Source organism: Arachis hypogaea, chromosome 18 (genome assembly GCF_003086295.3).
Source record: "Arachis hypogaea cultivar Tifrunner chromosome 18, arahy.Tifrunner.gnm2.J5K5, whole genome shotgun sequence".
NCBI lineage: Eukaryota > Viridiplantae > Streptophyta > Magnoliopsida > Fabales > Fabaceae > Arachis > Arachis hypogaea.
In genome coordinates this window covers 20,859,663-20,920,610 of record NC_092053.1, presented here as the reverse complement: position 1 = coordinate 20,920,610, position 60,948 = coordinate 20,859,663, and the positions used below count along the sequence as shown (strand labels likewise).

The window sequence follows — 60,948 nt, the reverse complement described above, 5'->3', positions numbered from 1 at the left end:
AGTCACAATTAATAAAAGATCTATTTTGTTATTGTTTTTGACTTTTTATTTTTAATTATTAATAAACATAAATAAATAATAAAATAATAATTTATAAAATAAAAGATAAATTTAATAATTAAATAATATATAAAAATTAAATTATCATTAAAATTAAATAAATTATTTAATAATTATTAAAAAACTTAAAAAAACATATTTTATTATTCAACCATTTAAGGATCCAAATGTATGTTCTCACATACACCATAAAAAATTTGGATTTTCTACTCCCGAATGTAACTCTTATTACTAGCAGCACATTTTTATTTTTATTTGTGGGGCTTTATTCATGTGAAACGGCAATTTTATCTATACACCTGTAACTATAATAAGTTCTAACCGGAAATTTTATCCTTATAGATAATATAAAGGGGAAATCATTAGAAACAGTAAAAATTGGACCAATGGTTGAATCCATATATTTTAGCAAAGTATAAAAATAATGATGTTGACAAATTCACAATAAGAAAACTGAATTATATACTCTGATCATTATCATATATGATCGGCACATAGTTTCCATCAGACAACAGACAGGTAATGGTTACGAATAGAAAAAAATGGAGACTTTAATTTATAGATCACTATAATATTGCTATACTATTATATTTGACTCTCCTTCGGCTGAGATATATGTTAAATCACCAGAAGATTATAAAGAATAAATAAAGTGGAATATAGTGATCCAAAAATGCTACATGTACAAAATAAAAGTTATTAAATTAATTATCATGTATTATTTAAATTATTTTTAATATATATTTTATAAAAGTAACCGATTTAGTAATTAATTTTTAGTGTAAATAAAGCATCGTGTAATATATTATTAGTAATGGGTATGGAGTATGGACCATCCTTTTTCATGTTCCAAAATTTGGCAAGTACTTTCCCCCTTGCACCCAACCACAACAAACGATTCAGACCCAGAAAACCATCAAATACTTTCTGACTACCTCTCCAATTTGGTCCCCAGTTAAGTCTGAACTATCCTAGAAATAGAATCGACCATTTTTTGTTTCATAACTAGAGACTTTTCAAATATTTGAATTGTACGAATATACTCAGTTTTTATTATAAAATAGGCACTATAAAAAAAAAGCATTTCTCCAAAATATTTTACATGATCTCTCGCCCACTGTCTCCAGCCGAAAAGACAATGGGTCAGAGTGAGACAAGTAACATAAAATCGGGCCACCTAATACTTCCATTTTAAACCTTATCCACTGAACTTGTGGGCCATGCACAAATGTAGGTCCATTGAACCCAAGCCCACCACACCAACCTTGACAAATCCGCTCACATTTTCTCAACTATGTTGATTCTTGACCCAAGAAAATTTGCTTTTTCTTAAAATTGAAAAATATTAGACAATATTGATAGAAAAAGAAAAATATATTATTTTAAATATATTCACAAGATGAAAAAGGTAGAAGAATGTGGCAGCATCATCATCAACTCAAGAAAGAAAAGCAAAGCATATTCACTATTTCAGTCTTAAACTCTCACGCATAAGCTAAACTAAGCAAAACTACTCCAGATTCTTTCAAAAACAACACCACCACACTTTCAAGAAACAAAGAAAATGCAGCAGAACCAAAATGTCGATATTGACCATCAGCTCCCCGAAATCAAAATCCACCACCCCTCCGCCGCATCCGCCGCATCCACCCCGACGCCCACTGCCGGCGCCCGCCGCAAGATCGGTGTAGCCGTCGACCTCTCCGATGAGAGCGCCCACGCCGTCCGCTGGGCGGTCCACCACTACATCCGCCCTGGAGATGCCGTCGTGCTCCTCCACGTCAGCCCTACCAACGTCCTATTCGGCGCCGATTGGGGCTCCATCGACCTCTCCATCAACACTGATCCCGTCTCCGAGGAGGAGGCCGTCGCTGCCGCTAACCAAGGAAGCGGAGACAATCGCCGGAAGCTGGAGGACGACTTCGACGCGTTCACGGCGTCGAAGGCAGCGGATCTGGCTCGGCCACTTAGGGAGGCGCAGATTCCTTACAAGATCCACATTGTGAAGGATCATGATATGAAGGAGAGGCTGTGTCTCGAGGTTGAGCGGTTAGGACTCAGCGCCGTCATCATGGGAAGCAGGGGATTTGGCGCCGTCAGGCGCGGCAGCGACGGCAAGCTTGGCAGCGTCAGTGATTACTGTGTTCATCACTGCGTCTGTCCTGTCGTCGTTGTACGGTATCCTGATGATAAAGACGCTGAGGTTGCTGGTAACGCTGCTGCTGGAAGCCGTGCTCCTGCTGCGGTTGTGGCGGTTAAGGAAGGCGAGGATGGCGAGGCGGTGATCAAGCCGGTTCCGCATGAACATAAAAAAGGTGTTGAATTTGTTGGTTTGTTTCTTTTTTTTTTCCAGTTGTTGATTTTGATTTTGATTTTGCTTTTGCCAATTGAGCAATTGATTGATTTTTCTGATTGAACCTTTTATTTAGTTTATGCTAATGATTTGAAGTGCGCGTATTGAGTTTCAGCATGATCTTCAAAGTCATGGTTTGATCATAAACTCATAACTATGAAGTTGCTTTCAGCTTAGCATGTTATTCAGTTATTGGTTATTTGTTTGCAAACTTAAACTATGAACCAAACTAGCCCTAAGGTGTGGGTGTTTTTGTTCTTATATTTGGTTATGGAATTTGTTGCAGTTATAGTAAGGGGCAACTTTTGTTGTTGATTTTGTGAACTGAAGAAATAATTTCCCGTGCTTGAGTATTTAAATGTTTCGCTTTTCTGTATGTAACATATTGTTCTTCACTGATGTTACGGATTGGGATTGGGATATGGATACATAGTTGGCTTGATAGCTGTGAATCGTGAGAGTAATGCTGTGTTATATTTAGGTTTTGGTTTTGATTTTGATCCTGGTAATTTAGTAGTGGAAAGCTCTGAAGCAGGGTTGCCATTATTGTACGGATTAGTATTGTTGATTATGTGATTAGTTATAAGTTTTCTAATGAGTCCTCTAAGAATAGTTTGTTAAGGTTTCAAAATTTGTAAGTTTTTATGAAAGCATTCCATGCATTAAGAACCCAAGAATTTGTCAAATTGGAAAAGCTTAATAAGTGTCTCTAGGGGCGGGTTATATAAATTTTGAAATTTAATTATATTGATTGGATTTTAATAATTATAGGGGCGGGTAAAGGCGGGGCGGGTACCCGCAGGGGGGGGTTAGGGTTCAACTTTTTACTACCCGCAGTAGCAGCGGGGCGGGTTCTATGCGGGTTATTGTAGGGCGGGACAGGGTCGGGTAGAGCAAAAACCCGCTCCTACCCGCCCTGTTGCCACCCCTATCTAGGGCCCTTGTTTGCAAATCCCTAATCGATGGATGTTGGAATAATCAGTATTGCATTGCTCTCAATCATGTTATTTGTGACTAATATATATATATCAACGGTGTGTCAAAACCAAGGTGTTGATTGTTAGCTCTCTGAGTTGTTGATTTTGAATCTGCCTACTACTACCTGTGCAATCTTTCTCTAAAGCATGTGAAGAAAGTAAGAAACTAGTCATTGTACTTGATCTCCAAAACATACCTACTATGCTTACCCCTGCAAATTTCCAATTATGTGGTGTGGTGCTGCATTGTGCATGCTCAAGGACTTTAGCTAATCCCAAATTAGAGAAGACATGGTTTCATGTAAATATTAATTTAGATGTTATGGGATTTGGGCCTAGGGAAAAGGTACATTTGCATTGCATATTTGCATTCCACATGGTTTGTCATAATTGTAAACATTAGGGCAAGGCATCAGCTATTATTGATGAGGACGGTTATGGTGTATAAGGCTGTGGTCCTTCTTGAACCTCTCTTTATTATGCTTTGCAGTTTCTGATTTCTGAAAACAGATATTGAGTTGCAAATAGTTATAAATGCTTTGTTTAGCTGCTCATTGATGTTTATGTAGCTTCATGGGCCACATTTACATATACATTCTTGGCTAGCTAAATTTGTTGCTGCGATGTTGTACCTGTTGATTCACACATTAGGTGCCACGTGGAGAGTATTTCCAAAGGATCTTCTTAATGAATGTAAATAGTGAAACCCCCCCCCCCCCACCACAAACAAACAACAAACAAAAAACGGAGAAAAGTTAACTGCATGGATCAATATGCTCTTGTTTCTATTAATTCAACTACTGATCATTGGTGAACACTAGCAATTCTTATATGTAACTGATGCATTACTTCGATGAGTGTTGAGTCATTGAACCGTGTAATGTAAAACATCTGTTATTAGTGAATGTGCTATATATATTCCTCTGTTTGTATACATACACTGTTTGTGAAATTGAAATTTGTCCTCCTAACTGTTGGTTGCTTTGGAGCAGAGGATTAGCTGGTGCCAAGACATTGCTTGATCCTGTCTCTTGAGGTGTGCACTTGAACTTTTTTAGTTCTTTCTTTTGTTGTTCCTGCTGTGTAATAAAAGAAATATAGTTTTTTAAGTTATTAACTTATCATCTTCTGCTCTTCACGGTTCTGTTTTTGCCAGTAATGCGCATGTTCAAAGTATTCCTCTTGCTCATTCAAGCACTTATTATGTGTTAGACATAACCATTTTCATTACCCTCCTTACTTCATGTTTCAGCCTCTTCTATTAAATTTCTTTTGAGTCTCATATATCTTGGCCTTTTAAGTCCTGACTATGTTCCCTGTTTTCGCATTTGTTTCGTTGCAGAATGTATCACCTGATTCTAGAAGGTTCACAAAACATTTGTGGAGTGCTCTCTTGCTTTTCCTGTCACCTTGTGCTTAGAGCATTTCCTGAGAAAAGATTAAGGATAGCTTTGTTGTGCTTGTTTGTTGTGATCTTGGTTCGTTTAGGCTCTGAGAGGTTTTGTTTTCTCTTCCGAAACGGTATATACTTTCTGATGTTGTAGATGTAAAATGTCTCTGCCTTTGGACAGTTTATGGGGTAATTGTTCTCATTCTGTATGTGGGATATCATATTATATCATATAATGAGCACTCCCTATTTAGCTAGATTATATCAACGAATTGCAATGATGGTAAAAATTGCATATGATTAACTAGTAATAAAATGTGAGATGAAATGTGATATACTGTAAATTTAATGAATTTGTATAAGCATAAGAGATAAAAATGTCGATCAAGGAAAATGTATAATTCCGTAAATGTAGTGGTTTTTTCTTTTTAATTTTTTTCCTTGCCAATTATTAATCAGGTTTGTGTGCAATAGTATGCGAATTTCATTTAAAGAAATGGCATAATTTATGAGTCATTTTCGCCCTATAAAACTGGAAATGAAAATGTTAAAAAGTTGATCATATGTCCTGCATATCAGGTGATGTAAAATTTTATTCTGAAGTTTGATTTTGAGGAGGAACTACTAAATGAGGGACATTGGCATATAATTTCTCTTTATTGAAAAACATAATTATATATTGACAAATTTATTAATATTATATAAAAAAATTGTACGATTAAAATTTAAGACATACAAATATTTATAAAAAAATTTAAATTTAAGCAATTCGTGAACAATAGTAAAAAAAATAAATTTTAAAATATTAAAAATTTTAAATTTATAAAAAAAGATTGGTTCGACGAATAATTTGATTTATAAGCTTTAATTTCAGACACTAAATTGAGCCGCCTTATAAAATTCAGCTATTTGAGTTATTTATAAAGATGACATACAAGTGACATGCTTATTTCACGTGAAATCGACTGCACTTGAATTTTCACCTATTAAAAATATATGGAACGTGAAATCGACTTCCCTTAAATTTTTACCTATTAAAAATATATGGAACGACGTAATTGGAGAGAAATATAAATTTTTTAAAATTAACGGTCCACTTTGTTCTGATAGTATAGATTATGCATGACACAAAAGATTTATAAAATCAAACTAATTTTACAAAAAAAAGTCGTAGGTTGACAAAAGTCTCTGGTTAAGAAGACCATGATTTCTGTAGATAAAAAATTCAAAATTTTTAGTTATTATTTTTATATGAAAAAGTCTAATTTTTTTATTTGAATTATATTATTTTATTAATTTTATTTTTTGTAGAACAAAAAGGTAGAAAAAATAGAAAAATGAGAGAAAAGAGAGAAAAAGATGAAGAATGCGAGTGGGAGTTTGTTAATTTTAGAAAGAAAATTTTATTTTAATTGTAATAAAAAAATATCAGATGACATATTTTGATTTGTCAAATTACTAATATATATATATAGAGTGAAAATGGTAGAGAGAAATAGAAAAATGGAGAGAGGTAAATGAGAGAATTTAGGAAAGGAGTTTATTAATTTTGGAAAAAAATATTTTCTCTCAATTTTAATAAGAGAGTGTCATGTGACACATTTGATTATTAAATTAGATAGTAATATATGATACATAATATAGATATATTTTAATTTCAATTTTAATATTTTAATTTTAATTTTAATACAATTAAAGAATGTGATGTTGCATATTTTGATTACCAAATTAGTATTAGTCATTGCATATTTTGATTATCAAATTAGTATTAGTCATTAATATTGATAATGATATTTAAAATAGATAGAGTGGTTGAATGAATGAGAGAGATAGAAAAAGGAAGAAGGAGGAGGGGAGAACTCTTTAATTTTAGAGAAAAATATTTGATTTCAATTGCAATGAGGGAGCGATATGTGGCACATATTTGTTGTAAAATTAGTATGGAGGAAAGAAGAATTCTCCTTATAAATGGAAAGATTTAATTTTAGTAAAATTAGCAAGGAATAAAAGAGAATTCTTTAATTTTAGAGAAAAAAATTTGATTTTAATTATAATAAAAAAGTGATATGTGACATATTTTGATTGTAAAATTAGCAAGGAATAAAAGAAAATTCTTTAATTTTAGAAAAAAAATTTGATTTTAATTATAATAAAAGAGTGACATGTGACATATTCTAGTTGTAAAATTAGAAATATATAATAGATTTGTGATCTCAATGGGGATAACTTAAGTGGAGTGCATGATCCAGCCTTTCAAGAATCATTCACCAAAATCTAACAATGAATGAACAAACTTTTCAAATTAGGATTAAATAAAAAATACGTAACTAACAATTCTTTTTCCTTGTATAGTTTTGGGAAATCATGACTACAGAGGAAATGCAAGGCACAATTAATCCCCGTCATTAGATACACAGACAACAGATGGATATACTTCAGATCATAATATCATATATTCTCAATTCAGGTAATGCAAGAAGTATTTACTAATAATTTTGTGGGAGACGCGCAGTTGGTGATTTACTTGTGACTTGTGAAGTATAACTTTAGGCTTGAACTCACCTGCCCCACCGGCCCGCCCACCCATCCATCTCGCACTCTTCCTCTCCGACCTGCGAAGTGCCACCAGCCTATCACTAGCCTCTTTTCTTAGCTCTAAGTACCCACTTGCTCCTCCCAGTCCTCTCCTACCCCCTCGCTGCACAGCTTGCATTCCGCTGCCTGCCCGAGTGGCGAGTGCCTGGCCTCCGTATTTTGCGGCGCCACTGCCTTGCTGCGATCCTGCCTCTGCCTCCAGCGGTCCCCTGCCTCTGACTTCCTGCTCCAGACACCAGCCTCCTTGATCCAGTGTTTCCCTGCCTCTGCCTCCCCAGCTGTCTCAGCCTTTGAGGTTTGCATTTTTTACCACTTTCATTCTGACCCATTCTTTTTAATTTTGAGAAAGCTCACTTATGAATTGGAGGTTATTTTGAGATATCAGATGAAGTGGAAAGTATATAATTTAATCCTTAAAATTTAGGGTTTGGAAATCAGATGAATTGGAAGTTCAATTTGATCTTGTATATCATATATAATTGTGAGCTGCTGTATTTTTTATTTTCTGTTAAAAATGAAACATGTTCTTTGTGAATATGAAGTTTAAGTTGGTCATTTTTTGTTGCAGTAATTTTAATCAAGTATATATTATGGTTAATTGGTTAGATTATTTTTCATTTAATTAACAGTATAACAATTTTGTCTCAAATTTTACAAAAGGAAAAAAGCTTTATGGCGCGGGGCAGGCTAAGATTTTCAGACTGCTGGCCTGCCCGGTTTAGTGGCGGGCTTCGGCACGGTGGGCTGGGGAGGGGTGGGGTGGGGCGTACATGCCTGTTTGCCACCTCCTATATCATGCAACTGACTTTAATGTTATACATGTATATATTACTTTTAGCAATCAACACAGAGAAACAGCAATGAGTGATTCAAGGGAGAGCTCCCCAGATTGGTTGCGTTCTTTTCAGGTAATTTGATCAGTTTCCATTGGGATAGATGATGAGTTACCATGCTTTACATCCTCAGATAAATTTTATTATTATTGACTAGGTGCCATCGCATTCGCCATTGATACTGTCATCTGATTCCAAGTCCTTACATGACGATAGCCTGTCAATTGGGGATGAGACTGATGCTGAAGGATCATCTCTGGAGATCAGCAAGTGTAAGAGTAAGAATAAGAGTAAGAGCAGGAGCACTGGTCTTGGCAAAAGCCGTTATAAGTCTTCACCTAGAAAGACATTAGAAGTAGCTGCTGTTGAAATAGAAGGTTGTACTACGTCATCTAGAAGAAAGAAATCAGAGAAGCAAAATGCAGAAGGTATACTGATTTGTATTTGTGTTTAGAGTTCTGTATTGATGAGTAAATAGAACATTTAAGTTCAGAGGTCTAGGACATGAGTGATGCAATCCTAATTAATTGTTTATTAACAGAACAGAAAAAAGGCTGTATAGATTATCTATACTAATTGCTGAGAGAGTCTCCCGCGTTTGATGCCTTCTCTATATTTCTAAAATTTTCCAAATTTTACTCTCAATAGAAGTAAAATCTAGGGGATTTTTTTTGGAATCAATTAAACACAAAAGACCCATAACTTACACACATTGGAGCTATTATTTTTTTGTACTTCTAATTTAAAACCAATCTGCATATAGTTTTATTTCCCCCCTAAAAACATGATATCATTAACATATCAGGCTTTGTTTCTATCTAGTGATAGCATGCAACAATCATTTTACAATTTGCTACTTTATTGAATTGTCGTTTGGTCTCTTATGATGCAGGAGACATAGAGGAAAGGAAGATTGGCATTGATTCAAACAATGACATGCATGTCGAGCATAAAGTAAGAACCTTGCCCCATTAATTCTTAGGTGGGATCAATAGTTTTAGAGAAGCTATTGATATTTCATCCTTGAACATCAAGAGGATTCTAATCCATCAAGCATAGAATATCTAACCAGTATACCATTTTTTCTCGTCCTTAGAATAATTCTGTTTCCTACTACAACACCAATATGAGCATTGCAGGGTCGGATAGGTAAAGGATTAAGAATGATATATCATCAGAAAAAAGGAAGCATATTTTCCCTTGTATTTTATAAGAAAAATGTGTTTGGCTAGCTAACGCTTGGCTGCGATTACTTTCTGGTTGCTGATTAGTCAAATGTTTTTGCATAGGAATCTGTTTATCCAATTTTGAGTCTATCATCGAATTCTGAGTCGTGCCTTGATCATAGCCCCAAAAAAGAAATTCGTAACAATCAGGTGGAAGCTTCTCAGCAACAAATACCTCAATTGATTAGTGAAGAAGCTAAGGATAAAATTATCCTTGGCAATGATGGAAAGTCTCCATCCAGAAAGGGTTCCAAAGGAAAGTCTTCTCAGAAACCAATTCATGTAGAAGAAGATCATTCACCAGTGAAAGGGAAGAAAACAAAGGGCAGTGCAAAGGAGAGAGGTATGGAATGGGTTAGTATGGGCATATAAGTTGTAAGATATCACTCCATTCTCTTTTTATGGATTTCTGACCATGTGCTTGTGGTTTCTACAAATGGGACAGGTAGTGGTGGAGATCTGGAGGCTGAGGAGGAAGAAACTTGTGAAAAGCTCATTGAGACAAATGTAAGAATGACTACAATAATTAATTAATTATAATGACTCACCACACTCCCATGACTTTGAAACTGAAATAAGTGATAGCCATCATAAGCTATCTTGTTATCTAGTCCAGCATCCTGATTTTGCGTGCTATTTGTAATTTGCAGGTCTCCTCTTCAAGGCTGCCTTTGGTGCTTTCTGAGAAAGTTCAACGCACAAAGGTAGGATAGCAACTATATGTTATGGATTTTTCTTTGCTGTATGTTGTGTTTGTAATTGGAAGGGCCATGTTGTTATGTTCTCTTCTTAATTCATGAGAATGGAAAGGGTACCTGAGGAGGAGCTTTGGTTTTGCAGGCTCTTGTTGAGTGCCAAGGTGACTCCATAGATCTCAGTGGTGATGTGGGAGCTGTAGGCCGGGTTATAATTTCAGATTCTGCATCCAGAGATCAGGAAATGCACTTAGACTTGAAAGGTACTTTTTGTTTTAGCTCATATATTTTCTGATTCCCAAAGAAATCAGAGAGTTTCATCAATATAAAGACATGGACAAATATTTTCTTAATCATAATATTGTAGCGTGAGTATGTGAAGAAAAAACAGAGTACAGTTTAGTAATGTCAACTTACTTCTTATGGCAAAATTATTACATGTGGAGTTCCCAAAATACAAAAGGACTCATGCTTCGTATTTTAAAAATAGGAATATCGGAATCATAAGCACAGTACTTTCTTTTCTTCTTAATGACATATTATATTGTTTTTTTTTTATTTAAATAAAAATCATCATAAATATTACCTCAGTTTTTTAGCTTAAAAAGAGAGAAAAAAGAAAGAAAAAACTTCTCGTAATATATTTTCATTCCTTTCCTAAGTTATATGCCTTTATAATATGTTCATTATAAGTATATTCCGTTTTCTGTGTTAGTTTTAGGCAGTGACAAGCTGTTTCTGATTGTTTGTATTGTTGGCATCATTTCAGGAACTATGTACAAAACATCTATAGTTCCTTGCCGGACATTTTGTGTGGTAAGTAATTAAGTTGGATGTAATCTGCATTTAAAATTTTTATTTGTAATGTCCTTGTGGCTAGTTACCTTCATGATCGAGTTATATCAAACCTTTCCTGCTTGTATTTTTCAAACACTGATACGAGCTTGTTATTTGTTCAGGTTAGCTTTGGACAGTCCGAGGCAAAGGTCTGTTGATTATCTAATATTTTCGTATTTACTCACATATTTGAAAATTGTTTGACGCAATTATTACTATCCTGAGTTATAAATCTGTATTTATTGTCAAGGTTTCTCTTCTACTTTTTATTTGTGTTATTCATCAGTATCAGCCCTGACAAGGATTATGATAAATATCTGCTGTCATTATGTTTAACTGATATTTTGATGCTATTCTTAATATTTCTTCATCAGATAGAGGCCATTATGAATGACTTCATACAGCTGGAGCCACAATCTAATGTATATGAAGCTGAAACTATGGTTGAAGGTTATTTGCATCTACCAAATTGAGGCTTTTATTTCTGGTAGTTTTTCCTTTATATTATGAATAAACTCCTTTACTCACATCTTAACCTTTCATGTGAGAAGGGACACTGGATGGTTTTGCCTTCGATTCAGATGAGGAAGCTGGCAAGATGCCAAAGGCCACCCAAACTGATCAAAATGAGCATGCTGAGGAAGAAACTCACAGTAAATCCAAAGGGAAGGGTGACAAGAAAACAGTAAGTTCCTAAAAAGTTTTCTTGGTTTCAGATTCTCCCTTTATAAATGAAAATGCTGCTGCATACATACTAAATTGTATAAGATTTGGATACAGGGTGCTGAAAAGAAAAGAGGTAGAAGTACTGGAGGAAAACCACAACCTAAGACAGTAAAGAAAAAAGCTCCAAAAAAAGCTCCAAATTCTAAGAAGGCAAAGACGAAGAATTGAAGAATTGAGTCGAAGAAGTGTTCCATTGTGTATGTTGTAAACTTATACTCAATCCTTGGGTTAAAAGTACTAGTTGATGAAATACTTTGCCCATGTCAGAGATAATAACATTACAGCAGCAACAAATCCACCCCAGAAGAATTGGTACTTTTATGATTGGTGAATGAGTTCTTATCAAATCCTTCTTACATGTTCCTGTTTCCATAATACTCACATTGTAGTTTCTTTTCCAGTGAATTATTATTTGTTATCTCTGCTTTTAGTTGACTTGTATTAGCTGGCTAATATAATTTTTGAAATATTACTTTGTTAACTAAATTCTGCCAAACATGGGAGAATGAATTTCAGGATTCTAATTTTCCTGATTACATTGACTATGCTTGTTCCCCTCCAAAGAATGTCTTGCAAGATTGTAAATCTTGTTCGCTGATTGCTAATATTATTCTTGCTTGTTCATTTCAATCTCACGAGCAGGGATTCTTTTCTCCCTCTTTTGAGAAGCACTCGTGGAGTTTCTTGTCATTCCATATCAATAATGTTCGTGTCTTAGAAACACTGAGAAAGAAGATCGAGAATCAAGAGAACGATAGGCGCTGGTAAGGGCAAGAGAGTATTTGATGAGGAAGTAACTTGCTTACGCTTGGGCTTTCTAGGTGGTGGTGTATGATTTTGGTTTTTCATCCTGTGTTGTAAATTGTAATGTAAAATGTTAGTTAGTTATTGGATGGGTTTATCATGAAAATGTGGCAATAAACAAAAAGAGAAGGGAAACAAATCACAGTTGTGGAAGATGATGCATAGTTGTAAACCTGTAGGGACAAAAAACAATCTCATATTCACTAGCTTTGCAAGTGAAAGTGCTGGTTCCATCATCAAATGCATAACTATAAGCTCTAGGACACGCCTTCTTGAAGATAGTTGAATAAAATGTAGGCTGGCAACTCTTTGGGTTAGCATATTGTCCAGCGCAGCAGTACCGATCCGACTTGAATGCCTCACAAGCACTTCTGCACCCTACTACACCACGCTGGTTTCCTTCTTCACCAAGCACTTGAAGTTCTCTAGGGCAACCTATACCATTGCATTTTTTTATAATTCTATAAGGTACCCTTTTTATTCTCGCATGTTAGCTTTCAGCTGTATAGTTTATTTTCTTTATGTACTTTTGAACTCTTACCTCTGTTGATATCAGTCACGCATCCTGTAGCATTACAGGCTCCACCAGATACACCTCGTGGTAGAGCCACTAACGGCAAATTGTAGCCATCTACCATGCTGACATCGTAGAAATCTTGTCCATTGGCTCCGTTGAGTGTTATCTCAAACAGTGAGGTAGGAGGTGCTGCACCATTTCCATCACATTCCAGTTTTCCCCCACAGTCACCAGTTAGGCATTTGCCAGCTCCTGTGACATCAAATTTGCAACCCGTCCTTGCCCATATTCGTCCCGACCATCCTGGTACCGTGGTTAGTCTGACACTTTGGCCTGAGTCCAACTGGAATCCAGTCGTTGATAGTTTAGGGCTCCCTGAACCAGCAAGTGTACCAGGCCATATAGTATGAGGGCAGTTGTTGATTATGGTGAATGTGTAAGAGAAAGTGTTAGAGAAAAATGTTAAGAGAATAAGTAACCTAGGCCAGGGTGCCATAGTTGTGTATTTGAAGGATTATATTTGGTAGTAAAAGTTGAGTCCTAAGGGGGTACCTAGGGAATTGGTGCGAGAAAGGGAGTAGTCAATGGCCCCCCGATTTGATATTTATAAGGATGTTGAAGGAGGTAATTGTATGGTATTACCGTATCCGTTATGCAATGTAGAACCAAATCGTTACGTTGCTTAAACCAATATTATGGATTTTGCATTTCTTTTATTGTGGATGGCCTCTGTTGAAAGCAATTCTTTGCTTTTTTTTTTGGTTTGCACCAGGGTATCCATTAGGCCGGAAGCCCAATAACTAATCCCTCGGGTACTGCAGAGGCACACAAAGTAGGCGACCCTCCCAAGCAAGCAAGCTCCATTCCCATTCTCCAGTGAGTATCGAACCCGGGAGAAATGGTTAAGGGACACAGACCCTCATCCATTTGTGCTAACTTGCGTTGGTAGCAATTCTTTGCTTTTGCTGTTGCATGGGAAATTTAACAAACTTTTGGAAATCACGGATTTCCTCGTAGAATCGTGTATAGAACTTCTTAGGTTGAACCTTGTAAAAATTTGCATGGATTATTCGGTGTGTTTCCAAGTCCAAAGGTAGAAATAGAACTTTTACTTTTACCAAGGTCTTATAGGAAGCAAAATTACTTTTCAATGGTGAAAAATAAAAATTGACCTCAACCTCCCTTAACCTCGAGTATGCAAATTAAGCAGTTATCCACCGCGAAGACTAAGGCTGCGAGAGGATCTTCCCCGAGACAATCTTATATATCTTAAACTTTTTGGGTTAAGTACGATTTTTGTCTCTAAGGAATAGATTGAAAATTTTTTTCGTGCCTAATCTTTTTTTATATACAAAATTGTCCCTAAGGTTTAAATCAAATTTTAAAATCGTCTTTTTTTACTTAAATCTTAAAATTTTGGACCAAATTACCCATAACAAAAAATTATAAAATTAAAAAAAAAAAGAAAAATAAGAGAAGGAGAGTGTTTCTTCTCCTGCGAAGGGGAAGAGAAGAAGAACAAGGGAGAAGGGAAGAAGAAAAAGCTGGTCATAATTCACCTCTGCCTCTGCTTTCACAGCTAAATATTTAAAACCAAGTTAAATCTTAGGGACGATTTTAAATTCAAATTAAACCTTAGAGACCATTTTATATACAAAAAAAAGTTGGAAATGAAAAAAATTTTCAATCTATATCTTATGACCAAAATCGTACTTAACCCTAAACTTTTCGAGAAAACTTGGAGTTTTGATAGTAAATTTTGCGCAAACTTATTATAAACAAATTTAAAAGCTTGCCTGGAAGAAATCCATTTTTCTAAGTGATATTTTGATTGAGAAGTAAAAATGAAGTGAGAATTTTTATGAATTTATTTTGTATGTAATTTTATCTATTAAATTTAGGGCAAGTTACATAATTAAATGAATTAGTTTGGAATTTATCCAATTGCAACTTTATGAAACGGAAGACATGTTTGTAATTTTTTTACAAGGGAAAAGGTGTTGAATAGAAATCGCTGGAGGCTGTAGAGGTTGTAGCGGTTTCTAAAGGATTCAAGCAATGCATGAACTGCTACTGATATCGATTTATGAAGAAACGTTGGCATGTTCAATCTGTGGGAGGTTCTAGCGGTTTTTGTGAAGCTGGTTTCTCTATAAATACAAGTGCAAGACAATTGAAAAGAAGTGGAGATATTTAGAGATCTGATTAATAGAACATAAATTAAAATACTATCTATGATAACTTAAGTTAAAAAAAGGATTTATTAAATAGATAAGAACTGCATTAGATGCAAATAGCTAGGCAATGTGAATCAGATCGTCAAAATTTCAATTCAGTCTGCACTAAAATCATCGGATCGGATCCAATATATACGTCTTTTTAGTTTGGATCTGATCCGCACATTTGCAAATCGAATATATTTGCAAAATATAAAATATTTTTAAAAAACTTATTTTTATTAAAAAATCAATATTTTTTTCACTCTTTTAACTTCTAAAATATTATTAAACATACTTTTTCTAAATAATAAAAATAAAATAATACAACATATATAATAATTATTATTTGAAATAAAATATAAAAAAAATTACTTATTTATTTATATTTTGCAGATTCATAGGATATGCGAAAATCTACCTAAAATTCGCAATTCGATTTCATTAGTGTGCGAATCAGATCTAATCTCATATCAATATATTGTGTATACACATATAAAAACAAAGTCAAACAAATTAAGTTAAAAAAAAAACATTATATAATAGTGATATATTTGTGCATGTCTTTTGGGATAAAAAAAAATTTACAAATAAATGAAATATAGAATAATTTGTTTAAATATTTTATAACAATTTTTTTATTAATTTTTTAAAAAAAATATACATGTTTAGTGTAGAATGATAAAGATCATTATAACAGTTAGTTACTTTGCTTATTCAAGCTCCAAATAAATCATCATCACAGGATAATTATTTAGCATTATTTCTTAAACTCTCATAATAATAATAATAATAATAATAATAATAATAATAATAATAATAATAATTTATTTTCTAATTATGTCAATTAGAATTATTTTATTATTCCAAACATTCTCGTATCTTAATAGCTTATTTAAAATGGAATTAGTCAATTTAATCTTACTATTTATATTTATAATGGAAGATCCAAATGTCAATTCAGTCACATCTAAAGATTATAAAAAATTTCACACATTAGAATTCACCTGAGAATAACCAGCTTCACGTAAATTGCTAGAACCTCCCACAGATTTTTTCAGAAACCACTATAGTCTCTAACAATTTCTGTTCAATACCTTTTCTCACATAATTTGTGCTAGCTTGTAGTAGATTATATTTAAATTAAAACTGCTACAGCTAATAGCGGTTTACATAGGGTAAAAAAAAAGTTACAAACATGTCTTTCGTTTAAAAAAGTTGCAATTGAATAAATTCAAAACCAATTCATTTTAATTATGTAACTTGTCCTTAAATTGATTCATAAAACAAATTCCAAAGCAAATATTCAAAATCCTTTAAATACATTAAATAGGATTTCCAAAACAAAAATATTAACAAGCTCTTGTAGCTCAGTTGGTTAGAGCACCCGTTTAGTAAGCGGGAGGTCTTGAGTTCAACTCTCAACGAGAGCAATTGTATAAGATTTTACCTATCTTTGGTCTATGGTGGATTCAAAAACTTGTTATTTAGGTAAACCTTTTTGCTAAGATTTATTCTGGCAACTTGCTTTGGCTTCCTTGGCTTAATAAATTTTCTATCTTTATAACATAAAAATACTTTGTATACACAAGTGAAACTCAACTGTTCTAAATGTTCCACTAATTAATATTAATGGTATGTTACAAAAATGATAGAGTAAAAGCAACAGCCATGACCATTACAAATTTATGGCATCAAAATTTCAAAATACATAATATCATTCAATACAAAGTTGAATCTGCCCAGACGACAATGAAAAACTTGCAAGAAAATATCCTAAGGCTCAAATACAGGGTAAATCTTTTTCAATACTTAAATGTACAGAGGAAATGCAAGTTTGATATATACACTGTGCTCATACTTGCAAATAACTAGGTCTGCCTTGATCAAGTCCTTCTCTTTTAGCCCAATAAATGTCACGCCCAATAGATGATAATCTGATTTGGTGGATAAAGAAATGTGGTCTCAATTTAACATGTAACTGGGTATATACTTTCCAAGCTTTTCAAATCTTAACAGATTCATTAAAACTTGCAAAGCGAGGACATCGTAACCATCTGTCTGTCACTTCCTGTCTGAAGCACCTGTGGAATCTCAAGATTCTTCACAACCCCATAACCATCCTCCTACCCAAACTCCAGTAGATGCAAACTTTAGCATAAGTGGCAATGCTTGTTCCTACATCTAGAAAATAAGCAGATAGGTATCAATATTTTATTTTCTAATATAAACCAATTCTATATTTATCTGCAATACAAATGTTTATAAAGCTCCTTGATAGTACATGCTTCTGAACCTGCACAAGTTACATTAAACTCAGACAGCCAGCAATTAATCAGAGGATGTAAAGAAAAGATAATAGAATGACAATTTTAAAAATGTAAGCTATTCCATCTCTGGTGAGTCTGCAAAAGTAGGAAGACATTCAGGAAGGAAAAATGAAAAAAAAAAAAAGAAAGAGTAGTGTTTTTCACATACTTCATACTTGACTATTTTGAGCATATTAGGAACCTTACCTGCATTGATCAAGGTTATCAAAAATTACCCTGATTAGAATTATCAGCCTAATAGACATGACTGCCAATGGTGCACTATTCTAATGGAATTAAGATAAAAAAGATCTAAAATAAAATAGTGCCACTCACAGCAGTAGTATTAGTAATTAACGCACCAACTCTTGGAAAGTTATGCATTGCAATTAGATATTCGCTAGAAACTACAAAACAGCCAGCTAGAAAAGGGTTACAGTTAAGTAAATTGTTGAATGCTGATACATAGTACATCATTTCAGGTCCTAAATCAAATCCAGGCATCATAAAGTCTGAGTTTCATCTTGTAGCCAGCTAAATGTCTGCTTCCCACCAAGGTAAGCAAGAAACTAAAGTCATCTGAATACTAAACCAGTCAAGCTACTTTAAGTGCCACATTACATTATTACTGGAAATATAAGGAGTTCTCAAAGTGGATGGACATACATGTTGTCCACCAATAGGTAGTCCATTTATTCAAGTGCTGTAATTGATACTCATCTGATAGTAAAAGGGAAAAAGAAAAAAAGATCCAAAAAGGAAGGAAATATGTATCTAGCTCATATCCATGCCATCTCCAACTTGGCTGCAGATAGGACTGACAGCAGAAAAAGATCTCTCAAAAGGAGAAGTATGGAATTGTGCATCCTGTCTACGCTTAAAACCACAGCCATCAGACGATGAATTATCCGCATCGAGCTTTCTTCGAACACCCCTCACTGCTTGTTCCTCTGCTGGTGTAAGGGGGAAAATTTGACCACTTGCTCTACAAAGCGAGCTGTGGTTATCATACAAAATTCTCTGGTTACAGTTTTTATCACAGATGTGAGTTAGCCCTGTTAGCTTGCAGCGATACATGTTCCCACAAACATTTTCGTTTTCACATTTCCAGTCGCACTTATGCACAGGATTTGGTCCATCACGGCCCAAAATACTCGACATATAAATAACATTTGCAGGAGCTGCAACCATAGATTTTCCATATACCTCCATTCCTTTAGTGGAAACAACCTCTTAAGAACTCTTCCACACTTCAACTTCAATGCCTTGCCCTAATCCTCTGCAGGTCACACAGCCACCACAACAACACAGATTTCAGTCATACTCAAGTGGAAAGATACCTAAGGATTTACACTTTCCAATAAGTAACCTTTAATTATCCCGTTTAGTGATTTCACTTAACCTTTTCTTCTATAAGGACTTTCAATAATCTATTATTCCCATTCTTCTACATTTGAAAAATAATGGAATTCAACTCAAAATCCTATCACCTATCACAATAGAAAGATCGAGTTTCAAAAACAGAACGGATTATTATAAAACCTAAATCTAGAATCCCACTCATGTAATTATTGTTTAATTAGATCATTAGATGACAAATAATTATTGTTTAATCTAGAACTCGAAGAGAGAGATGGGCACCAACAAATCGAGCACAGACGACAATGGAGAAGCCCTTCGCGGCGGCGTCGCCAACAGTTCCGAACAAGCACTCGACGTTGAGGAGAAGAGGATCGAGAAGCGAGCAGACCTTCCACGAGCGAAGACGGCACCCAAGTCTGTCTCTGCCGGCGGCGACAACACCGTCTATCGGAAGAGAAGAGCTCGGCGATGCGATGGGGTTGGGTTCCTACCGCCGTTAGGGTTTGAGTTTGCCCAGAGAGAGAGAGAGAGAGAGAGAAAGGGGCAGGGGTGGGTGAGGGCCTGAGGGGTTCTGAACGTTTTTTTTTTTTTTAAACAATATATATATCACTGAACCATAAAAAAACCGAGCGGTTTTGACGGTTCACCGGTTAACTGTTGGTTTGACCGGTTTTTAAACCGATTTTTTGCAGAACGGTTTTTTACAGAAATCGAACCGAACAAATGATTGGTTTCTGATTAATCCGATCGAACCGGCCGGTCCGGTTCGATTTTCAGAACAATGCAAGAACTAAGCAAAACTACTCCAAAGTCCAAAGTCGTCTTCAAAAACAACACTACCACACTTTCAAGAAAAAAAAATTAAAAAAAGAAAATGCAGCACAACCAAAATGTCGATATTGACCCTCAGCTCCCCGAAATCAAAATCCACCATCCTTCCGCCGCAGTCGCCGCATCCACCCCGACGCCCACTGCCGGCGCCCGCCGCAAGATCGGCGTAGCAGTCGACCTCTCTGATGAGAGCGCCCACGCCGTCCGCTGGGCGGTCCACCACTACATCCGCCCTGGAGACGCGGTCGTGCTCCTCCACGTCAGCCCTACCAACGTCCTATTCGGCGCCGATTGGGGCTCCATCGACCTCTCGATCAACACTGATCCCGTCTCCGAGGAGGAGGCCGTCGCTGCCGCTAACCATGGCGGCGGAGACAATCGCCGGAAGCTGGAGGACGACTTCGACGCGTTCACGGCGTCGAAGGCGGCGGATCTGGCTCGACCGCTTAGAGAGGCGCAGATTCCTTACAAGATACACATTGTGAAGGATCATGACATGAAGGAGAGGCTGTGTCTCGAGGTTGAGCGGTTAGGGCTCAGCGCCGTCATCATGGGAAGCAGGGGATTTGGCGCAGTCAGACGCGGCAGCGATGGGAAGCTAGGCAGCGTCAGTGATTATTGTGTTCATCACTGCGTCTGTCCTGTCGTCGTTGTACGGTATCCCGATGATAAGGACGCTGAGGTTGCTGGTAGCGCTGCTGCTGGAAGCGGTGCTCCTGCTGCAGTCGCGGCGGTTAAGGAAGGCGAGGCGGTGATCAAGCCGGTTCCGCATGAACATAAAAAAGGTGTTGAATTTGTTCGTTTGTTTCATTTTTTTTTCCCAACGACTTGTTGATTTTTATTTTGATTTTGCTTTTGTGAATTATGCAATTGATTGATTTTTCTGATTGAACCTTTTATTTAGTTTATGCTAATGATTTGAAGTGTGCATATTGAGTTTCAACATGATCTGCAAAGTCATGGTTTGATCATAAGCTCATAACTAAGAAGTTGCTTTCCGCTTAGAGCATGTTATTCAGTTATTGTTTATTTGTTTGCAACCCTAAACTATGAACCAAACTAAGCTGTGGGTGCTTTTGTTCTTGGATTAGGTTATGGAATTTATTGCAGTTATAGTAAGAAGCAACTTTTGTTGTTGATTTTGTGAATTGCAGAAATAATTGCCCGTGCTTGAGGATTTAAATGTTTCCTTTTCTGTATCAAACCTATTGTTCTTCGCTGATGTTATGGATTGTGATTGGGATCTGGACACATAGTTGGTTCGATAGCTGTAAATCATGAGATTAATGCTGTGTTATATTTAGCTTTTGGTTTTGATCCTGGTAATTTAGTAGTGGAATGCTCTGAGGCAGGGTTGCTATTATTCTACAGATTAGTATTGTTGATTTTGTGATTAGTTATAAGTTTTCTAATGAGTGCTCTAAGGATAGTTTGATAAGGTTTCAAAATTGGTGAGTTTTTATGAAAGAAATAAACTTCTGAAACTCCGAAGGCATTCAATGCATTAAGAACCCTAAGAATTTGTCATATTGAAAAGCTTAATAAGTGTCTCTAGGGCGCTTGTTAGCAAACCCCTAATTGATGGATGTTGTAATAATCAGTGTTACATTGCTCTCAATCATGTTATTTACGACTAATATATATCAACGGTGAATCAAAACTAAGGTTTTGAATGTTAGATCTGTGAGTTGTTGATTTTAAATCTGCCTAGTACCTATCTGTGCATCTTTTTCTACAGCATGTGAAGAAACTAGTCATTGTATTTGATCCCCAAAGCATATCTACTATGCTTGCCGCTGCAAATTTCAAATATGTAGTGTGGTGCTGCGTTGTGCATACACAGACTTTGGCTAATCCCAAATTTGATAAGACATGGTTTTATGTAAATATTAATTTAGATGTTACGGGCTTATGACCTAGGGACAAAGTTGCCTTGATATTGCATATTTGCATTCCACATGGTTTGTGATAATTCTAAACATTAGGGACAGCCGGCCAGGGATCGGCTATTATTGATGAGGACCATTATGCTGTATAATGCTGTGGTTCTTCTTGAACCTCTATTGTACGTCACAGTTTCTGAATTCTGAAATCAGATATTAAGTTGCAAATAAGTATACATGTTTCGTTTAGCTGGTCATTGATGTTTATTTAGCTCCATAGTCTCCATTTACATATACATCCTTGACTAGCTAGATTTGTTGCTGCAATGTTGATTCACATAAGGTGCCACATAGAAAGTATTTCCAAAGGATTTTATCATTTTCTTAATGAATGTAAACAGTAAATGTACGCAATGATCTCTTTCCCCACAAATGTTAACTGCATGGCTCAATATGCTCTTGTTTCTATTCATTCAACTACTGATCATTGGTGAACACTTGGCATTCTTATATTAAACAGAGGCATTGCCTGGATGAGTGTTGATTCATTGAACTATGTTATGTGAAACCTCTATTATTAGTGAATGTGCCATATATTGAATGTTGATATTTCCTTTGTTTGTATACGTACACTGGTTGCAAAATTGAAATTTGGCCTCCTAATTGTTGGTTGGTTTGGAACAGAGGATTAGCTGGAGCCAAGTCATTGCTTGATCCTGTCTCTTGAGGTGTGCACTTCAACATTTTTAATTCTTTCTTTTGATGTTCCTGCTGTGTCTCTAGATGTTAAAAGAAATATAGTGTTTTAAGTTATCAATGTATCATCTTCTGCTCTTCATGGTTCTGTTTGCGCTTGCACCGGCAACGCGCTTGTACAAAGTATTCCTCTTGCTCATTCAAGTACTTATTAGATATCTTAGACATAACCATTGTCATTACTCTCTTCACTTCATTTTTCAGCCTCTTCTATTAAATTTCTTCGAGTCTCATATATCTTGGCCTTTTAATTCCTGACTATGTTCCCCTTTTTTGCATTTGTTTTTCATTGCAGAATGTATCATCTGATTCTAGAAGGGATTCACAAAACGTTTGTGGAGTGCTCTCTTTCTTTTCCTGTCACCTTGTGCTTAGAACATATCCTGCATATGAACTCTGGAAAAGATTAAGGATAGCTTCGTTGTGCTTGTTGTGATCTTGGTTGGTTTAGGCTTAGAGGATTTGTTTTCTCTTCCGAAACGGTATATACTCGCTGATGTTGTAGATGTAAAATGTCTCTGCCTTTGGACAGTTTATGGGTAATTGTTCTCATTCTGCATGTGGGATATCATATTATATAATATAATGAGTACTCCCTATTTAGCTAGATTATATCAACGAATTGCAATGATGGTAAAAATTGCATGTGCTGAACTAATAATAAAATATGAGATGAAATATGATATACTGTAAAATTTAATGAATTTGTATAAGCAAAATAGAGAAAAATGTCAATCAAGGAAAAATGGCAATAAGATTTGAGGCATTACCTTGGTGTTCATCAAGTATCCAATTCAACTGTTTGGGAACTACTATCATTCCAAATCTTGAGTTCCATTTAGGAATGTATCATATAAGGGTTGATTCGAACATTTGATATTGGCTTAAATAAACGTCTGAGCTAATTATTTGATTGATTCTGTCGTACTGCATTGTTTTTTTTTATTTTTTTTATTTTCACGGTATTCACTAGCTCGATAGATCGTAGATTAATCCGTTGTAAATTTGAATTTTATTTAAGAGTTTGTTACTAGTTAGACTAATAAGCTAATCACTAGACTAATTTAAATTGATTTGTCCTGTTGCATTATTGTTGCTACAATGGGCTTGTCTAATTTGGGGGACTCCAAAAATATTTACCAAGTATTATATATATTATCTATTATCTTTTGAATATAATGGAATATGAAAGTGCCAAATGCACGGTCCTGTTGCATTGTTGTTGCTACCTATTGTAGTGGTGAGCTTGTTTAATTTAACTTGCCCAAGCCAAAAATAAATTACGTATTAAATGTATATAATGAAAGTGCCTATTAATATATTATTATATGAGAATAATTAAAGGTGATAAATATTTGTGTAAAGTATTGTTTTTGTTCCAATGTTTGGGGTAAGTCTCAAAGTTGACCCTAACGTTTCAATCGTCCTATTTAAGTCCCTAACGTTTTAAAACTGACTCAGTATTGTCCTGCCGTTAGGGACCCGTTAACAGAATTGACGGCGGGACAAAATTGAGACGATTTTGAAACGTTAGGGACTTAAATAGGACAAAAACGTAGAAATAAATTTTAATTTTATCCTTTAATAATATCAATTTTTTACTATACACAGTGTTCAATTATTTTTTAATCACATCTAAGTAAATTACACTTAATCATATTACTTTCATTTTAAATAAATTAATTTTTTATAATTTTACTCTTAAAAATTTTTAGTTATCATGAAATGTTTATAGAATAACTAGTATATAAACTTGCATAATATATATATATATATATATATATATATATATATATATAAATTATACCTTTTATCTCTAATGTATCAAAATTCTTTAAAATTATAAAAAAATAAATTTATTTAAAATGAAAGTAATGTGATTAAGTGTAATTTATTTAGATATAATTAAAAAATAATTAAATACCATGTACAGAAAAAAATTAATATTATTAAAAGATAAAATTAAATTAAAATTTATTTTTATGTATCGTTTTTGTCCCTAACGTTTTCGTCCTATTTAAGTTCATAACGTTTCAAAATCGTCTCAATTTTGTCCCGCCGTCAATTATGTTAACAGATCCCTAACGGCAGGACAATATTGAGTGAATTTTGAAACATTAGGGACTTAAATAGGACGATTGAAACGTTGGGGACAATTTTGAGACTTACTCCAAATGTTAGAGACAAAAACAATACTTTACTCTAAATATTTTATACTCAAATTAAGAAATCTTATATTTGAATTTTAAAAATATTATTGATTTATAAATTAAGATTTCCTTTCTTTTCTATCTTTTTATATATAACTAACGGCTTAATAGACACTTTCAACTGTTTTTCTATTATTTTTTTAAAAATAAAATCACTAAAAATTAAACACCTTTAAAATACTAAATTAAGTACACAATAAACATATCTATCTTATTGAAAAATAAATAATTCAAAAATTAATGGTTATATATTATTTTGATAAAAAATAAATATAAAACAAAATACATATTAGTTATTTACAAAAGATAAATTATACTTAAATGTCATAAAATACATATTAGTTCATCTTTTAAAAGTGTTAGGTCAAAATATAAATCTAAATTTAAAAAATTTTTTACTTTTCTATAAATAGTAAAAAAGTAGAAAGATAAATTAGTTTATTCTTTTGTTTTTTTATGTTTATCCACGCAATAAATATAAATAAATAATTTTTATTGTCTTAACAATATATAATTGGATATATATGTAAAATTATTTTTACATTTAGGATTCATCAATGATTAGATTTTAAAAATTATGAAAAAATAAGATTTTGACATTTACAAATATTTTAAAAATAAAATTTTAAATTGTTTAATAAGTATTTTTAAAATACTTTTAAGTAATATTTATAGAATAATATTACTAATGTCCATTTCTTTTATTTCAATGCCCTAAAATGTTTTCTTATTTTTTATTTTTTTAATTCTATTCTCTTTACTATTAGATTTGAGTAGGAATTTTAAAGAAAACATACGTTTTAGTGTTCACGATTGATAATGTTATGTTAGATTTTATTTTCTTTATTCTAGTCCCAAGCTGATTCATTAAGTTATTGATATATTATATGAAAATCTAAATAGGTATATTATATGTGGATCAAATTTTGTCACCAAAAATAATATTTTTTATACCATATTATTGTCTATTTAAAAATTTTTTCTTTTTTATTTATTTTTGCTCACATCGTATGTAATATGAGCGTCAAATTTTATTTATATTACTAGCTATTATCATTTACATTCAAGTATGTTATTATTATTTACATTTAAGTAGTAAAAAAAATAAATTTTATCAACTTATAACTTTAACTACTTATACATACATAAGTAATGATATCATGATATATAAAATATGATAAATATCCCGTTAATCATTTTTCTATTAGCTATCATGTTCTTTTATTTTTTTATTTGTTATTAATAAAATGATGTAAAATAATCTGTAAGAATTTTTTTTAAGTAATTCTTAATTTTTAAAATGTTCATTGATTTAAAAAAAAAGTTCTTTTTAAAAAATATTCAATTTTTTTACATAGTTCTTAATTCTTGATTCTTAATTCTTATTTGTATTTATTTAAAAAAAGTTTATCATTAAATTCTTTTCCTACAAAAGAAAAATTTTACTGTCCTTTTTTATTTTGTGTTAATATAATTTAATATGTGTGTGAATATAATGGTTAAATATGCCAGCTACACATATAAATTTTCAGGTGTTGTTTAAATTTACTATGTATTAAATTTTTTTTATGTCAAATCATCACACAGAACCATATCTATAGTGAAAATAAGTAGAAACTTTTATATAATTTTTCGGTTGAATTTTCTCAATATGCAATCCGCATGGTATGGTTCCACATCTGATAGAAAAAGAATACAAATCAAAACACAAATGTAATGCGAACTCTCACTACCTACTACCAAGTTAATTCAAATGCACTAAAACATTAACAATGTCATGCGAACTCTCACTGCATATTCCTTTCTTTTCAGCTCTCTGAATTTAGTGTTGGAACATTATTAAGCGAGATATCTAAAGTATTTTATTAAAATAATAATGTGTATGTTATTTATGTTTTTATAATATAATAATCATAAATTTTAAAATTTTTTATTAGTATAAAAAATAATTTTTGAATTAATGTTGTTACATTTTTTTATTTTGGCTCTGGATTTTGTTTAACTGCTCTACTGTATTGTGTTAAATTCTTTATTTTAAAAAAAAATAATTTTTGAATTAATTGTAGAAACAAAAAAACTAACAAAATATTTTAGTATTGACGATGCAAAAATAAAAGTTTTTACATTTCAAATAAAGATTCAAAGCCAAAAATGTTTTTAGGACATTTAGTCCACTTTCCAATTTTACTGTTAGGATGTACTCTTAACCAAGCAACAAAACTCTTCAAGTGAAGGAATTTATGCCTTCTTTTTTCTTCCAGTAAGTTCTCTCAAGTAAAATACACAATTTCTAAATATTCAATCTGTTTTACCCATGAAAAAGGAATAACATTTTTTCAAAAGAATGTAGAAACAAAGTTAAAGAAATAAAAGGTGACTTTTGTATAATTTATTGAAAATAAAAAATGTCCAATACTCAATATCATAATAAGAAAAAATAGTTATTATTATAAAAGTTTTTGTTAATAAATACTTAGAAAAATGAAGGAGGTGCCAACGAGTAATAGCTCAAATGGCATAGTCTTCCCATACTCAATTAAGAAGTTGCGGGTTCGAGTCTCATATCTTTGGTAAGAAATTTTATTGATTGTTGATTGAATGAATTGTAAACTATGAAAGTAAAATTAAGTATATATAGAGTATTGGCCTATGAAAGATAAAAGTAGATAAAGATAAGATATAGAGATAAAGATAAAGATAACTATAAGATAAGATAAAGACTAAATTATCATTTAATTTGTGTATTCTGTTGGGCTGAATTTGTGGGCCGTGAGACGATGTCAAGAACACTAAGCTTATTCAGATTAAGATGGAAGGGTTGAGGAGACAAAGGCTTGGTGAAGATGCTGAATTTGTGGGCCGTGAGACGATGTCAAGAACACTAAGCTTATTCAGATTAAGATGGAAGGGTTGAGGAGACAAAGGCTTGGTGAAGATGTCAGCTAGTTGCCCAGACAAAGGCTTGGTGAAGATGTCAGCTAGTTGCCCAGAAGAGGGAATTGGGAGAAATTTCATCACTCCAGCTTGAGCTTTTTGTCGAACCAAGTGACAATCAACCTCTAAATGTTTGGTCCGTTCATGAAAAACCGGGTTAGCAGCGGGCTAAGGTGGAAGAGTGGTTTAATACGCCCCCGCAAGCTGGAGGATGAAAGATGTCAAGAACACTAAGCTTATTCAGATTAAGATGGAAGGGTTGAGGAGACAAAGGCTTGGTGAAGATGTCAGCTAGTTGCCCAGAAGAGGGAATTGGGAGAAATTTCATCACTCCAGCTTGAGCTTTTTGTCGAACCAAGTGACAATCAACCTTTAAATGTTTGGTCCGTTCATGAAAAACCGGGTTAGCAGCAATATGAAGAGCACTCTGATTATCACAATATAAAACTGGTGGGCGCATAGGAGAGATGCGTAAAAATTGTAACACATTTAATATCCATTGAAGTTCACAAGTTGTGTTGGCAAGTGCACGATATTCTGCTTCCGTGGAAGAGCGGACAACGGTGGTTTGTTTCTTGGTCTTCCAAGAGACTAAAGAACTGCCTAAGAAGAAACAATAACCTGTTAAAGATCACCGAGTGTCAGGACATCCGGCCCAATCAGAGTTACTGAAGCCGAGAAGCTGAATTTTTGATTCCCTTGGAAAGAAAAGTCCTTTGCCGGGACTAGTTTTCAGATATCGTAACACATGCTTGGCAGCTTGAAGATGAGATTCAGTAGGAGATGCCATGAATTGACTTAATTATTGAGTGGCATACATAATGTCCGGTCGAGTAGTGGTGAGATAGATAAGACGGCCAACCAAACGACGATATACAAAATGGTCGAATAGCAAGGGACTTTTGTCTTGATATAGTCTTGTGGTACTATCCATTGGAACAGAGGCAGGTTTAGCACCTAATAAACCAGAATCATCTAAAAGATCAAGACAATATTTTCTCTGAGATAAGCAAATTTCCTTCTCTGATTGAGCAACTTCAATACTCAAAAAATATTTTAATGGGCCCAAGTCTTTAATTCGGAAGTGTTGGTGTAAAATAGACTTAATGGCAGCAAGTTCAGAAATGGAATTACCAGTGAGAACAATGTCGTCAACATAGACTAAAAGGATAGAAATTTGATCACCAATGAATTTGACAAATAAACTATAATCAGATGAGGTCTGCTGATATCCATGAGATAGCAAAAGATGAGAAAGTTTGTCATACCACATACGACTAGATTGTCGTAAACCATACAGTGACTTTAGTAGCTTACAGCATTGATTCGGTTGAGGAGATATAAATCCGGGTGGCAGAGTCATATAAATATCCTCAGAAAGATCCCCATGTAAGAAAGCATTATTGACATTCAACTGATGTATAGGCCAATGCTTCATAGAGGCCAATGCCAAAACTAATCTGATAGTGGCAGGCTTGACAACAGGGGAGAAAGTTTCCAAGAAATCAACACCTTCAGTTTGAGTGAACCCTTTAGCCACAAGGCGTGCTTTATATCGATCAACTGAACCATCAGGCTTGCGTTTGATGTGATAGACCCATTTACAGCCAACTGGCTTAACCCCTGCAGGACAATCAACAAGACGCCAAGTTTTGTTCAGCTCAAGAGCATCCAACTCATCTTTCATAGCACTACGCCAATTAGAGTGTTGATTGACGTCCTTAAAAGACTTTGGCTCAACGTCAGAATGTAGAGATAAAAGAAACTTTTTATGTGAAGATGGAAGAGAAGAAAAAGACATGACTGAAGATAAAGGATACTTGCACTTTGAGGGAGATTGATTTGTAGAGATGAGAGAGGAATTACACAAGTAATCAGAGAGATATGCTGGAGGTCGGTGAGGCCGGTCGGAATGACGAGGATGGGGTTGCTCAGGTGGTGAAGAAGGTGACGGGGGATGAGAAGGTGATGGTGGACTGGTGTCTAGTGTTGAAAGTGATTCGATGGTCATGGGTTCAACTTGGTTAGGAAACGATAGTGGGGAAGAAGGAGAGGTTGTTAGAGAAAATAAAGAACTAGGTGGAGTTGGGTCAATGGGTATAGGTGAGGGTTCAACTAGAAGACTAACTGAATCTTGTTTTTGAGAAGGTGTGTTTGGCAATGTTGGGCTGAGTGTTTAGAATTGGACATTTTTTGTGACTAAGGGCAAGATCTTTTCATAAAAAATCATGTTTCTAGAAATCTCAATTCTTTTATCTTCTAAAACATAAACAATATACCCTTTAAAACCAGATTGAAAGCCAATAAATACAGCCTTTTTGGCTCTTGGATCAAATTTTGATCTATTTGCCATTTGGGTAGAAACAAAACATAAGCATCCAAAAACTTTAATGTCATGATAATTTGGTGGATGATTGAATAAAATCTCAAATGGTGTTTTAAAATTAATTGCGGATGATGGAACTCTATTAAGTAAATAAACAGCATGTCTAACAACATAAGACCAAAAAGATGATGGTAAATTAGATTGAAACATAAGAGCACGAGCTATATTCAAAATATGTTGATACTTGCGTTCTACCCTTCCATTTTGTTGAGGAGTTTCAACACAACTACGTTGATGAATAATGCCCTTTGAAGCATAAAAATCAGGTAAAATAAATTCTGGTCCATTATCGGAACGAATAGTTTTGACTTTGGAGTTGAATTGTGTTTCAATTAAAGTAATAAAATTTTTTATTTGATTCTGTACTTCTCCTTTTGATTTTAATAAAGTAACCCATGTAAAGCGGCTAAAATCATCAACAATAGTAAAAAAATATTTATGATTATGAATAGAATTTTGTCGAAACGGACCCCAAATATCAAAGTGTAATAAATAAAAACTTGCATTGGCTTTGTTAAAACTTTGAGAAAATGAAAGTTTCTTTTGTTTAGAAAGATGACAAATGTCACAAGCCTCATCATGATGCATAGAGATAAAAGAAAATTGTTTATGTAAATGATTAAGTCTTTGCCCAGAAAGGTGTCCTAAACGAAAATGCCATATATTGGAAGGTGTAATGGGTAGAGATTGGATGGAATTTATGGAGTGTGTAGTGGATGAATTTTTACCGAAATTAGGTTCAAAGACATATAATCCCTCTCTCATTCTGGCCAAATCAATTGTCCCCAAATTATTGCTCAGTAGAGTGCAAGAAGAAGATGAAAAAGTGAGTTCACATATGAGTGCTGAAGTAATTTTTGAAACAGAGATAATATTAAAGTTGAAATGAGTAAATAAAGAACATCATGAAGAACCAAGGATGGTGAAAATTGAACGATGCCTTTATAAGAAACAGTAGTTCGAGAACCCTTTGGTAAATGAACAATAATAGGAGAAATTTGTGTGTAAGAAATAAACCAAGACAAATTTGATGCAATGTGATCTGTGGCACCAGAATCAATGATCCAAGTATTCAAGAATGAATCTCGATTTGAAGAATTGTTAACAGTAGAAAAGGTATTGAAAGAACAAAGATAATGAGTAGTTGGACTTGGCAGAAGCTCAAGTTGGTTTGAAGGACGAGCTTCTTCATTGAAAGGAAGTGCCATGAAAGAAAAGTGTTGGGCTGACGAAAGGTCCAAAAGAGACTCCGGATGAAGTTGCTGGTGTGCCATTTCTCCTTGATCCATGGATGTCAGCAGAGCTCAAGAGGAGCTCTGATACCATAATAAAATTGTGAAAGAATAGGAAAATAAAAGAATTGTGAAAGAAAAAGATGAAGAAATTTTATTGATTGTTGATTGAATGAATTGTAAACTATGAAAGTAAAATTAAGTATATATAGAGTATTGGCCTATGAAAGATAAAAGTAGATAAAGATAAGATATAGAGATAAAGATAAAGATAACTATAAGATAAGATAAAGACTAAATTATCATTTAATTTGTGTATTCTGTTGGGCTGAATTTGTGGGCCGTGAGACGTCTTTATTGTTGTCATGGGCTAAGGTGGAAAAGTGGTTTAATATTAACCTCCCGGATGGGCCAGTAAGATTCAACGTCTTTCTGATTTGGAAACCTCTCTGAAGGTGGAGGCCTCTAAACGTTGTGTCGAGCAGAAGAGGCGGAGAAGTGGGCGAAAGCCGCCGAGGATTGGTGGATGCCTTAAAAAGAAGAATAGAGATATAATAAGGAATGCGAAAGAGGCATCTCTACTACCATCGTTGATCTCAACCCTGGGAAGAGGATGCCTAAGGGCCGAGCTTGTAATGAAACTGTATTTATGCCTAACGACGTTCCAAGCTCTAGAAACCATGGAACCATTGAGTCATTCTAGCTGATAAGCTCCTTTTCTATATACTTCACGAATATGGTAGGGACCTTTCCAATTTGCCGCTAACTTCCCTTCGCCGGGCTTTCGAGTCCCTATATTGTTTCGCTGCAGTACCAAATCCCCTTTTTTGAAGATTTGCTTCTTGATGACTCGGTTATACCTGAGTGCTAGCCACTGTTTGAGGGCTGTCTCCCTTAAATAAGCTAATTCTCGAACTTTGTCCAGCAAATATATCTCTGCTTCTCAGTCAATGGTCCCGATAAGGAATCTAGGACAGGGTTCTCTGATTTCCACGAGGATTACTGCCTTCGTGCCATAAGTTAGGCGGAAAGGAAATTCTCTAATTGCTGATTATGGGCTGGTGTGACACGACCAAAGAACTGAGCCGAGTTCATCTGTCCAGTCGTCCTTTTTATATTCCAACCTCTTCTTGATGCTTTTTAGGATCATTTTGTTGGTGGCTTCGACTTGGTCATTGGGATGGGGATGCTCGTCAGAGGAGAAACTTTGCTGAATCTCCAACCCTTCGAGAAAGCCGTGAAAATTTTCACCGGTAAAATGGGTCCCGTTGTCGGAGATAACGACTTCAGGGATGCCAAAGCGGTCAATTATCTGCCTCCAAAAGAATTTCCTGCATTGCATTGCCGTTATGGTGGCCACAGAATCGACCTTGGTTTACTTAGTGAAGTATTCAGTGGTTATTATAAGGTACTTGAGCTACCCAGGGGCTGTAGGAAAGGGGCCCATGAGGTCGATTCCCCATACTGCAAATGGTCAGGAAGCCGTGATGGGAGATAGTTTCTCTGCAAGGACTTTGTGAAAATTATCGTTCTCTTGGCTCTTGACACACGTCCTGACGAGCCGTATTGAGTCGTGGATTATCGTTGGCCACTAGTAATCTGCTCTTTTTATTTTTTGGGCCAAACCTTTTCCTCCTGGACTTCCCTCAATACGTAGTCCGTTTGATCAGGGCAAAGTCACATCAGAAGTAGTTGAGAGGTTCCTTTTCGATATAAAGTCCCCTGGACTATGATGTACTTGGCTGCTTTTCTCTTTATTCGTTTCTGTTCCACCAACTTATCGGGGAGTTCGCCTTCTTCTAAGTATCATCTGATCGGGGTTGTCCAGCCGGGGGTTTCCTGAATGTCTAGGACTAGAGCCACCGATGGCCATCTAATTGCCTCATGGATGAGGGAGTGGTTCCTCCTAAGGACTTTGTGCTAGCCAATTTCGATAGTAAGTCTGCCCTAGTGTTTCTTTTCCGGGGAATATGCTGGATTACCACACTGTCAAAACTTGCATACACAACTCCTTGGCCTTCTCCAGATATTTCTGGAGCAGAGGATCTCAGGCTTGATACATGCTGTTGATTTGCGATGTGATGACTTAGGAATCGCCTTGACCACAAAATCCTTTACCCACAGTTCTTTGGCTAGGGTGAGTCCCGCCATGACGGCCTCGTATTCTTGGTTCCATCGTATCTCATGTCTATTGGTTTGTCAAAATGCTTCGGGAGGCGAACCCAAAGGATCTTACAGGCAAAGGGGGTCGCGCCCATGACTATAGGCTCGTTCTATCGCCTCCTTTTTCCTGTTAGGGACCTCTCAAGTTCTTGGCCTCGGCGCTCGTGCCGTTCATTGTTAGGGGAATGTGAGCTGTTGTTATGAGAGTGACCCATGTTAGTTCTGCCTCGCCATCTTCCATTTTTCCGTTTTGGTGAGTCGAAGAGACGTCTTTCTTAGGGTTGTGTTCCCGAGTGTCCCTCAGCAGATAGTTGAGAACGATCTCTGGATGTGACTTCTCTTTCCAAGTTCTGCAGCCTGTGGCGTAGCTCTTGGATGGTTCAAGAATTATCGGTGCATGTCCCCCCGAAAGGGCGTGAACTAGTCTCCGGTTTGAGTTTGAGATATTACATGGCTGGTGACTTGGCATCACTGGACCACGCTTGGCACTCGGGCTCAGGTTGGTGCGAGATTCTCCAGGGGGTTATACTCGTCAAAGGTTTCCATTGGGTTCTAGTTGGCCACCAGCCTGAAAGCCATTGGCTTCTTTAATTAGAAGATCCCCACAGATGGCGACAATGTTCAGAACTAACCTTAAATAGTGGGATCCGTGACTTAGCAAGGTTGTCGGGCCTCGCGGTTTTCGGGACTTCGTACAAGCGGTGGGTGGTAAAACCTGCAAAGACACTCTAATGCCCAAGCCAGAGAGAATCTCCCAAGATTAAGGCTTAGGAATTTTGTGTGTCACACTGGAGGAATCCAAGACTCCCTTTTTATGGATCATTTCAAGATTGCGAGATCATCTTTATATGAGAAAATACAATTTTGTATCCGAACATGATTGATGGAATGATTTGTGGTGAACCGGAGGGTCCTCGAGGGGGACGAGTTGGCCCAAAGATCGGATCTTCGTTGAGCCTCTAAGGTTGAGAGGCTAGGTCCGTAACAAATATATTCCATTATCATATGGGTTGTTTGATAAGAATATAGTCCTTACAAAATTGTATAAATATAATCCGGCATCACTACAACAAGTATGGGCTTTAGCAACGCCAAATTTTGTAACGCCTTAAAACTATTCTCTTAGATAGTTTTAGACAACGGTTTTCTATAGTGTTATTGTTGAATTCAATTTTTCATTATTTTATAGCAACAAACTAAAACCGTTCTCTTTGACTATTTTAAAGAACGGTTTTATAACCGTTACCATGATTTGGTTTTAAGCAACGGTTTTTTATTGTTGTTTAAATAATTGTACAAAAAAACGCATAAAAATAAAACCATTCTATTAGATGGTCTTAGACAACGGTTTTTACAGTGTTGCTGTTGAAGTTCAATTTTTCATTACGTTATTCAACAAAATAAAACCGTTCTCTTTGACTATTTTAAAGAACGGTTTTATAACCATTACAATAATTTTTTATCAAACACTAATTTTCTAATATTATTTAAATAATTATACAAATTTAAATAATTTTCTCTAGAAATTTTAAATTTGTAGAACACTCAAAATTATTGTTATAAATATATTACAAATATTACTTATAGAAGAAATAAATTTAAAATAAATTTATAACAATTATATATTTTTGGTTTCATTCCCGCTCTAAAATTTAAGATAATATTTTTTTAACACTTCAAAAAAATTTCAACAACCTCTCTTCAAAACAAAACATAGAGACTTGTTAATTTTTCCTCCATCTACTAGCCCTAGTGCTCCATAACCCACACCACTCATCATTAGAGCAATCATTGAACAATGCCAAACTTGTAACAACCAAGTTTTTGAAAAATTAAATAATAATTTATTTATGATTTATTATATTTGTTGATAATTTTATTTTAAGAAAATTATTTCACTAAAAGTAGTTAAATAAAATTTTATGATACTTTAAATTTAAAAATAATTAAAAATTACATATAATTTTTATAATAGTTGGAGTTTAAATTAATTAGGATTTTTATATAATTTTTATTATAATTAAATTTTTGGAAAATGAAAATTATAATTTCGATCATTGAAAAATAAAAAAGAATTGTATAATTTAATTTAAGTAATTTCTATTATGAATAATTTATGATTTAATTCGAGTTCCTTATTTTTAGAAAATAATCTATTAAGAATGATTAAATTGATTTTATAAATACTTTAAGTTTAAATTAATTAATATTTTTGTATATTTTTATTGTAAGATTATTTATATAATTTGAAATTAAAATTTTGGTAATAAAAAATAATAAAGAGTTAAATAATTTAATTTAGATAATTAATCTGTTTATTTTATAATTTAAATTAAAAATAATTATTTAAACTCAACGATATATTAATAAATAATATTTTTAAATAATTTTAATAAAATACATTTAATTTTAAAAATGATTATTTTACCCTTTAATTTTATCAAAAAAATTATTTTATCCTTAAACCTTTACAAAATCCTAATTTTTAAATCAGAAACCTAATCCAACACTAATTACACTCGTGAATACAGAGAGGGGAAACGAAAGAAAGAAAGGGAAAGAGAGAAGTGGGGGCTCGGGGAAGAAGGAGAGGGAAGAAAGAAGGGGCGACACCGCCTAGGATCGCCACCATCGCTATCGCCGGGAGAGAGGGGAAGAGCTGCGTCCGAGACAGGGAGAACCAGAGGGAACGTCGTTGCCATCATCGTGCGTCACCATTGAGCACACAAACGAAAGGGAGACGCGAGCAGTGAGCGAGAGGAAGCTTCGTCCTCGTCGCCGTTCCTTCGCTGCTGTTGAAGCCAGCCTTGTCGTCGTCGCTGAAAGTGCACCGTCAATTAGGACAGGACAAAGAGGAATGCGAACGATCAGAGAAAGGGGAAGAAGAAGAACGCATCGTGGTGGGTGTTTTCCTTGCCGTCACCGTCGCAATTGTTGAAGCTCACCGTCGCCGCTGTGAGAGACGCTCCTTGCTGGCGCTGCTACTGGGGGTTTGGAGAGAATGGCCCCGTTCTGCCTCTGCCTCTGGGTTCTGCATGTTGCTGGAGTCCTCTGCCGCTGGGAACCAACACTGGAGCTGCCCAAGGTAAACTAACCCCTTCAGTAATTTTAGTTTGGTAAACAAATTCCTAAATGAACTACCAATCATTGCTTTTGCTGTTTAATATTCGAATCTTGTCTAAAGCAAAGGTTGTTACGTTATGCAGCTAGTGCTTTGCTCTTTACTGAAAAGGGTGTTGATCCATTTCTTGTTTCATGGAATCGGTAAGCACTGAAAAAAATTGTTTACTTGGGAATGCCTTGTTTGTTTGTATGGTCTTCAATTCTGAATGTAAATTTACAACATGCATACTTTGGTTTTGGGACATCTGTAAAATAACTCAGTAAATTTGTTAAGATTCTATAGAGTTCCTTTAAAAGAAAAGCTTGCAGTTTGAGGGACTATAGCTAACTCTTGCAAACCATGAAAGAGAAGGAGACTCAACAGATAAAAGAAGGAGACCAAAAACTTGCTGATGGTGGAACCATACTTATTGTGTTCATTAGACAGTGAACTAAAAGCTAATAGCATAGAACTCGCACAAATAATATCATTTTGGATGTGTTTTAAGCTAATCATGTTTAACTTTATTTATTTGAATCTAGTTTTACTAATGCAAGTAAAATTATTGGATAGATTCATAACAAACAATAATGAGTTCTATCTAGAAAAATAGAATTAAAGAAGAAAAAAACTATGAAATTGATATATAAGTTTTTTTTAGAGGACTGAATCAGGAATATATCTTGGCATTTTTGGATATTTATAGCATAATTCTTCCACATGGACCCCCTAGGACTAGAAAGACTTCGTTATGTAAAGCATTAGCTCAGAAATTATCGATTCGATTTAATTCAAGGTGCACTGACAACACTGTTAAAATTTTAATACAACATTTTCCAATGAGACAAGTAAATAAATGAACAAAAACTCACCAGTTTATTTTTGTACTCAGATTCCCATAGTGCCAGCTTATTGAAGTGAATGTACATTCTTTATTCAGTAAATGATTTTCTGAAAATGGCAAGCTGGTATGCATGTACAATTGTTATTAGAAGTACCAATACTTTGTAGTTGATGAATTTTCAATTTGTTATCACTTCAGAGGTTATTAATAGATGAACTGTTATTATGTTGTATTTTTATTGTTGCACTAAATGCACAATTGTGTTTTCTTGTTGTTTAGGTTGCAAAATTTTTTAAAAGATTCAAGAAATGGTAAAGAAGAAAGCAATCTAGTATTTGTTTTGATTGGTGACGCAGAACAAAATTTAACTTATTGCTATATGCTTGTCATGTATCCACTTTGGGTTAAGTGTGTGGTCATGCAGATGAAGTCGAAAGCCTTGCTGCGGCCAAGAAAGCTGCTATATCTGGTTCAGATCCTTCAGATTCTATTCGGGTATACCAATCTCTCTGGTCCTTCCTGCAGGAAAATACCCCTTTTCTTCCCCATTATTCCTTTTTTTTCCTATCTTTTTTTGAATAGTGTGTGAGAATGTTAAATATCATTTTAAAAAAATACAACCGAGAGATGTTGAATTTTCTTGGGTATTTGCGTAATGTGTTAGTAATCCTTAAATATGAATATTTCAAGTTGTAAATGCATTACTAACTCAGATTGACAAGTTAAAATCATCTCCAAATGTGATAATCCTAACCACATCCAACATAACTACTACTATTGATAAGCCTAAATCAAACTTCCATTCCTTCAATTATTAGCATTAGGCTTAGCATTATATTTAATTTGCTAATTTTTTTGTTCATAGGAAAATCATTATGAAGGAGAGAAGGAACTTAATCACACAAATTGTGAAGATCAAATACTAGAGAGTAAAAATCACCAATTTGTGAAGATGATGAAGAATATATTTGCTATTGTAATATATCAATCTGTTTTCTTTATGATTAGATATGGTTACGACTTAGACTCTTCTTATGTGATTTTAAAGTATCTTAGTTTATTTGACTTCTAAAATCTTTTTTATAAGTCACAAATATGTATGAATGTTATAGAATACTTTAAAAATCAAATTTGATGGTAAATATTCAATTAGTTTTCTTTAGTAATTTGATTCAAATAATTAAGGTTATTTATTGACACTAAATTAAAAAATAGTTGGAATATTAATTTTAATGCAACATGAGAAAATTATTGTAAATAAAAAAAATATATAACTATAAAAAACCGTTGTCAAAAGTCACAAAAGTAATGGTTTTAAAATCGTTGTCCAAAAATGACACCAATGGTAACGCTTTAAAATCGTTGTCTTAGACGACTATTAAATGGCGATGGTATTAAAACCGTTGCCAAAAAACGACACCAACGGTAACGCTTTAAAACCGTTGGCTTTGTGAATAATAAACTACAACAGTTTAAAACCGTTGCCTATTCAGTTATGGTTTTAAACCGTTGGATCATGAAAGAGAACAGTTTAAAACCGTTCCTTATCGAGTAACGGTTCGAAACCGTTGTTTAAAATTTTCTTTCAAAACCGTTGTCTATACCAGTAACTTTGGCAACGGTTTTTTTTGTTACCGTTGTCTTAGGTAAAAAACCGTTGCCTTTGAACATTGGCATCGGCCACATATACCACAGGTCAAAAAACGTTGCCAAAGTGTTGCCTAAAGTTTTGGGAACGGTTTTTCAATCTACGGCAACGGTTTTTGACTGTTACGAAAACCCTTATTTGTTGTAGTACATGTATCGCTCAACTCAAAAGTGGATACATTAAATGTGACCGAACGAAACATATTTCTCCTAAATTTTTTCACACACGAAGCATATTTACTCCAACGAATCCAGAAGCTGAAGCAGAAGCAGAAACAGAAGAAACACCAATGAAACAACAACAACAACAACAACAACAATGGATAATAGAATCAAAAGAACAACAACAAAAGAAACTAGAAGCAGAAGAACAACAACAATAATGAATAATAAAAATATTAAGAAGAAACATCAGAAAATCATCATCATCATCGTCAAGAACCCAGAAAAACAAGAACCCAGATGCAGCAGAAAATCATCATCATCATCATCAAGAACCCATAAAAACAAGAACCCAGATGCAGAACTCAAAATTTAGAACTCAGATTTCGCACACAACCACCACCACCACCTCTTCGATGACGACGAACACGAGGGCGCGAGCCAGACAAGGGCGCGGTGCTGCAAGGTCGAGGTGCGGCGAGACGAGGGCAACGACAACGACGACGGCGAGGGCGAAGAGGAAGAGCAGAAATGACGAATGACGAAGAGCAGGAGCGACGACAGCGAAGAGCAACAGCGATGGCCCTTCCCCTTCTCTCTTCCCTCTTCCCCCTTCCCTTCCCTTCCCTTCCCTTCCCTTCCCTTCTCCTCCCCCTTTTCTTCACCAAACCAAACACCCTCGTGATAATCTTTCCCCTTCTCCGTTTAACCCATTTTTTTAATTAGGGATATTTTCGGAATAAAAATAAAAAATTTGGTGAAAATAACGATTTTAAAACTACATTAAACATTAAGGACCATTTTATAGACAAAAAAAAGCCGAAACGAAAAAAAATTTCAGTCCCTTATCTTAGAGACCAAAATCATACTTAACCCTAATAATTACCTTCTTCAATTTATTGGGCACCATATATTTCCTTTTCAAACTCCTTAACATAGACTTCAAACACCAAATTTTGTGCCTTCAGTGTAATCCATATATTTCTTGCACTATTTCCCATTGATAGCAATTAATGAGCACTCTTGCAAAAATAATATACTCCATTTCGAGACATCATCCAGTAGCATGACCATATTTTTAAAATTTTCCCAATTTTATAGAACGCATTCTCAGACCACAACTGTATCGGTAGTGCCATCACCTCCACATTCCCGATCCCCAATGTGGTTTCAGCTCGTCAAACATTGAATTCAAAATAGGGCACTGTATTACCCTATCTCTAAATTCCTCATAATCAAAAGTAAGCAAACATTTATATAGTCCAATATCTCTACATTCGATTCTCTTGGGACCATCCCACTTCTCCATCTTTGCATCATCACAGTGAATTTGATTGGCTGAATATTAATTCTTAATATACTCATCATCAACTTGTGTCGTTGATGAAGTAGTCTCCACCACTTTTCTCTCAGTTTTTATATTGCATTGTTTTTCTTTATAACCCTAAATTTGGTAACACTTCAGCTAGGGTTACAAAAGGGTCATCAGAGACCACAATGGGTCATAATTTAAACATTGTCGCATCATTTAGCCATTTTAAACACGGTTCATCGTGTATATTATTTGTGTTGGCAGAAAATGTAGATTTTTTCTTTGTAGACACAAATCCTTTATAATTGGTGAGGTGCGTTACCAAGGAAGCGTTACCTTGCTAAGCTTCTAAAGGATTTGGATTTGGAAGATAGTGATTGGACATCATACAATCAAAAGTGTTGGCCATCATGGACCCACCCAAGAACTTCTTAAACATCTCCTTCCACTTCTTCAGGAAAATAATGTTGATTTGTGCATTGCTTGGAACACATAAGTAGCTAATTTGTTCTAATAATATAAATGTTTGTGTTGGCAATAACAATAATGCATGCATCAGATCAATTCAATATTTGACAAGTGGTGGTGGGTCCAAGGCATGGAGAGGAGATGTGAAAAGGATGATGAATCCGGAGGAGATGAAGTTTTACTACAATAGCCTAGGATTCATGTCAGTACAAATCCATCAAACTCAGATTCAAGTAGCTTTTTTCTATGATGTTTTTGGCAATGTCCTCCACAACACGAACAACTCCAAACTTAAACTACTACTATGTCATGTGATGAATTACTTCCCACTTGACACTTTCTCTTGTTTCAAACCAACTGTTCTAAGTGTTTAGAAGATTAGCCCTGTACAATAGAGTAAATAAATTAGTTACGTGTAGCGAAAATTTTTAATGTGACTTGTGCTTTACTATAAGGTGGAATATATTTTAGTTAAGGACATTGTCTATTGCTCTCTTGCATTGAATCTGTTAACAAATTGTTAACTATTTACAGTGATAAAAGGGGAATGAAATGAGGAGTCCCTACTCACTAGTCAGTCGTCACATTGAAATTAGATGAGGGTGACGTATGTGCAAAGATTCTAACAATCAAGTCGATACAAAAATGAGAGTTAGAAAATATATCTCAAAAAGTCATGTTTTAGAATTTACAGTTTTTGGTGACTAAAAATTTGAAAACAATTTATGTCTGATTCTATCCTATTTTGCGGGATATGATCCTGATTTGCGTGTGTGACCTTTAAATAGGTCGCTTACGCACATTCTAAACTAGCGTGGAAATTAGGTCGTAATACAAATAGTGTTGTTCACTGCTGCATCATTCTTTTAGTGATTTTTTATGTGTTAAGATTTGTTTCTTAATTATTGTTTTCTCCTTTCTTTTTTATTGAGTTAGGTTACAAATTTCACTTTATTTACTTGAATATATACAACTTTGCTAGGTAATAAGAAGTGTCTTAACTTCAGCCAACTCCTATTTGGACAAAAAAAATGCAAGGATTGTAGATGTTTCTTTTTTAATAATTGGATGTTTCATTCTATAAAGATTAGATTTTTTTAGGTTTAATTACTCTGTAATCTTTATAATTTTACCAAATTTTCAATTAAGTTTTTATATATATTTTTTAATTGAGTCTCGTACACTACTTTTAATTTTATAATTAAGTCATTTTTATATTAAAAACGTTAAAATTAACAGAATATTTTTTTCAAAATATATGCAGTCAAAGATCTAGTTAAATTTTTTTTATAAATACCTTCAATTTGCAAAAAAATATTCAGTTAATTTGAACATTTTTTATATTAAAAATGACCTAATTATAAAATTAAAGGCAGTATAAAAATTTAATTAAAAAAAAAATATAAAAAAAAATATAAAGATTCAACTAAAAATTTAATAAAACTATAAGGATTACCAAAGTAATTAAACTTTTGTTTATTTATTAAAATTTGGGAGTTAGAAATTTATTCTCAAATGGATGTAGATGGGGATGTAGATGTTTTTTTTTAGTAATTGAATATTCCATTATGTAAATATTGGATTTTTTTTTATTTGTTAGGATTTATGAGCTGAAGAAGGGGTTATAGAATATAGATATCTTTTTTTTGTAATTAGATATTTCTTTGTAATTGGATTTACATTCTAAATTCTAATACATTTTTTAATAAGAAACGAAAAACAACCACAATATACAAAAAAAAAAAAAAATCAAATTATATAAAAAAATCTAAATTACATAAAAAAAATATTCAAATCACATCGAAAAAATTCAGATCACATTAAATTAATTATTTAGAGATTGTGAATGTTTCTTTTTTTGTAAAAGAATCATCACATTCTAAACTCAATATACTTCTTAGCTAAGAAATGAAAAAATATTCATAATATGCCAAAAAAATATTCAAATTATATAAAAAAAAATTTAAATTACATGAAAAAATATTCAAATTATATAAAAAAAAATCTAAATCACATTAAAAGAAGAAGCAAGAGGCTGAGGGCACGACGCGAGGAAGGATGCAAGTGCTGTGGCATGATGAAGGAGTGCAACGCAAGGACGGAGATAAGGCACGTGGACGACAACGGCATGATAGGGGATGGGAGGCAGATGTCAACAGTATAATGGACGAGAGGAGGAGTGGAAGAGAAAAAATAAAAGTGCATATAGTAATTGATTTATGGTTTGGTGTTGTGTGGGTATATAAAAAGTGCAAAACTTAATTTTGTAATTTCAAAATTAGATTTAGAGAGGAGTTGAATGAGTTGAGTTATAGGAGAGTTAGCCCTTACAATTTTCCATATGGATATAGGTATTTTATTCATGGAAAGATTTCAAGTGGTTTGAATGGACACCAAAATTTCTTTTATAACCTTTGAATGTACCAGTTTTGCTTTGATTGCAAATAAATTCTTAAACATTAATAACTGGTGGCAATATTTTAAGGGATTTATAATGAACATAGTGAGGCTAAGTACCTGCAGTATGGCTGTACTTAATTTAATGTACTATATATAAGTTTTAGTATTAATTTTAGTTTAAAAAAAATATTGGATTTCAAAAGATTCATCCTTGCACTGAGATTCTTTCCTATATACTTGAAACTCATTTTCATATTGGGAATTATTTTCATGTGCTGGAACACATTAAAATCCAAAAACTATCGGTTCTAATTTTCTAAATGCTTTATCCTTTCCATCGTTGGAATTCACCTAAATCCTAAACATTCTGTTTATGAAAAAACTCAGTATTCTTATATATATATATATAATATATGTATGTATCTGTGTGTGTTTTTTCACAAACATTTTCCTGGAAAGACAACAGCGTGAAGTATGGGTAAAAATATGGGTCCCTGTCTTTCTCCATTTTTTTATTTCTTGGTCTCTATTCATTGAATTGATTCATTATCCTTTTCTAATTATTATCTTTGTAATTATTGCCTTCCCCCCCCCCCCCTTTTTTTTTCCCCTATCAATGTATCATATCATATCATATATAAAATTGTATTTATATGCCTGTAATGTATCTTATTTTTGCAAATTTGTACCCGCTTGTACCTGTTTATTCCAAATGAATTAATCCCGAATCTATGCGTATGCCTATGAGCCTATCCCTATCCCCACATATGTCCATTTAGAAATGAAAATTAAGCAACCAAAGGCAATTGCTAGTGGCCCATTTTGATTAAAATGTTATTTTTCTTCCTTTATTGTTGTTATTATTGTTATATTATTAATGGAAAAGTATATGAACCAAGAGGTTATCAGCCAAAAACTAAATAAAATTACATTAATTTATATTAATAATTAATTTTTAATTTTTTAAATTTAAAATTTAAAAAATTTAAATTTGATTAAGTAAACGTAGTTAAAACCTATAAAAATCTTCCTCTTCTCTCTCACATTAACCTACCCACCTCCAACAATCACACACACAGACCTCTCTCTCACCGTCAGGCCCTCTCTGCCTCTCCACCGCGACCCACTCCTCTTCTATCACCGACATCTGGCTCGTCGGATTCGGCACCGTCGACAAAAACCACTTCCCTTTCGTGAACCAGATATGTTACCGGAGCCGCAAAAACTTATCTTCACTGAAATATGGTTGTCCATTTCATGGAGCACTTTGATCAGTGCCTACGATCTTCATGGATGTGGTGACCAAGCATTGCAACTTTTTCATGAAATGCAAGAGAGAGGAGTGAAGTCAGACGCAATTACCTTACTCGCCGTATTATCTGCTTGTAATCAACTAATCATGCCGATCTTGTAACCGAGGCGCAACTGGTATTCAAACAAGCGAGTACAGATTGTAAAATTCAATTAACCTTAGAGCACTATGCATGCCTAATTGATCTTCTTGGAAAGAAATATAAAAAAAACATTCATTTAATATGAAAAAAAAATCTAATACTTAACAAAAAAAAAATATCCAGTTATATTTTAACAAAAATAATTAAATATCTATAAAATTTAAAAAAAATATGAAAATCTTAAAGAAATAGAGATATTCACATTTGCAATACAAAAAAATTCGAAAAATATATAAAAAAATATCCATTTAATATGAAAAAAAAATATTCTGATACTTAGCAGAAGAAACATCCATATATATTAACTCGTAGAGATTTTGGATTCATCCAAAGGTATTTGGCTGGTTTTTGGCTAATACCCTCTTAATTCCTTAGCATTGTTGATTATTAATTTATTATCTATCACAATATATAAAGTCAATACAAAAGGTTGACTATGACTTTAGTGTCCAATTTTTTTGGACTATATTAACCTTATAACAAATCATTTCATAAAGCAAATTATAAGGACAAAATAATCATAAAATTTGTTTTGAAAAATCCAATAATTTTCCATTAAAATAAAAACCGTTTTGTTACTCCTATAATTATAATAACACATCTCCAAAAAAAATTGCAGACAGTCTGCAAATTGCTAATAAATCAAAAAATGGACGAAAATGAATATCAATATTTTCACATTCCTCACCATCTTCATGCTTTATTGTTTAATTTTATCTATAACAATATATAAAGTCAATACAAAAGGTTGACTATGACTTTAGTGTCCAATTTTTTTGGATTATATTAACCTTATAACAAACCATTTCATAAAACAAATTATAAGGACAAAATAACCATAAAATTTGTTTTGAAAAATCTAATAACTTCCCATTAAAATAAAAACCGTTTTGTTACTCCTATAACTATAATAACACATCTCCAAAAAAAAATGCAGACAGTCTGCAAATTACAAATAAATCAAAAAATAGACAAAAATGAATATCAATATTTTCACATTTCTCACCATCTTCATGATTTATTGTTTAATTTTATATTAGTTTGGTTTCTACTTTTTTGTATTTTTCTTGCTGTTGTTCTTCTATTTTCTTCAATACCCTCGCCTCAATCATCTTCCATTGCCTTCAGGTGCAAATTTTGGACGATTTTGCAGTAGTTACTACTTTTACTCGCATAACATCCACTTATATTTTTTTTCTTTAATTTACTTATCTAATCTATTTTCTCAGTAAAATTTCTCTGTCTTTTTAATTTATTCTAAACTTTTTACGTATAAAAATTAGCACTATGTCTGTTTTTTTATCAAATTAATGTAAAAAAAACAATTTTTTATCTTATCAATTTGATGTAGAAAGAAAATGATTTTTTTTATTTGATATGTGTTTTTATTTTTTTGATATGTCTTTACTGATTAACAGTTGAATGAAAAAAAGTCCCATCAATATTTTGTTAATTTATTTTTTTAAAATTACTTTATAATAATTTTTTTCAAAAATATTGATTATGTAGAGTATTATATTTGATATTTGAGTATATAAATATTTATTTCGAAACTAAATTAAATTATTAATTTTGTCTACTACTGTAATATTTGTTTTGAATATTGGCAAATTTATTTGATTGGCATGTATATAAGACGCAAAAAAGTTCGTTTAAAAACATTAATATGTTAATTTCCTAAACTATCTAAACTATTAATTATGTAGAGTATTGAATTTGATATTTAATTATATAGAGTACTTGATTTGACATTTATTAATTTTTTAAATTATATTACAAAAAAATTATTAATTTAATATTATTCGTTTGTCACATTATTAACATATAAAAGATAAAAAAAAGTCTACACCTATCAATGGTAGAATAAAAAATTTTCAAGCATATTTTGTTAATTTCTTTTTTATTATTTGTAATCTATTTTATATTAGATAATATTATTTTTTATTGATTATTAGTTTGACATATAACACAATAAATGTAGCAATAAGAAAAATATGGGTAGAAATTACGTATAGAATAAAAAAAAGTAACTGCATAAAGAATAAAAAAAATTAACTAATAATTACATTTTCGACCAAATTTTAAGAGGACAATTTTAAGAAGAGGTTACGCATTTCTACTGTTATTAGTGAAAACACATAATAAAAATGAGATAGAAGAATATGTGTTGTTGTTAACGGTGGAAGTTTTTTTTTATTTAAAGTAATTGACCCATGCATGTACGAAGAACTTCTATCATTAAGGGCAATATTGAAACATAAATTTGGACACCAAAAATTCAGTATTGGCATTATATATTGTTATAGATATAGATATTGTTCTCCTTTCTCATTTTTTCATATAACCATCTATTCTGTTAACTTTTATGAGTAGTTGAAGTTTTATTAAAAGAAGTAAGACATAAAACGTTTAATTTTTTTTCCAATTATCAAAATTCGATGTCAATAATCCTAAAAAAAATATCAAAATATATTATTTTAAACTAAAATGATACATAATTGTAAGTTTTTTAACTAATAATTATAAATGTAAGTTGTAATTTAATATAGTAACTTGGGACAGAAGACAACCATTGCTATCTATATTTGACTGCTACTATGTAAGTTTCACATTTATTTTACTGTGCACATTAATTAGAATGTACTTTATTATTTTATTTTACATGTTTTAAAATAATGCCATTGTATTATAAGGATGAGATTAATTTTTATAATCTAATGGGAATCTTTTTATTTTTTTGTTTATCATTTAAATACTATCCATAAAAAATAGTTACTTAAAAGTGAAATACTATATAAAGAGTAGGGCTGGAACCTGGAAGTGAGTCAAGCCAGCTCATGAGCCAGCTCGAGCTCGACTCGTTAACAGCTCGATAAGCTAAGCTCGTGAGCTAGTGAGCCAAGCTTGAGCCTGGAATTGAGCTCATAAATTAAATGAGCCGAGCTTGAGCTTGGATAAGCTCAGCTCATTAGCTCGTGAGCTGGTTCGATTATATATATATATATTATAACAATCTTAATTATTTAATATTTATATTTATTTTTTACATATAATTTTAATATAGGACATAAATAAAAAATTTATAATTTATTGATAGATAAACAATATATAAAATTGATCTTTTAAAATATTTTTTAAAATATATAAGTTATAATTTATTGATATAGAATTATAGATTATGTATTTATGTTTCTCTTATTTGAGCCAGCTCGTGAGCTCGAGCCAGCTCGTGAGTTTTTGGTGAGCCGAGCTTGAGCTTAAGAAATAAGCTCGATTGTTAATGAGTCGAGCCGTGAGCCAAGCTCAATTTTCGTGAGCCGAGCTTGAGCTTGGTCTAGCTCGGCTCAACTCGGCTCACTTCCAGCCATAATAAAGAGAGATAAAAAAATTTTTAGATTGATCGTTTTAGTTTGTTTCTTATTAATCCTCACTTAATATACTCAAGTTTAATAGCTTTGATGGTGGTAAATTTTTGTAATTAGTTAAAAAACTTCAACTTTCTCTCTCTGTTTCTCTCTACAATTTTGGACAAAGTCAATTTTATTAGTAAAAAATTTTTTAAGTTTAAAATATTTTTAACTTCTTATATAATAATTAGACTTAATAAATTACCAAAATTCAAACATACTCTCTTGAACTACTTCTTGATGATTATATAATTGGAATTGTTTATACAGGAGATCTTTAGATATTAAAATTTTTAAAATAAAAAATATAATAAAATAAATTAGAAAACCTAATAGAATAAAATGGTTTAAAAAATAGAATATATATATATATATATATATATATAGGAAAAATAATAAATTAAAAACTTATTGCATAGTCCATGAGATAGAAAAATAAAGAGAAGAAAATAATCATTAAGGTTGAAACAATACAAGATGTATAACACGGTTCTTATTTTATCACATTTAAATATTTTATGTTAATCTAATAATCAATAAAAAATAATATTATTTAATATAAAATAGATTAAAAATAAAAAAGAAATTAATAAAATCAAGTAACAAATTTCTTATCTTAGGTCACCATATTATTTGAAAAATCAATTAACAAAGTTTTTATATTGCTATATTTATTGTGTTATATGTCAAACTAATAATCAATAAAAAATAATATTATCTAATATAAAATAGATTACAAATAATAAAAAAGAAATTAACAAAATATGCGTGAAAATTTTTTATTCTATCATTGGTAGGTGTAGACTTTTTTTATCTTTTATATGTTAATCATGTGACAAACGAATAATATTAAATTAATAATTTTTTGTAATATAATTTAAAAAATTAATAAATGTCAAATCAAGTACTCTATATAATTAAATATCAAATTCAATACTCTACATAATTAATAGTTTAGATAGTTTAGAAAATTAACATATTAATGTTTTTAAACGAACTTTCTTGCGTCTTATATACATGCCAATCAAATAAATTTGCCAATATTCAAAACAAATATTACAGTAGTAGACAAAATTAATAATTTAATTTAGTTTCGAAATAAATATTTATGCACTCAAATATCAAATATAATACTCTACATAATCAATATTTTTGAAAAAAAAATTATTATAAAGTAATTTAAAAAAAATAAGTTAACAAAATATTTATGAGACTTTTTTTCATTCAACTATTAATAAGTAAAGATATATTAAAAAATAAAAACACATATCAAATAAAAAAAATCGTTTTCTTTCTACATCAAATTGATAAGATAAAAAATTGTTTTTTTTTACATTAATTTGATAAAAAAAACAGACATAGTGCTAATTTTTATACGTAAAAAATTTAGAATAAATTAAAAAGACAGAGAAATTTTACTAAAAAAATAGATTAGATAAGTAAATTAAAGAAAAAAAATATAAGTGGATGTTATGCATGTAAAAGTAGTAAATACTGCAAAATCGTCCAAAATTTGCAACTGAAGGCAATGGAAGATGATTGAGGCGAGGGTATTGAAGAAAAGAGAAGAACAACAGCAAGAAAAATACAAAAAAAGTAGAAACCAAACTAATATAAAATTAAACAATAAATCATGAAGATGGTGAGAAATGTGAAAATATTGATATTCATTTTTGTCCATTTTTTGATTTATTTGCAATTTGCAGACTGTCTGCATTTTTTTTGGAGATGTGTTATTATAGTTACAGGAGTAACAAAACGGTTTTTATTTTAATGAGAAGTTATTAGATTTTTCAAAACAAATTTTATGGTTATTTTGTCCTTATAATTTGTTTTATGAAATGGTTTGTTATAAGGTTAATATAATCCAAAAAAATTGGACACTAAAGTCATAGTCAACCTTTTGTATTGACTTTATATATTGTTATAGATAAAATTAAACAATAAAGCATGAAGATGGTGAGAAATGTGAAAATATTGATATTCATTTTTGTCCATTTTTTGATTTATTAGCAATTTGCAGACTGTCTGTAATTTTTTTTTTTTTGGAGATGTGTTATTATAATTATAGGAGTAACAAAACGGTTTTTATTTTAATGAAAAATTATTGGATTTTTCAAAACAAATTTTATGATTATTTTGTCCTTATAATTTGCTTTATAAAATTGTTTGTTATAAGGTTAATATAGTTCAAAAAAATTAGACACTAAAGTCATAGTCAACCTTTTGTATTGACTTTATATATTGTTATAGATAATGAAATTAAACAAAATTTAAAAAACTACATATAAAATTAAAAAAAAATATTTTTTATCAATTAAAATTATGCATGAAAATAGAGTGTGCTTTGAATATAATTTTTTATCTCGGTTCTAAATTAAATACTATTAAAAATAAATAATTAAACTTAATAATAATTATAAATAGTTAAATTTGTAAATAATGTTTCTAAATATTATTATCATTATTTTTTGAACTATATTATTTCTGATAATATATATACTTCTTTATTATGTGCTTTTATAATTTAATATTTTAAAAAAAAAATTATAATAACTTTAATTTTAATAAAATATAATATAAATAAAGTCATATTAATATTAAAATAAAAAATACTTATCTAATAAATTTAAAAAAAAATAATATATTAACAAAAAATAAAATTAATTTCTTAAAAACAATAAAAAACCGACGTGATTAGCCGCTAGTATATATAACCGACTTCAACAAGAGGAAAACGAAATATCTAAATTAACCTAAACCTCAATGATTAAATAAGCATGCTTGTATGATTAAATAAGTTGAAAGAAGTTCAAACTTCAAACACCCCATCGTCTCCTTATAATGTCCAACATGCTCAACTTCTTCCAAAAAATTAGTACTTTACCAAATAATAAAAGGGCAAAGTGCTCATATTTCAACGTCTAGATCAAACTTTATCCACTATAGCTTTCTCTTTTTGGGGATGTGATTTTTTTTTTTCAGTATAAAAATTGAGAAAAGTCCTTTGTAAGCATTAAGAAAAATGAAAAAACAGAGTTTGTACCTTTTATAATTTTAAAACAATCATGTTTCAACTCTTTTTAAAAAAGTGAAGTCATCCAATACATTAGAATGTAACAACTACTTACTTAACCCTACATTTTATATATCACTGGTCCACATTCAAACTATACTACTTAAATCTTCTATATGTAAGATTTAGGAGTATATATTCAAATTGGTCTTTACAAAATTTTACGACAGATATTTTTGTCTTCAAAAAATTTTATTATATTGAGATCTATAAATTTTATAAAAATAAGATATATAAATTATTTTATCACATTTTTAAAGATCTATTTATTTAAGTAAAAACAATAAATTTAACTAAAGTAGAAATTTATATGTCTTACTTTTATAAAATTCAAAGACCTCAATCTAATAAAACTTTTAAAAACAAAGGATGTTCGCTATAAAATTTTTTAAGAACCTATTTAAATATATACTCTAGATTTAATATAAAGAAGTCACCGAAAAAAAAATATAAAGAGAATACTATAAGAAAAAATAAAATTAAGTGAAAAAAAAGATTATTTTTTATAATAAAATATAAAAAAATATGAACATTAAGTGTAATATATGTTAGGAAATTATTTTAATTACCTTATTTGTTTGTGGACAATATATATATTAATTATAATCACAAATTATGTTATTTCAAATTAAATGACTTATATAATGGTGATCTCATTTATTGTTATAAATACTAAATTGAATAAGTCATTATTATTTTTTATTTGGCATTTAATGAGAATAAAACCAGATATTATCTTTTCTTCTTTAGATAATTATCTTTTGAATTTTAGATATATTATCTTTTGGACTTTAGATACTATTTTTATTTGGGTTTTAGGGTTGAATGAGTGCCATGCTCAAATATAAATAGTGCTTTCAGGGTTTCGGTTCCCAATATATCAAAGCCGCCTTTGTTGCTCTTTCCCATCAAAAGAGTTGCAATTCAACCGCCTAGAAATATAGAAGGCTTTGGTTGAGAAAAATCTAAAGAACCACAAGATCTAAATCCTTCCATCAATTCCTGATTTCTATGAATAAAAATACGCTTTCGCATTATGATATAATTTTAATGATTCAATATGGATAATTTGAGTTAATAAAATAATTTATTCCGACAATATACACTCTTCTAAAAAATTTAGTTATAAACTTATAATATTCACTCCTTATTAAAAAAATTCTTATATTTTCAAGGTCATCCCATAAAAAAAAAAAAAAAAGAGAAAGAAAGCAGTTTAGACCACATCCATAAGTGGAGGAGACAAATTCATCCAACATGGCAAGTTGTGATAAGACATAACTCATAAGTCGTGTAAGTAGTAAGTACAGTGTATTTGTCCTTCTTCACAACCACCACTAATATCTACACCTTCCCCTTCCACTTCCAAACTTAATAGACGAACACAATTACACTATCTAGAAGATGGAAACCATTGATGACAAGATGATTTCAATACACAACACTTTAATTGAATTGAATGAGACGTTTCAACGAAAGTAATTAACCTTGCATAATGAAATAACTGGCCAAGAGGGAGTGCATATGATTTGAAATACCTACTACCTTCTATGGACCATGCTACTATTCACATCAAGTCATCAACTACAGTCATTTTTACCAATGGATTTCACTTTAAATAAAACAAAAAATATCAAAATACATGATAAAAATTAAAATGGGAAATTAAGGCTTCACTTTCCCCTAACATGAACAAAATCCACCCTTGAAGTGTGAAGTTTAGGTGGTGATCATCAATTGGGGTGGTTAGTGGGCGAGTTTTGATCATGGTGGTTGGTGAACAGCATCATAATCATACATCTTTCATAATTGTTCTCATGAGGATGATATCTTAATTAATGTTCAAATATGTTCATCACCGTCTATGATTGTGGCAATGTATATCATCCCTGTGATTGAAGATTCTACGGTGCTTGAATGGCCTCATATAATCTTCATCATCGTTATCTCCTCCTAATCTTTCAGACGAGCAACAACCTACATCGTCGTCCTGTCATGGAAAATTCATCACCAAATCAGTTATTCTTATAAAATAAATGTTTATTTAATAAAATTAACAGAGTATATATTATGAAAAACTTACATCTTCATCAGAAATAGAAGAATGGTGGATGTTGTGATGATTATTATGTTGAAAGCGCTTCAAGTTGTTGAATCGAAAAGAAGAAGCAGTGTTGCTAGACATGTCTCCGTCATCGTAGCCATTAGTATTACCACCACCGCCGCCGGAAGCGGAAGACAAAGGCACCACCTGATTCTCCCCCTCCTCCTCCTCTGCTTCATATTCATCTTCCTCTTCCTCTTCCTCTTCCTCGTCTTCATCATCCTCAGATTCATCGTCTTCAGATTCATGATCATGAATGGCGGTGGTGATGGGAAGAGAAGAAGAAGAAGAGCAAGGGTGGCAGAGAGAGGAGGTTACGGTGAGGGAGGGACCAGAAGCCTTCCAGGGAGTAGGGCGGTGGCAGTGGCGGCAGAGGAGCACTCTGACGTGCTTGGCGACAAGGAAGTTGGCGCCGTGAACGGTGCGATCGCAGTCCCAGCATAGCTTAGCCTGGTCTGACTCGCACAGCATCTGAGCGCTCTTCCCACACAGCGCGCACAAACACTCATTCCCCTCTTCCATTCCTTCTTTCTTTCTTTCTTTCTATTTCTTGTTACCAAATAACTAGCAACTACTATATATATGTATGTATAAATAATTAAATATAAATAGATAATTACAATTACAATCACAATCACAACTGACGGGTAGGCAAGTAGTTAAATGTGTGTGGATTTAGAAACTGTGGGAATTCAGTTCTCTAAAACTATATTTTGTTTGACTGTTCACTATGGTCCAAGGTTAAGACCCATTCTTGTTTCATAATTTCAACTTGTTTATCTTCTTATTCGGTAAAAAAATTAAAATTTTACGTGAAATTGAAAAAATAAATTAAATATATAAAACATAAAATCTTAATAAAATTTAAATTATAAAATTATTAAATTTAGTATAAATTTTTTAATATAAAAAAATTTTAAAAATTAAATGAAATTCTAACTATTATATATATACATGATTGAACATATATAATTATATAAAATTATTTTTTTGAGTCTAATTTTATTTATTTTATGGTATTAAACATTTATTATCTTTCTATATCTATCTACTATTTTATTGTTTTTTTTTTTCTGTTCTCTCGCTTTATCAAAATTATATAAAATTCTTTTAATGGAGTACAAAAAATAGGCTGAATAAAAAATAAATACATAATGTCTCTAAATATATATAAATCATTTTCTTGTTTGGTTATTATATCCTAGTGATTTCATGGTTGACACTTGACACAGAACTTAAATCATCCAACGCCACATTTTATTATAATAACATGGTATTTTATTCAAACAACTATCAGGGTTAAATAACAGTTATAAATTAAGGCTCAAGATACTTCATTTTTTTATACAAAATATTTTTTATTAATAAAAACTCACATACACAGTTATTTTCATGTAAAATTAATAATTGAGAATCGTTAGATGATAATTTAATTTAAATCTATTAAATTATATAACGTTTTCTAATTATTAACTTCAGATAAATACAATTGTATATGAGTATTTATTTTTTTTATCTTGTATAAAATTAAAATATTAAAAAATGCAAAACAATTTCTCATCATCATTTATATAATAGTTTAAAAAAAATTGTAACTAATTAAAATTTTCTTTTTAAGGGACATTAGTTTTCCTTTTTTTTTTTTGGGTATACTTTTTCCTACGTGGTTGGTTTATATCTAGTGTCTGAGCCCACGCACGTGATAATCACCTGGGCAGAGACAATCTTTTATTTCCTAAATTAAGCCCACGTAAACATTCATATCATGTTATCATGTCTGTACCTAATTTTATAATCTACTACTCACCACCTCATCTAATAAGATAGTAAATTTATTATTCATAAAAATTCCTAGAGTTGTGGAATTGTGGATAATAAGCGGTTTTATAAAGTTCGAAAAATCCTTTAGAATATTTTTCCCTTAAAGAAATAAAATTCATGTACAAAAGCAAAATTCTCTACACCACTTATTTTCTTTTTCCTTTGTTTAAATCAATTTTGGATATTCTAAATAGGTTATTATAATAATATGGCCATATGGTATGTAAGGAAGCCCGAAGTTTGTGGGATGGTGCTTTGGTTACCTCCAAAGGGGTGAGAATGGAGAACCATATATATTGTTAATAATTTTATTTGGTTTATTTTAGACTTTAGATTCACCACACAAATAGCTAAGCATTTATGATTTTGATTGGATTGCATATTTCAAAGGGAAAAGCAATCTTTTTATGGGCTCATAGCAAACCACTCAAGATCTCACATGGGTTTGCGTCAAACGTGGCATCCAAATCTTGATCATTGCTTAGGTGGAGTTTTGAATACTACTACTAAGATCATGATATTTATATAAATCAATTATAATGTTACATTGTGAATTCAATGAGTGGATAGAAAGAAGAGACGGTGATGAGTGATTACTATGGTTCAATGAATTGAGACTTTTCTTTTTTTTTTTTTTTTTTTTTGGGAAGAGTTGTTGCATACTTGCATGTTACATGCTTTTGTCCCAGTTCTAATTTTTAGTAAAAAGCTACATATATCTTTTTATTAGAAATACAATTTTATTCAAATATTTAAAATTTTGTAAAGAATATAATTTAATTATTTAACTATTACAATCTTTATTTATACGCATAATTCGATTATGATATTATTAATTAAGGAAAGAAAAAAATACTTATGATTCTAATTTGAGCTCCACGTATTGTTAACCCATTGCATTTCCAAGTTCCAACCCTAGGAGCAATCCAATCATTTTGTGATCCACATTAATTTGTCCCATTCATCTAAAAACCATGGGCCAACTACCACTGTTACCAACCATGGATTGCAAAAACCAGATGATGAGTCATAGGGTCCTTAGTTCTTACTCCTTAAATCTACATTATTATATTCTACTATTCTTATCACTTGCTACAATAGCCTTAATGTAATTTGTAGTTTGTACGATGGAAAATAATCGATGATTATGTTATATCTTATTAGTATATATATAATATAAATATATATTAAAAATAAAATAAATTATATATATATTTATATATAAATATATTAATAATTAATTTTAATATATAAATGATATTTTTAAAACAAAATTAGGATATAGTCACCAAAAAAAAAAATAGGATATGTCATATGTGTTTATATTTTTTAGATTATTTGGATATAAATAAATCCTCTCATGATTAGTATATTCTCATAAATTTGCATTCTTATATTTATATTTTTGGGTAAAAAACGTAAATAAGCCAAGGGAGCTGAGAAATTACGCAAATCCGCTAAACTGAAAATTGCTTCATGAATAGCCAAAACACATTACTATATAATTCGAATCAGGTTGGTTCGAACTACAAAAACACATAATTCGAACTAAGGTAGCTCGAATATTGATGGAACAAGTGATGCATGTAATTCGAACCTAGTTGGTTCGAACTAGAATTGAGAGTAATTCGAACTAGGTGAGTTTGAATTACACGTTTGGACGCTTCAGCAAGTAATTCGAACCTAATTGGTTCGAATTAGAGCAAGTTTGCCTCGAATAGTAATTCAAACTATGCTGTTAAAAAATTTATTAAAAAATAATAATTTAAAAATTAAAAAATTATATTTTTTATCCCATGCAAAATAATTAAAAAATATATTTTATTCTATACAAAATAATTTTAAAAAATAGCTTAAAAGATGTTATGAGTACTATAAAAGTTTATAATATTCTATTAATTTAGGTAAATACATGATAAAAATATTTTTTCTTTAATTTCTAAATTATTAGTGACTATGTGGAGTATTTCTTTAATGTCCTAAGTCATTAGGATATTACAAATTTAATAGTACTTCTAACATTTTTTAAGCTATTTTTTAAATTATTTTGCATAGAATAAAATATTTTTTTGTGGTATAATTTAAATAAATTTATTAAAAAATATTCATGATAATTTTTTAATAAAATTATTTAAATTATATGGTGAGATATTATATGATTCGAATTACGCATCTGGAAGTTCGAATAACTCTGATTCAAATTATATGGTGAGCAATTCGAATTCTATACAATACTCTTCTGCCCATTCTTGATAGCTAAGGAATATTTTTTAATAAATTTATTTAAATTATGACACAAAAAATATTTTATTCTATGCAAAATAATTTAAAAAATGGCTTAAAAAATTTTAGAAGTACTATAAAAATATGTAATGTCCTAATGACTTAGGACATTAAAGAAATACTCTACATAGTCACTAATAATTTAGAAATTAAAGAAAAAATATTTTTATCATGTATTTACCTAAATCACTAGAATATTACAAACTTTTATAGCACTCATAACATCTTTTAAGCCATTTTTTAAAATTATTTTGTATAGAATAAAATATATTTTTTAATTATTTTGTATGGAATAAAATATTTTCTTTCATTTCTAAATTATTATTTACTATGTAGAATATTTTATTTAAAATTTGAGTATATTCATGTATTTACCTAAGTTATTAGAACATTACAAATTTTTATAGTACTCCTAATATTTTTTAAGCCATGTTTTTTAAATTATTTTGCATAGGATAAAATATTATTTGTAGTATAATTTAAAAAAATTTATTAAAAAAATTTAGTAAAAAACATTCATGAGCTATTAAAAATGGAAAAAAAAATATTGTATGGAATTCGAATTGATAGCTCATTAATATTTTAAAAAAGTCTCGTTAAAAAAAAGCTAACAAAATATTTAATTACGAGACTTTTTTAAAATATTAATGAGCTATCAATTCGAATTCCATACAATACTTTTCTTTCCATTTTTAATAGCTAATGAATATTTTTTAATAAATTTTTTTAATAAATTTTTTTAAATTATACTACAAATAATATTTTATCCTATGCAAAATAATTTAAAAAATGGCTTAAAAATGTTAGAAGTACTATAAAAATTTGTAATGTTCTAATAACTTAAGTAAATACATGAATGTATTCAAATTTTAAATAAAATATTCTATATAGTCAATAATAATTTAGAAATAAAAGAAAATATTTTATTCCATATAAAATAATTAAAAAATATATTTTATTCTATACAAAATAATTTTAAAAAATAGCTTAAAAGATGTTATGAGTACTATAAAAGTTTGTAATATTCTACATGATAAAATTTTTTTTTCTTTAATTTATAAATTATTAGTGACTATGTAGAGTATTTCTTTAATGTCCTAAGTCATTAGGACATTACATATTTTTATAGTACTTCTAAAATTTTTTAAGCCATTTTTTAAATTATTTTGCATAGAATAAAATATTTTTTTGTGATATAATTTAAATAAATTTATTAAAAAATATTCATTAGCTATTAAGAATGGACAGAAGAGTATTGTATAGAATTCGAATTTTTCACCATATAATTTGAATAAGAGTGATTCGAACTTCCACATGCGTAATTCAAATCATGTAATATCTCACCATATAATTTAAATAATTTTATTAAAAAATTATCATGAATATTTTTTAATAAATTTATTTAAATTATACCACAAAAAATATTTTATTCTATGCAAAATAATTTAAAAAATGGCTTAAAAAATGTTAGAAGTACTATTAAATTTGTAATGTCCTAATGATTTAGGACATTAAAGAAATACTCCACATAGTTACTAATAATTTAGAAATTAAAGAAAAATATTTTTATCATGTATTTACCTAAATCAATAGAATATTACAAACTTTTATAGTACTCATAACATCTTTTAAGCTATTTTTTAAAATTATTTTGTATAGAATAAAATATATTTTTTAATTATTTTGTATGGAATAAAAAATATATTTTTTTAATTTTTAAATTATTAATTTTTTTAATAAATTATTAATTTTTTAACAGCATAGTTCGAATTACTATTCGAGGCAAACTTTGACTAATTCGAACCAACTAGGTTCGAATTACTTGCTAAAGCATCCAAACGTGTAATTCGAACTCACCTAGTTCGAATTACTCTCAATCCTAGTTCGAATCAACTAGGTTCGAATTACATGCATCACTTGTTCGAATTACATGCATCACTTGTTCCATCAATATTCGAGCTACCTTGGTTCGAATTATGTGTTTTTGTAGTTCGAACCAACCTGGTTCGAATTATATAGTAATATGCTTTGGCTCATTTGTGAAGCAATTTTCAGTTTTGCGGATTTGCGTAATTTCTCAGCTTCCTGGACTTATTTACGTTTTTTACCCTATATTTTTCTATTATTAATTATTTAGTTATCTTAAAATTTAAAAAAAAGATAAAAGAGTAAAAATATTAATGATAAAGATATAAAACTTGGTTGCATTTATTTTGATAGTATTATTAAGGAGACACCATAAATTACTAGTAATCAACGAATAAAAAAATTTCGTACATTAAAAAGGAGAAAGTAAAAGAAATTAATTTTTAATTTTAAAAATTATAATTTTTTAAAGGGTTTAAAATTTAAAATTTAAAATAAATAAAATAAATTAACTGATATTTATTAAAAGAATTAGCTCTCTAATATTATTCATTTAAAATTACATATTCAAAATTTATGTTAGTTGATTATTTTTTACATTTTTTTATTTTTTAAATCATATTTATCCATATTTTAAAGGTAGGAGGATTTTTTAAGTAATATTTTATTCAAAATTTAGCGAAAGCCAAACTAAGTGTAATCTCTTGGTAGTTTTTTTATGATACTGTTAAAGAAGATTGCGAAAAGGATATTAAGTGGAGAAAGGATTTAATGCTCTAATAATGTTTGGATTATTAAATAGTTTTAATAATAAAATATATTTTTTTTATTTTTTAATAATTATTAAATAATTATTATTTAATTTTATTATAAATTAATTTTTATTTATTATTTAATTATAAAATTTAATTTTTATTTTATTTTTTATCTATTTTATTTTTAGAATTTTATCTTTAATTTTTTTAATTTTATTTTAATTTAGATATCCTAATTTTATTTTTTTAATACTAAGATTAATAATTAGCTCATAATCTATTATTAATTTATTTTCTAATTATCCAATTCTATAATTGTAATTGTTTATCAATCTTTTTTATTATCAATTTTTTTATCATTTTTTGTTCATCATTTATCTATCTACTTAATTATCAATTTTTATTAATCGGTATGAGATCTTCGCAGTTGCAGAAATTGCAATCTGCAGAGATCTAATCAATTTTTCATTGTAGTAATTGATTGGTTCGTAGAAGAATTTTTTTTATCTTACATCGTTCAGAAAACAATCGATTGTTTTGATTCGAAAATTGATTGTCCGTGAAGAACACGCATTTCGTGATTCATCCAGTCTCTGTCATTCATCGTGTTTCTGTGAATATTTTTCTGATCGGTGCTCCTTCGTTGCTGATTTTTTTTCTCCTTCTTTTTCTTGTGCACAATTTTCACAATATCTCTTTCTAACTCACTTTTCAATGTTCTCTGTCTTCATTCCGATTTCTCATAGCATAGCTAAATTCTATTCAAGATTTCACATATGTTTATTTCCCTTGTTGTTTCATGTTTTTCTTTCTTTGCTAATAATTATGAAGAAGAAACTAGAAGAAAAGAACAATGGTGCATGAAGAAAATCTCATGTCCTAAGCTATTTGATGTTAATGGTTTGACGAATTAGAAGAGAGAGATAGAGTGAAAGTTGAGAGAAGGGGAAA

At 31.5% G+C, this 60,948-nt stretch overlaps 7 protein-coding genes and 1 non-coding gene across 17 annotated transcripts; 5 read left to right on the top strand and 3 right to left on the bottom strand.

The window, feature by feature from the left end:
* The first annotated feature begins 1,330 nt into the window (after positions 1 to 1,330).
* On the top strand, positions 1,331 to 5,042 carry LOC112771412 (universal stress protein PHOS34). Its single transcript, XM_025816153.3, has 3 exons — positions 1,331 to 2,375; positions 4,383 to 4,426; positions 4,733 to 5,042. The coding sequence occupies exons 1-2, from the start codon at positions 1,625 to 1,627 to the stop codon at positions 4,388 to 4,390; spliced, it is 759 nt and encodes a 252-aa protein (XP_025671938.1). The 5' UTR covers positions 1,331 to 1,624; the 3' UTR covers positions 4,391 to 4,426; positions 4,733 to 5,042.
* Positions 5,043 to 7,009: 1,967 nt separating this feature from the next.
* Positions 7,010 to 14,197, top strand: LOC112771410 (uncharacterized). Of its 7 annotated transcripts, XR_003815450.2 has the most exons (16): positions 7,010 to 7,670; positions 8,214 to 8,283; positions 8,366 to 8,636; positions 9,101 to 9,162; positions 9,498 to 9,777; positions 9,880 to 9,941; positions 10,085 to 10,138; positions 10,275 to 10,392; positions 10,899 to 10,945; positions 11,089 to 11,115; positions 11,341 to 11,416; positions 11,518 to 11,651; positions 11,735 to 12,004; positions 12,335 to 12,456; positions 12,676 to 12,964; positions 13,068 to 13,704. XR_003815450.2 is itself a non-coding variant. In XM_025816148.3 (13 exons), the coding sequence occupies exons 2-13, from the start codon at positions 8,236 to 8,238 to the stop codon at positions 11,858 to 11,860; spliced, it is 1,293 nt and encodes a 430-aa protein (XP_025671933.1). In that variant the 5' UTR covers positions 7,010 to 7,670; positions 8,214 to 8,235; the 3' UTR covers positions 11,861 to 12,255. The 7 variants fall into 7 exon arrangements, 2 of the variants coding, with proteins under 2 accessions (XP_025671933.1, XP_025671932.1); XR_011876855.1 differs by lacking the exon at positions 13,068 to 13,704 and adding an exon at positions 13,786 to 14,197 and having other exon boundaries at positions 11,747 to 12,004; positions 12,335 to 12,964; XR_003815451.2 differs by having other exon boundaries at positions 11,747 to 12,004; positions 12,335 to 12,964.
* Positions 12,138 to 13,509, bottom strand: LOC112771411 (pathogenesis-related protein 5). The gene is made up of 3 exons (XM_029294838.2): positions 13,038 to 13,509; positions 12,670 to 12,931; positions 12,138 to 12,542 (listed from the first exon to the last, which is right to left on the bottom strand). The coding sequence occupies exons 1-3, from the start codon at positions 13,507 to 13,509 to the stop codon at positions 12,407 to 12,409; spliced, it is 870 nt and encodes a 289-aa protein (XP_029150671.2). The 3' UTR covers positions 12,138 to 12,406.
* Positions 14,198 to 16,588: 2,391 nt separating the features above from the next.
* TRNAT-AGU (transfer RNA threonine (anticodon AGU)) lies at positions 16,589 to 16,662 on the top strand. The gene has a single exon. It is a non-coding gene; the product is annotated as a tRNA-Thr (tRNA).
* Positions 16,663 to 16,772: 110 nt separating this feature from the next.
* Positions 16,773 to 19,418, bottom strand: LOC112771414 (uncharacterized). Of its 3 annotated transcripts, XR_011876854.1 has the most exons (3): positions 19,180 to 19,418; positions 17,875 to 18,817; positions 16,773 to 17,413 (listed from the first exon to the last, which is right to left on the bottom strand). XR_011876854.1 is itself a non-coding variant. In XM_025816156.3 (2 exons), exon 2 carries the CDS (start codon positions 18,748 to 18,750, stop codon positions 18,313 to 18,315), a length of 438 nt encoding a protein of 145 aa, XP_025671941.1. In that variant the 5' UTR covers positions 18,751 to 18,817; positions 19,180 to 19,418; the 3' UTR covers positions 16,773 to 18,312. The 3 variants fall into 3 exon arrangements, 2 of the variants coding, with proteins under 2 accessions (XP_025671941.1, XP_025671942.1); XM_025816156.3 differs by having other exon boundaries at positions 16,773 to 18,817; XM_025816157.3 differs by having other exon boundaries at positions 16,773 to 18,817; positions 19,184 to 19,418.
* Positions 19,419 to 19,715: 297 nt separating this feature from the next.
* LOC112771413 (universal stress protein PHOS34) lies at positions 19,716 to 22,982 on the top strand. The gene is made up of 3 exons (XM_025816155.2): positions 19,716 to 20,516; positions 22,299 to 22,342; positions 22,666 to 22,982. Exons 1-2 carry the CDS (start codon positions 19,775 to 19,777, stop codon positions 22,304 to 22,306), a joined length of 750 nt encoding a protein of 249 aa, XP_025671940.1. The 5' UTR covers positions 19,716 to 19,774; the 3' UTR covers positions 22,307 to 22,342; positions 22,666 to 22,982.
* Positions 22,983 to 35,795: 12,813 nt separating this feature from the next.
* On the top strand, positions 35,796 to 38,394 carry LOC140181599 (uncharacterized). Of its 2 annotated transcripts, none has more exons than XM_072225663.1 (4): positions 35,796 to 36,380; positions 36,502 to 36,559; positions 37,667 to 37,737; positions 38,108 to 38,394. In XM_072225663.1, exons 1-4 carry the CDS (start codon positions 36,297 to 36,299, stop codon positions 38,312 to 38,314), a joined length of 420 nt encoding a protein of 139 aa, XP_072081764.1. In that variant the 5' UTR covers positions 35,796 to 36,296; the 3' UTR covers positions 38,315 to 38,394. The 2 variants fall into 2 exon arrangements, with proteins under 2 accessions (XP_072081764.1, XP_072081763.1); XM_072225662.1 differs by having other exon boundaries at positions 37,652 to 37,737.
* Positions 38,395 to 52,597: 14,203 nt separating this feature from the next.
* Positions 52,598 to 54,137, bottom strand: LOC112771567 (uncharacterized). Its single transcript, XM_025816352.3, has 2 exons — positions 53,252 to 54,137; positions 52,598 to 53,158 (listed from the first exon to the last, which is right to left on the bottom strand). Exons 1-2 carry the CDS (start codon positions 53,792 to 53,794, stop codon positions 53,024 to 53,026), a joined length of 678 nt encoding a protein of 225 aa, XP_025672137.1. The 5' UTR covers positions 53,795 to 54,137; the 3' UTR covers positions 52,598 to 53,023.
* Positions 54,138 to 60,948: the final 6,811 nt, after the last annotated feature.

Coding starts and splice junctions, on each gene's coding strand:
- LOC112771412 (XM_025816153.3), top strand. CDS start 1,625: ATGCAGCAGAACCAAAATGTCGATATTGACCATCAGCTCCCCGAAATC.
- LOC112771410 (XM_025816147.3), top strand. CDS start 8,236: ATGAGTGATTCAAGGGAGAGCTCCCCAGATTGGTTGCGTTCTTTTCAG. Junction 10,139..10,274: donor AGAAAGTTCAACGCACAAAG/GTAGGATAGCAA, acceptor TTGGTTTTGCAG/GCTCTTGTTGAGTGCCAAGG. Junction 11,652..11,734: donor GGAAGGGTGACAAGAAAACA/GTAAGTTCCTAA, acceptor AAATTGTATAAG/ATTTGGATACAGGGTGCTGA.
- LOC112771411 (XM_029294838.2), bottom strand. CDS start 13,509: ATGGCACCCTGGCCTAGGTTACTTATTCTCTTAACATTTTTCTCTAAC. Junction 12,932..13,037: donor CGTGACTGATATCAACAGAG/GTAAGAGTTCAA, acceptor GCAATGGTATAG/GTTGCCCTAGAGAACTTCAA. Junction 12,543..12,669: donor ATTGTTTTTTGTCCCTACAG/GTTTACAACTAT, acceptor TTTACAACACAG/GATGAAAAACCAAAATCATA.
- LOC112771414 (XM_025816156.3), bottom strand. CDS start 18,750: ATGGAGGTATATGGAAAATCTATGGTTGCAGCTCCTGCAAATGTTATT.
- LOC112771413 (XM_025816155.2), top strand. CDS start 19,775: ATGCAGCACAACCAAAATGTCGATATTGACCCTCAGCTCCCCGAAATC.
- LOC140181599 (XM_072225662.1), top strand. CDS start 36,297: ATGGCCCCGTTCTGCCTCTGCCTCTGGGTTCTGCATGTTGCTGGAGTC. Junction 36,381..36,501: donor CAACACTGGAGCTGCCCAAG/GTAAACTAACCC, acceptor TACGTTATGCAG/CTAGTGCTTTGCTCTTTACT. Junction 36,560..37,651: donor TTTCTTGTTTCATGGAATCG/GTAAGCACTGAA, acceptor CTTTGGGTTAAG/TGTGTGGTCATGCAGATGAA.
- LOC112771567 (XM_025816352.3), bottom strand. CDS start 53,794: ATGGAAGAGGGGAATGAGTGTTTGTGCGCGCTGTGTGGGAAGAGCGCT. Junction 53,159..53,251: donor CTTCTATTTCTGATGAAGAT/GTAAGTTTTTCA, acceptor TTTCCATGACAG/GACGACGATGTAGGTTGTTG.